This window comes from Chenopodium quinoa, unplaced genomic scaffold, assembly GCF_001683475.1.
Source record: "Chenopodium quinoa cultivar QQ74 unplaced genomic scaffold, ASM168347v1, whole genome shotgun sequence".
In the NCBI taxonomy this organism is placed as follows: domain Eukaryota; kingdom Viridiplantae; phylum Streptophyta; class Magnoliopsida; order Caryophyllales; family Amaranthaceae; genus Chenopodium; species Chenopodium quinoa.
Genome location: NW_018743858.1, coordinates 569,139 through 641,227, shown reverse-complemented (window position 1 = coordinate 641,227; position 72,089 = coordinate 569,139). Strand labels below are relative to the sequence as shown.

Genomic DNA, 72,089 nt, shown 5'->3' with positions numbered 1-72,089 from the left:
ACCACCCTCGAACCCCCTCTCCCTCACGAAACTAGAATCCCCTCCCCTTGAACCACCCTCGAACCCCCTCCCTCCTTCACAAAACCAGGCGCGCCTGAACCCCCTCTCCCGAACCACCCTCGAACCTCCTCCCTTCGTCACGAAATCTGGCGTGGCTGAACCTCCTCCCTCCGTCAGGATACCACGATTTCGACCTCCCGGCACTTTCCTTGCCTCGATTTCGGCCGCTCAAACCACCTCGCTCCGATCTGATGGTCTGGTAGGAGTATTGCGGTGGCTGGGGTTGGTGGTCTGGTGGAGGGGGTGGCTGGCTGCTCCCTTTTTTTTTTTTAAATTCATTTTTTTTTAATTTAAAATTTTAGACAAATTGTACGGTGACACGTGTACTCTAAACCCAAAAAAAAACATACATTTTTAAAGGTAACCGGTCACTTAGAACCATTGGGAGCTAATTAGGGGTAAAGGTGGGATTATTTTTAACGGACGCTTCAAAGGTGGGATTATTTCGGGCAATTTTTCTTATTTAGTATCAAAATCATGTTTTCAAGGTTTTAATTTATATTTTCATATTTTTATTATGAGTATTATTTTCAGATTTGGGTATGATTAAAGTTACGGTTTTTAATTCATCAAAGGTGTGAGTTTTAGTGTTTTATTATAAATTGAATTGGGGGTTTTTATATGTTTCATGTAGCTAATTATAATTGGGCATAAAATTATGTTTTGATGGTGTTTTATAGGATTTTTTATCAGCTTATAATGCTTAAATTGGCCCTTAATGTGATTTTGATGATTTTATGAAAAGGGTGTAATTACCCATTAAAGAGGAGTGTAATTAAGGGTTTTTAAATAATTTTCAGATTATTATAAGTTGTTTAAAGTAAGTTTAAGTTGCTGGAAATTGTGAAATACAAGGGTAATTAATATAGTGTTATTGTCCCTTTATGTAGGAGAGTTTGTTCGGGAAGTGTTCTAGGGTGTATGACTATTTTAGTAGCATTTTCAAGGTACATTCGCGCACTTGGTATTTATTAAAGCATGTAGGAACATGTTAGGATTTATTTTAGTTGATTCTAAATTAGTATCATGCTAGGAATTGATTGGAATTGGCGAATTAGATTGGATTGATTGATATTGAATGGTTTTGGTGAAATATTTATAAAGCATGATTGGTTGAAATAATTTATTGGAATTGGTGATTATGGAATATTGTTATTGAACCATACTTTATTATTCGCATGATTGAGAGCATTTTTAATTAAACTAATTGTTTAATTTGGTTGAGAATATAAAAACGGAATTTTATTATAGTTCATATGATTTTTATTGATGCTATAAGCATGGGAAATGAACTATTTAAGTGTCTATTTACACGAGGATTAATTTATATTTTGGTGCCTAAGTGCACTAAACACCGAGGGATAGGATTTGTGATGCATTATGAGCTTAAGGTATTATTTAACGTCGAGATAGTTTATAAAGGGTTCAACATTTAATTATTTGTGATCACTAACTATTCAAGAGTTAAATTGAAATGTTTGATTACTTGAATGACATGAATGGATTGGTTGTATTGTGGATTACGAGTCATCACCAAGTCTTAGATATGTAAGCAACGTAAAGCGAAAGAGATTACAAACCAAAACTCTTGGAATGTATATACCTTGAGTATGAACATATAGGGGGAGTTATGTGACTTTATATTTGATCATAACTTCTAATGGAGGTACAGGACACTGTACTTTCCTTTATTATTATGAGCAGGAATTCCGCCACTTACGAGTGATTCTTTTATACTGGCACAGTTAGCTTCCTTGTTAGTACCCGACCCCTTTATTAGAGCAAGTTAGGGGGAAACCCGTTTGATGCTTAAACAAATTAAATAAATGATTATTTGTCTTGTGTTTGTATTATTGGTTTCATGTTGATCTTAGGGCTCGAGGTAAGTTTGAATGTTGCTAGGTTGTATGCATGTTAGTGTATTTCATTTATGCTTATGTACTCAGCATTGCTGATTGTTTTGTGTTTGTATGTTTATTTGGCCTTGTCTTTATATTGGCCCTACGACGAACCATTTCTTATGGTAAGTAGTAGGGACAGTTAAAGAGAAGTTTTTCACGTGTTGCAGCATATTCATGTTGGGGGTTTGAGCGAAAAGGGAATCTTATTCTAGTTTTATTTTGAATATGGGTTTACTATTGGTTATTGGTTTATTATTGTTGTTTAATGAGACTAACACTTTACTTTTAAATATTCGTTTGGTTTTAAAAGGGTCTACAATGGTTCCAAGTTGTAAGTTTGATTTTGTTTGACTCCGGTTTGATTTTACTTTTGTTTGGTAGACTGTTGGACTTTGACTTTGTTTTGAAAGGTTTTAAAAATGTCTTCCGCTGTGTATCTTTGATAAATGCCTTAGTCGTTATCACGGTGGCGGTAATGCCTTGATTATTTCCTATTTTGTATTTTAAAAGGGTAAAACAGGTTTTCAAAAGGGGGGGAAATTTCCAAGATGTTGCATAGTAACCCCTGATCGGCCGAGTAACCCATGACCAAGTAATATAACCTCAGCCACACGGTGTGCGGTGGTAAGCCACATATGAAATTTGTGATAAAAACTTATACATGCTATATTGAAAAAGATTCTCTAAGAACTATATTACTCTTATAAAGCTTATTATCCTATTGTCTGTCTATTTACTTAAAAATCAAATTTGGTTAAAATAAAGTTATCAAAAATAAGGATAAACATTATCATGAAATTGTTCGATTTTCTTCAAAAAAAAAAAAAGAAATTGTTCGATGTACACTACTATTATTGTAAACCAGGTGTATACAAAAGTGTTTATAATATATTTGACTTATTTATTGATAAATTTTATCAACTTACCAAAAAAAAATTATTTTTAAATATTTGATACATCTATAAATTAAACCTTTGCTAAAGATGAATTTTGGGATGACACATGTCATTCTATTTTAATAAAAAATTTCCACCAAATTCTTTTTCCAAATTTTTCTTTATTATTGCTATTAAATCTAAACATTTTTTAAATTACCATTTTCATGACCTAAGACTTAATCTAATAATCACCCTATTTAATAAACAAATCAAAACATATATATTATTTCATTTTTATCAATAAGAATTTATCTTTGCTAATTTCCTATAAATAAAGATATACAACTATACAAGTATTATGTAGTGGTACATACTTCCTTTTATTATTATTATTATTATTATTAATTATTATTATTAGGAGTGAGTAAAAGAAAGAGCACAAAAATTTTCATCCTAGAGATGTCACAACCCAATTTAGATTTAGGAGTGAGTATTAGATACTTCCTTTTATTATTATTAATTATTATTATTAGGAGTGAGTAAAAGAAAGAGTACAAAATTTTTCATTCTAGAGATGTCACAACCCAATTTAGATTTTAGGCACTTATTGTGTTTAGTACAGTTACATTTTCTCCATTTTTGTAAGTTGACATGTTTTCACTTTGTGTATTTTATTCGTTTAACTATATATTTAAGACTTTGTTTTGTGATTAGTGATTAAGAAAAAAAAAAAAAAAAAAAACTAACAAACAAACAAAATCATGTGGGGGTTTAGATTCATCTCAACTTTTTAATTTCCAAATATCAAATTCTTATAATTTTTGCTAATACGTAATTAAAGATATATACAATTGAAAGTATGTGTTGACAACCATGTCTAAATGAAATGTGTTATTTAATATGAAATAGATGAAATATATAGTAAACAAATGGATTATTGATTTATTTTAGGGTTATTTTTATGTTTTGTTTACCCTATTGGGCATGGTATTACATGACTATAATACTTGTTTTCGCTAATGATAACTGTGAAAATTGTGAGTTAATTCGAGTGAGTCGAATTGATTTTCTTCTTGTATGAGTTGAAAAGATCAAAACTTTATTGAATTAAGTTTATTTCTAATTGCTAGTATCTAAACATCATTTAATCCACATCAGAATATCATTGTGGTCATTTAAAAAAATTAAAAAAAATTAAAATTAAACTATGTTAGGTTTATTTACTTGCACTTATACTTGCTCCTATTTTCCTATTGTTATCATTGTGGTAATCTTGCATTCAATTGTTTATGATTTTTTGAAAATGACTTTGGAACAAAATTTCACAAACTCTATAAATAAGATTGACTCCAAGATGCATTCAACTTTGCTAATCTATCTAAAAAAAAAAAAAGATAGTACTGTACATATTTAAATTGCATTATTGCCTATATATTTCAATCATAAATTGCACTGTTTGTGGTCAGATATCAAGAGTAAAAAAAAATAATAATAAAATACGTTAATGGAATCTATATATGAAAATAGAAAATTTTGTTCATATAAATAAGAATATATTGATACATTATAATAATTGATTTTATTAGTATAATACTAAATAATATTATATTAATATATTGTATGTACTATATTTTTCCATATTACCATATTTAGTTATATGAATATGTGATATATTTTCCTAAAAAAAAAATATAAATGTATGATACTAATAGATCTTATTAGTATAATAATAGATATTATTATATTATAATTTACTTTGTCTCTATATGAATATAAATTTATAAATCCTAATATCACAATAAGATTTAATTGATAAATTTAGGGTTAAAAATTGAGCGGGAAGATTAAGCGCTCAATTTTTCCTAAAAGTTGATAAATTTAGGGTTAAAAGTTGATAATCACAGAGCGACATGTGTCAAGTTGCAGATTAAGCGCCCTTTGTTTTAGTATAGTTATATAGATGACAAAACCCTTCCAAAGCACAAGCGAAGTAAGCAATGACGGAGATAGAAATTTTTTGTCAAGGGACGCAAAAATTTAAAGTTCTATTTATTTTGAAGGAAAAATTGGTAAAAATAATCACAACTTTCATGTATTCGCCTTAAATGATCTCAATTTTGAATTATTTTAAATAATCCGAACTTTAGGGTGTATTCGCTTTTATTGATCTCAACCGGTCACCTAACCTGTTATAACAGGTTACAAGAAATGTGTCACCACCTGATTAGTAAAAAATAAAAGAAAAGTTTTAAAAACTTATATATACATATATATATATATATATATATATATATATATATATATATAAAATAAAATTAAAAAAAAAAAAAAAAAAAAAAAAAAAAAAAAAAAAAAAAACACCAAGCCCAGCCCCTGTCACCTTCGGCACCACCAACCCTCCAAACAGACATCCCCACTCCCCTGAAAACCGTCGCCCTCCTTAGCCCACCTTCCCGAAACCGTCACCACTAACTCCAGCCACCTTGAGTCGTAATCGCCCAGTGCCAATCCCAATCCCACCTGACCAGTAAACCAACACCCTCCCAACTGAACCGAAACCCCTAACCCCACCTTCACTCATAGCCTTAACCGAACCACCTCATTTGAAACCTCAACCCCCACATAGCAGCAAAGTGATATTTGACGGTAATGGAGAGGGAAGGCCGCGATAGAGAGAGAACTTGGGAAGGGGCGCGAAGGTCAAAGAAGGATAAGTTTAGGTTCAATTGGGGGTTTTAGGTTAGGGTGAGGGTTGTGGGTCTGGGTCAGGTGGGTGTCTTATGTTTCGGTGATGGTGATGGTGATGGTGATGGTGAGGGTGGAGGTGGTGGTCGAGTTTGGTAAGCTTATGGTTGTGGGTTGATTCTGGTGGTTGGGAATAGGGTAGTGCTGGTGGTGGGAAATGGGGAGGGGGCGGTTTGGGGATGTGGGCTAATGAAGATGGGGTGGGTAAGTGGCGGTTGGGTTTTTCCTTTTTAATTTTTTTAATTTAATTTTATTTTTCTCTAATCACTTGCAGACATGTGTGCATTTACAAAAAAAAAAAATTTTTTTTACCTATGTAACAAGTTATCGGTCACTTGAGAACAATAAAAGCGAATACACCCTAAAGTTCGGATGATTTAAAAATAATCCAAAGTTGGGATTATTTAAAGCAGATGCGTAAAAGTTGGGTCTATTTTTACCAATAATATATGAGATCAAATCATATCGGAATATATGTATGTGATATATTTTCCGTATAGATATTTTTAGGAGAATAATATATTTAGGATTATTTATGTGAAGATATTATTTAGTGAAAATATCTTTAGGAAATATGGTTATTATACTATATCTTTTAGGAAGATTGTTTCTTATCTTATGAGCGTAAGTTTTCTATAAATATTTTACCTATTGGTGAATAATAATCAAGCCATTCTATTAACTCTTTATTCAAATTTGTCAAATTATCCCACTAAATCACTATAACCACTAGCTACAGCAATGCAAATATTATAAATGTGCATTCATTTCTATAAACTTACGAATCGTTTGGTTCATCTAAGGGAAAGGAAATGACTTGAACAAAGGAAAAGGAGAAGAATAGAATGTAACTCCCTTCGATTTTTAAAGTTGCTTGTTTTAAACAAAAAAAAAAAAAAAAATCACAACCACTACAAAACCACCAATTCACTTCTCTTTCCCTCTTTCTTAAGCCACCATGAAATTCGAACCACCAAGCCACTCCACCCCTGTTGCCCCTCCCCCCACCCTTGTCGCCCCTCCTCTTCCTCCCGAACCACCTTCTCCTTCCCAAATCCCCCCACCCTTGTCGTCCTTCCCCTTCCTCCCGAACCACCTTCTCCTTCCCAAATCCCCCCACCCCCAAACTCCCACCAAACAATATCAAATCAAAGGGAATAAAGGCGGTTGATTCAGTTCCCTTTTGATGAATAGCCCCACCAAATGACCCCTTATAGATTTGCTAGAGAAAACAATAGGGTCGATCTCATGATATAATATTTTCTTATAAAATTAATGAATATGTATCTCTTTTATATTATATAACTATAGCTAGCAAGGTAATTATTTGAAAAATCAAACTGAAAGAAGTGAAATATTGTGAGAAAAGAAAAATAAAATGATGTATATATTTTAGTTGTAACATTATTATCTCTCTCCAATTATGGAAATTAGGAAGGGCGGGTACCTTTAACCCCCTCCTTCATACCCATAATAACCCATATTTTCTATAACTAAAGATGTAACATAAATGTGTTTTGTGTAATTCCACAAAATGATTTCCTAGCATCTAACATGATCTCAAGCTTAGAATAACATGAATCATACAGTAGGGACCTAAAACCTTTTATGTATGTGTACTTCCTAAAAAATTCACATTTTCCTCAAAGATCTAGAACCTCAAGTGTGGCTTCTTAACTTCTAAGAACACGAACTGACCTGGATCCGCATATGGAAAGTAATTTTAACTTTTTCCTTTAATTAAGTGTCGACTACCTCTAATATTAGGTAGGTAATATTGTTCTTGAGATGTTGTGACTAAATTACATAAACATAACCTATATATATAGCATAGATTACATTATTAAGCCATGAAATGGAGAGTCATCCCACGTAATAGCCCTAAATGTGTTTTCTATTTTAATTTTTATTTATTTTTATATTTTTAGTTTTGGAAACAACCTAATGAAAACTAGAACAAATTAAAGGTCTCCCTTCCTAGCCTTGTAAGTTCATAAGCCAGCTGGACCTGCAATCTAGGAACTTTGTAGCAAAAACAACGTCCTCGTTTCATTGCTTGGTTATTTATCTGCTGGATCTGCTTCCTGATCTATGCTGGACTTCTCTAGGTTCACCAATGCTATAGCAAGGTAATTATTTTATATTAGATAATTAGAGCTAGCAGGGTAATTATTTGAAAAATCAAAGTGAAAGAAGTGGAATATTGTGAGAAAAGAAAAATAAAATGATGTATATATTTTAGTTGTAACATTATTGTCTCTCAACAATGATGGAAATTAGGAAGGGAGGGTACCTTAAGCTTTACCCCCCCTCCCTCATACCCATAACAACCAATGTTTTCTATAACTAAAGATGTAACATAGATGTGTTTAGCGTAATTCCACATAATGATTTCTTAGCATTTAAACATGATCTCAAGCATAGAATAACATGAATCATACAATAGAGACCTACAACCTTTAATGTATGTGTACTTCCTACAAATTTTACATTTTCCCCAGAGATCTAGTAACTCAAGTATGGCTCCTTATCTTCTACGAACATGAACTAGATCCGTACATCTGCTTATAGGGAAGGAGGATAAAGTAATTTAAACTTTCTTCTTTTATTCAACGTCGACTACATATAGTATTAGCTAGGTAATATTGCTCTCGAGATGTTGTACCTAAATTAAATAAACATAACCTATATCTATAGCATAGATTACATTATTATGCCATGAAATGGAGATCATCCCACTAGTCCTAATTTTTTTTTTATTTTTTTTTGTCAACTACCTAAAGCAAACTTGAAGAAATTATAGGTCTCCCTTCCTAGAAAGTTCATGCACCAGCTAGACCTAACTTTGTAGCAAAAACAGCATCCTCATTTCATTGCTCGGTGTTTAATCTGCGGGATCTACTTTCTGATATCTGCGCTAAACTTCTCTGGTTTCACCAACGCTATAAGCGCCTCATGACAATCTCTCTTGATGATCAGATTCTTAAAATTCTCTAGGATATCCTCCAAAGCTTTCCTGATCGCTATACACTCCGCCTAGAGAGGAGTAGAGTAAAAAAATCTATGCCATCCCTGAAGTCTTTGTGTATCAGAACCAAATGTCCACGGGCTGCCAGCCATTGCTTCTTTTTCCTCCTCTTCTTTTAGGCTGCATCTACTTGTGTACTACTACTATCCCTGGGTTCCTAAGCTCTCCTATTCTCCAAACTAAGCATCTTTGAGTAAGGGTGGTAGTTGGATAATTTGGCTTCTGGAATCGTTTAACTTCTTATTTCACTAAAGCTTTTTGTGCTCTTTCTCTCTATTCCTATTATAGATGCAAAATTGTTTGCGGGTTCACTTGGCAGCCTTTGAATCTCATATGATTCTGGTACAGCCAAATAGCCAAAAGAACAAATATATACTAACTTTCTAATCTTGAAGTATTCTTCTAGTCTGCTTTATAGATTACACAGACAAGACTTTTAAACCACTCTTTAAAAGATTGGTTTTGGATCATATTCGGGGTCAAGCCTAGTTGGGAAGTCATCCAAACATATGTTTGACTATTACACAATCTATGAACATATGCTCCATAGTCTCCTTTACCATTCCACACATGCAACAGGTTTGATCCACTTGTATTCCCCTTTTCTCCAGATTTGCTAATGTAGGAATAACATTATGAAGGATTTTCCGGAAAAAGTGTTTCCACTTCGAGAAAAGATCATTTCTTCCACACCTCCGCCTCCTAAGGTTGAGAGTTTCTAGTCTCTGCATTAAGTGCCAATAAAGGGATCTAATAGCAGGGGATCCATTTTTAGTATTGTCCCATTCAATGTAATCTTCCATATCCTTATTTGTTTCAATTGCAAGATTTTTTTTTTTCTGCTTTATCCTTGTTGAAAAGTCTCTAAATCAGGGAAGATTTACATTGGCCTTCTATATCCATCAGCTTTGCTACTTTAGTGGCTCTACAGTCTAAGGCTCTCACAGTCACCAATTCTTGCCCTACCCATTTATCCTGAGTCCTTTTTTTGCTTCTGAGCTTGCCTATACCAAACTCCTAGCTCCTTAGGTGCCCATGGTCATCATTATTTGGGATTTTTTGTATTTTGTAGAATAAATCCTGCTAGCAAGTAACTCTGGGTTTAAATGAATCCTCTAGCTCTATTTCGCCAAAAAAGCTTCGTTTAGGTTCCCCAAGTCCCTGAGGCCTACACCTCCTTCAAATTTGTGCCTCTTCAGTAACCTCTCCTTTCTCCAATAGATAGGTCACTTTTTATTATTTGTCTTCATCTAAAATTTTAACACAAAGGAGGAGATAACTTTAATAACTCTTTATGGGAGGAGGTATATAGGCATGATATGAGAGGCCATGGCAGCTAAGACACAGTTTAAGAGGTTTAGTTTTCTTGCATGAGTAAAATGACTTAACTTTAAGGAGCTTCTACCATCCTCATTCATAGGGAACCCTAGATAGGTTCGCAAGTCATCCTAGTGCTTTACACCCAAAGGTTTTCTCATGATTCTGATGAACTTGGTAGGGGTATTGGGGAAGCACAACACAAAGGATTTGTCGAAGTTGATCAGTTGGCCTGAAATCTTTAATAAGGCATCAATGTAGCTTATTAAGTTAGAGCATGAGTCAGGATTAAATCTAAAACAAAATAGAGCATCATCTGCCAAGAAAAAGTAGTCTATTTCTTGTGCTCTTCTGGAGACTTTAACTCCTTTAATCTTTCGTTTCTTCCGGTAGTAAGCGTTTAAGGTTTCTTGAAAGGACTTCCATGCAGAGAATGAACACGTATGGAGATAATGGGTCTCCTTGTCTTAACCATACTGCTGGTTTGAAGGATCTTGTAGGCTTACCATTCACTAGAATAGCATAGGAAACAATGGAAACACACTACATAATCCATTGTTTCCAAAATGTAGGGAACCTCATATGAGATAGAATTTTCACCAAAATATCCCTGGCTACTCTGTCATAAGCTTTACTTAGATCCAGTTTTAGAATACCTTCAAAGAATGCTCCCGATTTCCTCTTTTTTATTGAGTGGAGAAGCTCATGAGCTAAAAGCGAACTATTGGCCATGATCCTTCCTGAAACAAAAGAATTTTGTTCCTCCCCTTCAATTTGTGGGAGCATCTGTTTAAGTCTCTCAACCATGCACTTAGCTCTAATTTTATAGCTTGAGTTACACATGCATATGGGTTAAAAATTTTAGACTTTTGTTGGTCTCTCTTCCTTTTGAATAAGTTCTATGTACGTTTGGTTTGTTTCCCTCAGTAGGAGACCACTAGAGAAAAATTCTTTTACAACCTTACATACTTCATCTCTTATCATATTATCCCATTAGGATTGGAAGAAGGCAAGGGGAATACCATTTGGTCCTGGTGATTTGAGAGGGTGTGGGCTGAAAGAAGCTTTCTTTATCTCTTCATTCGTGAATGGAGCCTAAAGTATGTTTTTGTTGTTCATCTGCTAGGATTGGAAGCTCTGTCACCCATTAAACCATCATATATGAAAATTAGTTATAAAACAAAACTTTAAAATCATGTTGAGATTAAGTCTAGGTCCCATCCTCCTTTAGTATTCTAATTTCATTCCTTGCTTTCCTAGACTTGACACTTTTATATAATAAAGTTGTTGATTTGTCTCCAATCTATCCCATAAAGACTTCGTTCTCTGTTACCAGTAGGATCTTTGAACATCCACTCTTTCATGCAAGGAGGAGGGTTTCTGGTGATACTCTTTTACCTCCAAGGATCAATAGATGAATTTTGATGTTCCAGTAGTTGAAAGTTAAAGTCATCCCAAGCAATGCCTCATTCTTTTCTTTAATCCAAGCATCAGAGCTTAGCCTCCATTTTTACAGCCTCTAGTTTTCTTTGTAGCTTAAACATTTTGAATCCGTTAGAAATGCTATTTCGTCGGGCTTTTGAACATGGCTCTGTAAATCCTTGGAGTTTCAAACACCAAGCGTCCAACTTTTGTAAGGTTATTTATTATGTAAGCTTGGTTGTTTAACGAGAAGAAGAATTGGGTTATGGTCAAATAGGAAGATTGGTAAGTTTTGTACCATTACATCTAGAAAACGCAATCTCGAAGTATTCGAGGCATATGCTCTATCAAGTTTCTCCATAATCCACTTTTCCCATTCCCTATTATATGTCCAAGTATAGTTCACTCCTTGGAATGGAATTTCAGTGATTTTGTTATTTGCTTTCCAATCTTTAAAGGCTCCTACACCTTGGACATAGTCCCTTCTGCCAACCTTTTGTGAGAGGTCCTCCACCTGATTAAAGTCCCCTATAATAAGGTACTATTGGTCTGGGAGGTCTACAAGAAGTTCTTTCCAGACCTTTAAGTGCTCTCTAGACCTTTGGTCTTTCTATCACATATGGGGAACCATATAAGAAAAGGATATAAAACGAACACACAACATTCATACTTATATTAAAAGATAAAATTAGGATACATTACTACGTTAGTGCTCTAACAAAGGAACAAACACCCACTACCATCTACTGCATCAACACTTACTGCCTAACCATAGCCGAGCTTTAAGGGTGAGCATGGGTTGGGTACCCGCACCGTTATCACTATCAACTCGGGTAACCGATAACTAATAACACAAAAAATGATATCTACGAACCGAATCGATAAGTTCAGATCCCCGGACATTAGGTACTTGAATTATCGGATCAGTTTTCGGATACCCGATATGATATCCATGCTGGGTTTCGTAGCGTCCAACACTACGCTGAAGAAAAACCCGCCCAAGACCCACCCATTAATTAAAGCAACCAAACATGTAATCACATAATTAACAACATAAGAGATAAAGAGAGAAAATACATTCTTACCCTTGACGCGTGCTTCGCTCGATTCACGAGCTCTTACTTCAAAGCTCGAGCCATGCAAGTGCGACGGCCTCCTAGGGCTCGCACCCTCGACCCGACCCGAACGGTCTTAATCCCGAAAGTTAGTCGAGACTTGACCAAATAAAACTAGAGTATTACGAACTTAAAGGTTTTCTCACTAATGATGAGATGCCTTATTGAGTTCAACTCAAGTGATTTTTTCTAAATCCAAAACTTGGGTATTTATAGGGAATGGAGACATGATCTCCCTTCTCCCATCAATGTGGGAGATTTGCATTTTCCTCTATTTTATTTTTAAAAAAAAATAAATAAAAATGCAAGGCAATCAACAAGCTCCAAGTGTCACATGGAGGGAGAGAGTAGGTAAGGACCACCAAAAGGGGGGGACCAAATCACCTTGCTCCCCAAGCCAAACACCAACCCCTTGGTCCCCTTCCTTGACCGGCTGACCATGCCACATGGCTGGCTGGCATCCTGCCTTGGCTGCCAAGGCTGCCAGCTGGCGCCTAGCACCAAGGCTAGGCTGATGGCCAGCCTGCCCACGCACATGCGCAGCCAGCCAGCACACACAGCCAGCCAACGCATGCGATGCTGTTGCTGCTACTTAGTGCGTGCTGCTGTGCGAGAGGCGTGGTGCTTGGTGCTGCTCGCTAGCAAGCACGCTCAGCTACACATACGCACACACAACATGCTGTTGCGATGCGTGTGTTGTGCGAGTGCGCTGCTTGGTGCGAGGTTGCAAAGAGCTGGGCACTAGGCCCTAGCATGCTAGCAAGCACGCATAGCATGCATACGCAAGGCACCATGCTTGCAAAGCTTGCATGCTAAGCGCAACCTAGTTGCGGCTATGCGTGTGGCTGAGTGTGATGCCCACCACGCTAGCATGCATGCGGTTGGTGCCCTCGCCTAGCCTAGCACTCGCATGGCTAGGCCAATGTGAGGCTACGGCTTTGCTCGTACTTGACGCTTGTTTGATTCTACGTCTTGTCGAATTCTAAATTTGACTCGACTTATGACGCTTAGTTTCGACGCCCTAAGCTCGATATCCGACGACTTTGTTCGTAATACTCTAATGACTCATCTAATCCTTTGGATTGGTTCGTCGTTTCGGATCGCTTATTCGATAGGGGTGTGACCCGAAGGGTTCAGTCAAGATTAAGCTGTAATATTAATTATGCATTAATATTACTAATCGGAAGCGGCCTCCACCTAGGCATTCTAATCACTTGACCTCACTGAAGAATTAGCTTTTTAATAACTCCGAACCCTCTATCGGAATAATACACTTGTTGGAAGGACACCATTCCTTTCAATCTCCCACTTGTAATTCCGGACAAGTGTGCAGTTAGTGTATAGCCCATTTCCTATGTCGCTTAATGTCTCTTCATGAACTATAAGGTAAGATTCATCGTCATCCTTATTACGTCCAAAAGTGTTTCTCAATTTCCGAGTTTGACTGTCAATAAGCAGATGATTTCTAAAATCCATCTTAGCACGGCCATGCATTTTCACAGTCTTGCTCTTCGAGAGGCCTTGTAAACAACAAAGACATATTCCCTATTATTAATAGGGGGACATTCCCAGTCTTGTATTGTTAGCTTCCCTTACTAAGAGAACCTAGTCGCCCGAGTGTTGCCATTATAATCCCCATTTACAGCAGACGTTTGACAACATCAAAATGACTAGTACTCAAACAAGGGAACTTACAATACTCATGGTCAAGGAAAGAGGTTCCGATAGCTATAATGAGAAATGTACTTATGACGGTTATAAATCTCTTAAAGTACTCTCATAGGTTGATCTGATACAGTTCCAAACTAGTATCTGTGCAAATGATTTATGACAATCATGTCCTCGTAGCACAAGAAACGGTGCTATAAATCATATTACACACTAATCTCAAGTGGTCATTAATTGTCCATCGTTTAAATGACCTTGATTAGGGATAATTTTCGATTTACATATTCAACGTTCACTTAACAGGTGTTTCTTTATCCAAAACATTGTCTTGATACCCTATTTTGAATATTCTTCAAATCGAATGGACTCATTATTTAATTCTAAACCACAATTAAATAGAAATGGAGTAATAATAAATTTGCATAAAATTTAATTGCTCCAAAATTGAATGGTTTAACATAGAGTTTTACATTAAGACATCAAGTTTAATTAAAACACATATACAGGGAAATCAAAGCCAACCTCGAACATGCTATATTTCCATTGCCTCAACGTGCTTGTTGTGCTTCACTTGAGGCAAAGGTTTAGTCAATGGATCCGCTACATTGTCGTCCGTTCCAATCTTACAAATTCTGATTTCACCCTCGAACTTCCATTCCCTTATCATGTGAAATCGCCGCTTGACATGTTTAACCTTCTGGTGTTCTCTTGGTTCCTGGCCTGAGCAATAGCTCCATTGTTATCACAATAGAGGTCTATCAGACCCTTGATGGAGGGTACAACACCAAGTTCACTAATGAACTTATGAATCCAAACTGCCTCCTTAGCTGCTTCCGAAGCTGCCAAGTATTTGGCTTCAGTTGTAGAATCTGCAATGGTGCTTTTCTTAGCACTCTTCCAACTAAACGCTCCTCCATTTAGGCAGAATATGTACCCTGACTGCGACTTGGAGTCGTCTCTGTCAGTCTGGAAGCTCACGTCAGTATAACCTTCAACAACCAAATCATTACTACCACTATAGACCAGGAACTTATCCTTGTTCCTTTCCAGGTACTTTAGGATATTCTTGGCCGTAGTCTAATGCGCCTCTCCTAGGTCTGATTGGTATCGGCTCGTAGCACTGAAGGCATAAGATACATCCGGCCTAGTACATATCATGGCATACATGATCGATCTAATAAGCGAAGCATATGGAATCTGACTCATCCTCTCTCGCTCATTAGGTGTCTGTGGACATTGCTTCTTGCTGAGAGTTATGCCATGTGACATGGGTAGGTGCCCTCTCTTGGCCCCTTCCATGTTGAATCGTGCCGGTACCTTATCAATATAAGTACTTTGGCTAAATCTAACCATCCTTTTAGATCTATCCCTATAGATCTTGATGCCTAATATGTACTGTGCCTCTCCCAAATCCTTCATTGAAAAGCACTTACCAAGCCATCCCTTTGTGGACTCTAACAATTTAGTGCTGTTTCCAATGAGTAATATGTCATCGACATATAAGACTAGGAATGCGATGTCACTCCCACTGACCTTCTTGTAAATACAAGACTCATCTGGATTCTTGATAAAACCAAACTTACTAATGGCTTCATCGAATCACAGATTCCAACTTCTGCTTGCCTGCTTCAGTCCATAAATGGACTTCTTAAGCTTGCATACCTTCCCAGCATTGCTTGGATCAACAAAACCTTCCAGCTGTGTCATATACACAGTTTCTTCCAAAATCCCATTAAGGAAGGCGGTTTTGACATCCATTTGCCATATTTCATAATCGTAATATGCAGCGGTCGCTAGGATAATCCGGACGGATTTAAGCATTGCGACTGGCGAAAAGGTTTCATCATAATCAATGCCGTGAATTTTCCTATAACCTTTTGCCACCAGTCTAGCTTTGTATATAGATACATTTCCATCTTTGTCTATTTTCAACTTGAAAATCCATTTGCAACCAATAGGTTTGTAACCTTCGGGCAAATCAACCAAGTCCCATAATTGATTTTCAGACATGGAGTCCATCTCGGATTTCATGGCTTCTTGCCATTTTACAGAGTCGGGGCTCATCATAGTTTGTTAATATGTCGCTGTCTCATCTTCATCCATAACTAGGATGTCTTGTTTTTCAGTTAAGACAATACCAAGGTATCTGTTTGGTTGAGATCTTGGTCGTTGCAACCTATGTAGGGTAATAGGTTGAGCATTTGCATTGTCGGTTTGACTCTGACCAATGTCATTAGCTGCTTCTAAAGCACTTTGATTGTCAATTTTGTGAGGTTGACTTTGTTGCTCGTCCTGTCGAACTTCATCGAGTTCGATTTTCCTCTCATTTGTCATTCTTGAAAGGTGTTCCTTCTCCAAAAAGACACCATCACGAGCAACAAACACTTTGTTCTCGGATTTGTTGTAGAAGTAATACCCCTTGGTTTCTTTTGGGTAGCCCACAAAGAAACACTTGTAAGATTTTGAGTGAAGTTTGTCAGAAATTAATTTGACATATGTTTCACAACCCCAAATCTTAAGAAAAGACAACTGTGGAGGTTTCTTCGTCCATAATTCATATGGAATCTTTTCGACAGCTTTTGACGGAGCACGGTTCATTGTTAGTGTCGCAGTTAGAAGTGCGTGTCCCCCAAAAGAGATAGGAAGTTCACTAAGACCCATCATTGATCGAACCATGTCTAACAAGGTTCGATTCCTCCTTTCGGACGCTCTGTTCCATTGTCGAGTTCCAGGAGGCGTCAACTATGAAAGAATACCATTTTCTTTCAAGTGATCATCGAATTCGTGGCTCAAATACTCGCCACCTCGATCCAATTGAAGTGCTTTGATTTTCTTACCAAGCTGATTTTCATCTTCACTCCGAAACTCTTTGAATTTCTCAAAAGATTCAAATTTGTTTGACATAAGGTAGACATAGCCATATCTACTATAGTCGTCCGTGAAGGTAATGAAATATCGATAACCAATTCTTGCAGGTGTACTCATTGGTCCACATACATCCGTATGTATTAGACCTAATAAGTCACTAGCCCTTTTTCCTAACTTGGAGAATAGCTGCTTTATCATCTTGCCTAATAAACATCCTTCACAATTTTCAAACGACTCCAAGTTGAATGAGTCAAGGATACCTTCATGAAGAAGTTTCTTGATGCGTTTGATGTTAAGGTGGCCAAGACGACAATGCCACAAGTAGGTTTAATTCAACTCGATGGTCTTAGCTCTTTTGGCGGTATCATTAATTTGTCTAATCATATGTAAAGCATGCAATTTTATAGAACATATAAGCAAGACATTTCAAAAACAACCATTGTTTTAGTCTTGTGATCAAAGTAATCCGGTGCCCAACACCATAGATCAAAAGTATGTTCAAAAGCATGAGAAACTAAGATTAGTTAATTACAAGCCATAGACAAAATAATGTGCCTACAAGCACGATCGAAAGACCATCTTTGTCATCCACTCAGAGTTGCACATCCACTTGTGAAGCCCTCTCAATTAGTTCCTGAAAAGGAAACATAAAGTGAGTTACACATGGTATCCAATACCTATGAATAGCTTTATACACAAGTGTTAATGAAGATACCTGAGGCAGATGAAACATTCCTCTCCTCCTCATCCTTTCGGAAGAGCTTGCACTCCCTCTTGTAGCGGCCTTGCCCACCACAATAGAAGCATCACATCTTCTCTTTGTTCTTGGTCTCCCTCTTCCTTGCTCTTAAGGGCCTTTCGGTTGCTCCATAGGAGGTGGCTCGGTGAAGCAGTTGCACCACCTCTCTTAAAGAGCGTGTCTCCTTTCCCGCAGCTATATGTACTCTAAGTGCATCATAGCCCGAGTGGAGTGAAGCAAGCAAGATGTGACCCGCCATCTCATTCTCCAATGAGAATCCGAGAAGCTCCATGTGCTTAAAGAGCCTAGTCATTCCAAGCACATGAGGTCGGAGGAGCATACCGGGTCTCAATTTGGTATTGTAGAGGATACCGCCTCTCCTTAGCAAGACAACCTACTTTCGGTGGCTTTATCTTCATGTTCGAGAGTGACCTAGTCACATCAAACACAAGTCCATCATAGTTTCCATTGTCACTCTTGGTGACTCTCACATTGACAACGTCCTCAAGTGCTTTTAGGAACATGTCCGGAAAATAGAAGGAGAGCTTTTCCTTCCAATCTTCCGGGATGGAATTAGCCATTAGTCGTGAGACTTTCTTGTAGTTGGAAGACCATTTATCATGAGCCTCATCACTCATGATTCCCTTAGAGAAGAAGCTTGGAATGGGAGTATCAAGAGTGTACTCCAAGGAACAATTCCGAAGAATTTTCCTGAGTTCCTCTTCCCATTCCTTGAAGTTGACCAAGTTAAGGCTAAAAGCCAACTTGTCGAGGAGTTCCGGGCACATAGAGTTGTTGTTTGAGTTACTTGCAGACATGTTTCTACAATTGAAAGAATTTGAAATGAAATACCATTCATAAAACCAATAAGTTTGAGACTTTAAAGCGTTCATGCAAATTTTCAATCTTATTAAGCATTTTATCCACGCATTAACATGGTCCCTTTTAGGCGAGAATAAAATGATTCCAAGATCCCAAAAATCAAAAAGTGATTAAGCATGCTTTAGCTTGTCTTAACACTTAATATTTTAGGGTAAGCAATCCAATTGCTAATAGCTCCAAGCTACTCTTGGTTCGATAAAACGTCGCATCTAATGTTTCCTTGACATTTTACCTCCATTGCCACGACATCTAAGGACTCCTTACTGATATCGTTGAGCTTAACCAAGACGACTTGTATACCTAGTATACCATACGTTCCTAGGCAAGTGGTGATGCCTTACTGGGGCTCGCATGCCTTGCTGCCCAGCAGTATTTGCGAGCATCTTCCAGCAGCCACGCTCCACGCAGCAAGCACGCACATATCGTGCACCAAGCCCGCCACACAGCAGCGCATCTACGAGGCAAGGCAACCCCACCATGCACCTTGGCAGCCACATGCGGCCCGTCAAGCCTAAAGGTGCGTTTTGGGCAGTTTTGCCTCGATTTGCGTTCACTTGTTTCGGTATTTTAATTACCGATTTATGTGTGACATAAAATTAATTCTAAATTTATTTTAGAACCAATTTAGAGCAAAAATGAAAATAAATCAAGTCCAACTTATTTAAATTCAACTTTAGTAGTGCACAAGCCTAAATTATTCAAGAACCATTCTCAAATCAATTTAGGTTCATCTTGATGCTACAAAATTGAAGGGCTATACTCATAATTAGTTTAACCAAATATAAATTAATAATGAGATTTGACAAAATGAAAGGCGCTGGAAAATTAAACCCTTTCATCCAATGAAAAATTCCCAACACTAACTTGTGTGAAATTGAAAAATTACATCTTCCAATATGAAGATTAATTAAATTCTAATAACAAGTTTTGAACTTTTAGGACTTTAATCAACTAAAAAAAAATGATTAAATCCAAAAATTAGTTCAACAAGGACTTTAGCAATCAAAGTTCCAACCAAATAAACAATTAAAGATTGAATCTTTAACATATAAGGGACTTCAAAATTGCAAGTTCACCATAAACATTCACACTTGAAGCAATTTATTTGCAAAAATGTGAAAATTTCAAGTTTATGTGAAAAATGAACTCACCAAATTAAGCACCAATTATGATTTCATAAACATGCTTAATAAGGTTTATGATTGCAGTAGATTAGTGATGCAACCATACATTTAATCTACCTTTAACATGCCATAATTAATCAAGGTTTAAAGATTTAAAATTTTTCGTCAAAAACGAAAAACATGTTTCTGGGTGGATTTTGGCTTCTGGACAGACCTCAAAGAGAGACAAAAACGATTTAGAACATCGATTCCACCCAAAAATAACTATTTTTGAGTCGAAATCTAGGTTGGTTGGCGAAAATTAGTAAAATACGAGATTAAAACTAATTAAAACGAGCTTCTAATCTAATTAGATAGTAAAACCAGAATTTAAATCTATTTTAAATCACCTCAATTAATTATCAGTTACAATAATTAAAATGAGCGCGGCTCCGATACCGCTGTTGGGTTTCGTAGCGTCCAACGCTAAGCGAAAGAGAAACCCGCTCAAGACCTGCCCATTAATTAAGCAACTAAACATGTAATCACATAATTAAAAACATAAGAGAGAGAAAGAGAAAAGACATTCTTACCCTTGACGCACGCTTTGCTCGATTCACGAGCTCTTACTTCAAATCTCGAGCCACGCAAGTGCGATGGCCTCCTGCGGCTCGCACCCTCGACCCGACCCGAACGGTCTTAATCCCAAAGGTTAGTCGAGACTTGACAAAATAAAACTAGAGTATTACAAAATTAAAGGTTTTCTCACTAATGATGAGATGCCTTATTGAGTTCAACTCAAGTGATTTTTTCCTAACCCAAAACTTGGGTATTTATAGGGAATGGAGACATGATCTCCCTTCTCCCATCAATGTGAGAGATTTGCATTTCCTCGATTTTATTTTAATAAAAAACAAAATAAAAATTCAAGGCAATCAACAAGCTCCAAGTGTCACATGGAGGGAGAGAGTAGGCGAGGACCACCAAAAAGGGAGGGACCAAATCACCTTGCTCCCCAAGCCAAACACCAACCCCTTGGTCCCCTCCCTTAACCGGCTGACCATTCCACATGGCTGGCTGGCAACCTGCCTTGGCTGCCAAGGCTGCCAGCAGGTGCCTAGCACCAAGGCTAGGTTGCTGGCCAGCCTGCCCACGCACATGCGCAGCCAGCCAGCACACACAGCCAGCCAGCGCATGCGATGCTGCTGCTGCTGTTACTTGGTGCGTGCTTTTGTGCGAGTGGCGTGGTGCTTGGTGTTGCTCGCTAGCAAGCACGCTCAGCTACACATATGCACACACAACACGCTGCTGCGATGCGTGTGCTGTGCGAGTACGCTGCTTGGTGTGAGGCTGCAAAAAGCTGGGCGCTAGGCCCTAGCATGCTATGAAGCACGCATAGCATGCATACGCAAGGCACCATGCTTGCATGCTAAGCGCAGCCTAGATGCGGCTATGCGTGTGGCTGGGTGCAATGCCCACCACGCTAACATGCATGCGGTTGGTTCCCTCGCCTAGCCTAGCACTCGCATGGCTAGGCCAATGCGAGGCTACGGCTTGGCTCGTACTTGTCTCTTGTTTGATTCTACGTCTCATCGAATTCTAAATTCGACTCAACTTGCAACGCTCTGTTTCTACGCTCTAAGCTCGATATCCGACGTCTTTGTTCGTAATACTCTAATGACTCATCTAATCCTTCGGATTGATTCGTCGTTTTAGATTGGTTATTCGATAGGGGTTCGACCCGAAGGGTTCAGTCAAGATTAAGCTGTAATATTAATTATGCATTAATATTACTGATCGGAAGCAGCCTCCACCTAGGCATTCCGATCACTTGACCTCGCTGAAGAATTAGCTTTCTAATAATTCCGAACCCTCTATCGGAATAATATTATAGCTTAATCTTGACTGAACCCTTCGGTTCACACCCAATCGTGTAACCGAATTAAAGCGACGAACTAATCCGAAGGATTAAATGAGTCGATAGAGATTTTACGAACAAAGACGTCGGATTCCGAACATAGAGCGTCGAAACCGAGCGTCATGCGTCGAGTCAATTTTAAGAATCGACGAAGATGAGAAAAATAATCAAATGACGTATCGTGCTAAAACTAAAAAGATAGCGCGAGCCCTAGCCACGCCTCGGATCGAAGGCAAGTGGTTGGGGGCCGCAAGCACCAAAGCACCAAGCCACCACAGCCAACCAAGGCCCAGCTAGGCTGGCCGTGGCGTGCGGGGCTGGCTGGGGCAGCCTAGTAGGCCTGCACGCCACAGAAGCCCCAAGTCCAGCAAGGCCAGCAAGCAAGCCGAGCTTGCGAGGCTGCTGCTGGGCCTGTGCTGCAACTGCTTGCTTGCGGGTGCTGCTGTTGGGCCAGCGTGCGCGTGTGGGCCTGCGGTAGGCCAGTAGAAGCCGTGGGCTTGTAGCCAAGGGCTAGTAGGCCAAGCCTTGTGGCGCAAGGCTGCCAACATGGCTTGCCTTGCTGTCCAAGGTCGGGCAGCTGCTCGAGCTGACTGAGGTAGTTGGGGCAACCCCTTGCCTTGCTCTCCAAGGCCAAGGTGGTCCTCCCACCTATTCCCTCCTTGTGTGATGACACTTGTCATTTGATTATTGTTTCATGGATTTTAATTTAATTTAGAATTAAATTAAATTCTATTTTGCCTTTTTACCAACTATCCCATATTGAAAGATAATGGGAATTCTTAGGCACTATTCCCTATAAATACCAATCATTTGGCATTGGAAAAGGCACTTGAGTTGGTGAACTTTAAAGGATCTCCATAAGAGAGAAAACGTTTGTTCGTAAACTCTAAGTTGTTTTGGTCTAGCCCTGACTAAGCTTCGGGGTAGGCACCGGTATCGGTTCGGTAGCGAGGGTGTGAGTCGTTGGAGGTTATTTCACTTGTGGAACTTGAAGCTTTCAAGTCCGAGCTCAACGATTGAGCGAAGCACGCTATAGGGGTGAGCATTCTTTCTCTCTCTTCTCTTTCTTCTCTTATGTTTATGTTTATTTTGCATGCTTTTATTTATGTTGTAATTATTATGCATGCGATCCGGTTATCAGGTTTTCTTTCCGCGCGGTGTCGAACACCGCAAAATCCAACAGCGGTATAAGATCCTCTTGCATTTAATTTTTACAAATAAAAATTAATTAAGGTGATTTAAAATGGATTTAATTTCTGGTTTTGCTTCCTAATTAGATTAGGAGCTCGTTTTTAATTGGATTAAAATCGTATTTATGTTATATTTGGCTTACGAACTCCAATTTTGAGTCAAAATTAGTGAATTTTGGGTGGAATTGATGTTCTAAATCATTCTTTACCCACAAAGTGATTTAAATATGGCCTTCCAGAAGCCAAAATCCTCCAAGAAAGTGGTTTTTTGTTTTTGACGAAAATTTTTAAATATTTAAACCTTGATTAATTATGGCATGCAATTGTTGGATTATGTGTTTGATTACACCATTAATCTTCTGCAATTTTAACCCTCATTAAGCATGTTTATGAAGTCATAATTGGTGCTTTATTTTGTTAGCTCTTATTTTTCACATTAATTTGCAATTTCACATCTTTGCAAATTAATTGCTTGGAGTGTGAATGTTTATGGTGAAAATGTATTTTTGAAGCCCCTAAAATGAAAAAGATTCAATCTTTAATTGTTTATTTGGTTGGATCTTAACTTTCTAAAATCCACAATGAACTAATTTTGGTTTTAATCATTTTTGAGTTGATTAAAATCTTAAATGTTCAAACTTGTACTTCAAGTATTATTGTTCTTCATATTGGAAGATAACAATATTCAATTGTGCACAAGTGAGTGTTGGATAAAAAAATTTCATTAGATGAATAATTATTTATTAGATAACAATATTCAATTGTGCACAAGTGAGAGTGTGCGGCGTGCTAGTGCATTGGTGTGTGCGAGCAGCACCAGCTTGGTGCGGCATGGCTTGCTTGCGTGTGGTGCGGTGTGCGGTTGCTAAGCAGCGCACTATAAGAATTAAGCCGATTTCCAACGGACTGTTTCCGACGGACACATATTTCCGTCGGAAGCATCGGAAATTCCGACGGAATTTTTTTCGTCGAAAACTTCCGACGGAATTTAAAAATTCGTCGGAAACTTAACATTCCGGCGGAATTAAAATACGTCGGAAAATTCCGACGGAATATTCTGTCGGAAATACCATAAATTCCTACGGAATTTATTTCCGTCAGAACATTCCGACAGAGTATTCCGTCGGAATCTAATTTTAAAAAAAGAATGGGAAACCCTAATCTCTTTCCTCTTCACCACCTCTTTCTTTTATTTCCCTTTCCTCCTTCTCTTTCTCTCTCCTCTCCTATTCTCTACTCCTTACTCTCTTCTCTTTCCTCTTCTCCGGTTCTCCCCCCTCGTCATCCTTCTCCCTTCCCCGTCTCTTCTCTTCTCTGTCTTCTCCTTCTCACCCAAGCCGACATCAACAACAACAACTCCTCCTCGTCCTCGCGTTTTTCTTCTCACCCAAGAACCACCACCGTACCACCGACACCACCAACAACAACTGGATCTTCCTCCTCGTCCTCCTTCTCACCCAAAACCACTAATACCGCCACTAACAACAACAAATTTGCCAAAAACAAAGGTTTTCAAGTCAAATTCGACCATGAAAACTCTAGATCTAGAGTTTTCATGGACGAATCTGACCTTGTAAACCCAATTTTGAGGTTGTGTGGTCGAATTAAGGTATGTTTCTTTATTTTCTGATTTTTTTTTGTTATTTAATCATTTTTTTTAAATATATACAGTTGTGGTTGGTGGTGTGGCTGCTGGAGATCGGTGTTGGTGGTTGTGGGTTGTGTTTGGTGGGTTTAGGTGATAGATGGTGGGTCGTGTCGTGGGTGGTTTAAGGTGGGTGGGTTCGAATTAGGTGGGTTTAGATGATGGGTCGTGGGTTCGAATAAGGTGGATTAATTGGGTGGTTTATTCGGGTGGGATCGAATGTTGGTTAAGGTGGTGAGTCTGTAGGTGGGTTCGGGTTAGGGTTTGGTGGGATAAGGTGTTGGATGGATTCGGGTTGGATTGGGTGTTAGGTGGATTCGGTGTTGGGTAGGGTGGATAAGGTGTTGGGTGGATTTCGGTGTTGGGTGGATTTCGGTGTTGGGTTGGGTGGATTGGTGTTGGGTGGATTTCGGTGTTGGGTTGGGTGGATTGGTGTTGGGTGGATTCGGTGTTGGGTTGGGTGGGGTATTCAGGGGGTAGGGGGCAAGGGGTGGGCTGGTGGTGGTGTGGGTGGGTAGGGGGGGTAGTCAGGGGTAGGGGACAGGGGGTGGGCTGGTGGTGTGTGGGGATGTAGGCTAGTGGCGCTGGGTGTGGGTGGGGGTAGTCTGGGCAGGTGGGGTGGGGGTGGTCCGGTTTTTTTTTTTTAATGTACCCCTTCCGACCGAAAATTTCGTCGGAAACCTACCCACCTCCGACCGAAATTTCTGTCAGAAATTTGCGACGGAATTTCAAATAAAGTAAAAAACAGCGCCGACAGAATTAGATCCGTCGGAAGAACGCCTTCCGCCGGAAAAGGTCGAATTTCCGACAAAGGCTGATACGACAGAGTAACTCCGACGGAATTCCGTCGGAAAGCCTGATTCCGACGGAATTTCCTATGTTTCCGACGGAATTTTTCCGTCAGAATCCAGATGTTTTCTTGTTGTGGCGCCAGCCCGCACAATAGCATGGCCTGCGCTAGAGTGCATTGCAAGCACACTGCTAGGGCCAGCATAACATGCGAGCGATGCTGTCATCCACTAGTAGGTGGCTCGGCACAATTGTGGTTGTGGGAGGCAGCAGCCACTCATGGGAGCCAGGGCTTGGTGCTTAGCATGCCGAGCCTCGTGGCTTGGATACAGGCACTCGACCATTAGGGGCTATTAATTTTGCGGTTTTTCGTTTTTAATTAAATCGAGGCTAGGCCTCGGTTTTTCCCGGCACTTGCAAAATAATTTGGCAAAATTTTGGGTTAACCGGCTCAATTAATTTTAATTAAGTTGGATGTGAAATTTAGTGGGAACTTCATTAATCGTTTTGAGCTACTATTATTGTGTTAATTCACATAATCGGATAACAACTTTGACTAGTTTTAATTAGGCGCGTTAATTGGATTAACCACCTAAGTTAGTAACTAGTTTTGCGCTCGTTTTGAATTGTTACTTGATTTATTTTGTAAAATGCATAGGCCATTCATGTTAGTGAATGGATGAATGGAATAGATATTCTAATGCAGGTTTTTTAAAATGGCAACTAGTGGGGCCCGACTAGGGTAGTCAATACGGACTGCGTTCCGTTTTGTATTTTTGTAAATCTAGATACGGTCTGCGTGCCGTTAAGTATTTTTGTACTTAATTTAATTTAGATTAGTCCTAGCTTTTCTAGTAATTGCATTATTGGTGGTGATGTCTCGAAGACGGTGTTTCTAAGAAGACAAAGCCAAGAAGATACAACGAAGGCCCTTGAAGATTTGAAGACTCAAGTTTCAAGGGGTCATGCTAGTTGCCAAATGCATCTTTATTTATGCTTTGTATATTTATGCTTTTGCTTATATATATAATTGCGATATTAGAGGCATGTTTAGGATTTCGAATGTTGAATGATTAGTTTAGTTCACTTAAATCAACCAACATAAAAACCCTAAGTCCCAAAAAATATTGAGTTAAATCTGTCATTTCAAAATAACACTTACGGAACTAATGAGAATAGTAATGGGCTATGCCAAAGCAAGGCATTACTAATTTTCTAGGGAAGTAAGGTATGTTGGTACTCTTGCCAAATAAAGGAATATCATATACATGTTAGTTTTGATTAAACTCAACAATATCAGTAACGATAAACTTCAAGAAAGCATTAGATGTGACGTTTCATCGAACCAAAAGTAGCTTAGAGCTATTAGTAATTGGATTGCTTACCTTAAAATATTAAGTGTTAAGACAAGCCAAAGCATGCTTAATCACTTTTTTATTTTTGGAGTCTTGGAATCGTTTTATTCTCGCCTAAAAAAGACAATTTTAAATGTGTGGATAAAACGCTTAATAAGATTGAAAATTTGCATGTATGCTTTAAATTTCAAATTTATTGGTTTTATGTTTTCATTGCAAATTCTTTCAATTGTAGAAACATGTCTACAACTAATACCGACAACAACTACATGTTCCCGGTACTCCTGAAGAAGTTTCCCTTTTGCCTAAATTTGGTCAACTTCAAGGAGTGGGAGGAGAAACTCTGGAAAACTCTTCGGAATTGTTCCATGGAGTACAATCTTGATACTCCCATTCCAAGTTTCTACTCAAAGGGAATCATGAGTGATGAAACTCATGATGCATGGTCTTTCTATTGCAAGAAAGTCTCACGACTAATGACTAATTCCATCCTGGAAGAATGGAAGGAAAAGTTCTCCTTCTATTTTCCGGACATGTTCCTCCAAGAACTTGAGGACATTGTCAATGTGATAGTCACCAAGAGTCTCAATGGCAATTATGATGGACTTGTGTTTGACGTGACTAGGTCACTCTCAAACATGAAGATAAAGCCAACGGAAGAGGGTTGCCTTGCCAAAGAGAGGTACCGACTTTGGTCGAGGGTCTACAATACCAAATTGAGACCCGGTATGCCCCTCCAACCTCGTGTGCTTAGAATGACTAGGCTCTTCAAGCATATGAAGCTTCTCGGAATTCCACTGGAGGATGAGATGGCAGGACATATCTTACTTGCCTCACTCCACTCGGGCTATGATGTAATTAGGGTGCATATAGCTGCTAGGAAGGAGTCACACTCATTGAGAGAGGTGGTGCAGCTACTTCGCAAGGCCAACTCTTATGGAGAAACCAAATGCCCTTGAGAGCAAAGAAGAAGGAGTTTAAGAACAAAGCGAAGATGTGATGCTTCTATTGTGGTGGGCAATGCCACTACAAGAGGGAATGCAAGATCTTCCAAAAGGATGAGGAAAAGAGGAATGTTCCATCTACCTCAGGCATCTTCATTAACACTCATGTATAAGCTATTCATAGGTATTGGATACCATGTATGACTTACTTTATGCTCCTATTTTCAGGGACCAAGTGAGAGGGCTTCACAAGTGGATGTGCAACTATGAGCAGACAATGAAGATGGTCCTTCCGTCATGCTTGTAGGCACAATATTTGTCTTTGGCTTGTAATAGAACTAATTCTCGTTTTATTATGTTTTGCTTACCATTGAACATATTTTGATCTATGGCGTTAGACGCCGGGTTGTTTTGATCACAAGACTATAACAATAGTTGTTTTAAATGTCTTGCTTATATGTTTATGGGATTACACAATCTATATGTGACTAGACAAACAGGTTTATAATGTTAATGATACCACCAAAATATCTAAGACCGTTGAGTTAAATCAAACCTACTTGTGGCATTGTCGTCTTGGCCATATTAATATCAAACGCATCAAGAAACTTCTTCATGAATGGATTCTTGATTAGTTCGACTTAGAGTCGTTTGAAAACTGCGAGGGCTGCTTACTAGGCAAGATGATAAAGCAACCATTCTCCAAGATGGGAGAAAGGGCTAGTGACTTATTGGGTCTTATACACACGGATGTATGTGGACCAATGAGTACAACCGCAAGAAATGGTTATCGCTATTTTATCACATTCACGGACGACTTTAGTAGACATGGCTATGTCAACCTTATGTTGCACAAATCTAAATCTTTTGAGAAATTCAAAGAATTCAGAGTGAAGTGGAAAATCAGCTTGGCAAGAAAATCAAAGCACTTCGATCAGATCGAGGTGGCGAGTATTTGAGCTACGAATTTGACGATCATCTAAAAGAACATGGAATTCTCTCATAACTGACACCTCCCGGAACTCCGCAATGGAATGAGTGTCCGAGAGGAGAAATCGAACTCTATTAGACATGGTTCAATCAATGATGGGTCTTAGCGATCTTCCTATCTCTCTCTGGATATACACACTTATAACCGCGGCACTTACATTGAACTGCACTTCGTCAAAAGCTGTAAATAAGACTCCATATGAATTATGGATGAAGAAACCTCCACGGTTGTCTTTTCTTAAGATTTGGGGTTGCAAAGCATATGTCAAAAGACTCATATCTGACAAGCTTGCACCAAAATCTGATAAGTGTTTCTTTGTGGGATATCCAAAAGAAAAAAAGGGGTATTACTTCTACAACCAATCTAAGAACAAAATATTTGTTGCTCGAGATGGTGTCTTTTTGGGAAAAGAGTATCTTTCCAAAATGACAAGTGGGAGGAAAATCGAACTTGATGAAGTTCGAGAAGGTGAGCAATAAAGTCAAAATGACAAAAATGACAATCAAAGTGCTTTGGAAGCAACTGTTGAAAATGGTCAAAATCAAAATGACAAAGCTAATGCTTAACCTATTACCCTACATAGGTCGCAAAGGCCAAGATCTCAACCAGACGGGTACCTCGGTGTTATATTAACAAAGAATCAAGACATCCTAGTTATGGATGAAGATGAGCCAGCAACATACAAACAAGCTATAAAGAGCCCCGACTCTGCAAAATGGCAAGAAGCCATGAAATCCGAGATAGATTCCATGTTTGAAAATCATGTCTAGGACTTGGTTGATTTGCCCGAAGGTTACACACCTATCGATTGCAAATGGATTTTCAAGTTGAAAACCAACAATGATGGAAATGTATTATGTTACAAAGCTAGATTAGTGGTAAAAGGTTACAGGCAAATTTACGGCGTTGATTATGATGAAACCTTTTCGCCGGTCTCCATGCTTAAGTCCGTCCGGATTATCCTAGAAATTGCCGCATATTATGATTATGAGATATGGAAAATGGACATCAAAACCGCCTTCCTTAATGGGATTTTGGAAGAAATTGTGTACATTACACAGTCGGGAGGTTTTATAGATCCAAACAATGCTAGGAAGGTATGCAAGCTTAAGAAGTCCATTTATGGACTAAAGCAGGCAAGCAGAAGTTGGAATCTGCGATTCAATGAAGATTAGTAAGTTTGGTTTTATCAAGAATCCAGATGAGTCTTGTGTTTACAAGAAAGTCAATGGGAGTGACATCGCATTCCTTATCTTATATGTCGATGACATAATGCTCATTGGAAACAGTATTCCAATGCTGGAGTTTGTAAAGACTTGGCTTGGAAAGTGTTTTTCAATGAAGGACTTGGGAGAGGCACAGTACATATTGGGCATCAATATCTATAAGGATAGATCTAAAAGGATGATTGGATTGAGCTAAAGTACTTATATCAATAAGGTACTGGCACGATTCAATATGAAGGAAGCCAAAAGAGGCCACCTACCCATGTCACATGGCATAACTCTCAGCAAGAAACAGTGTTCGAAGACACCTAATGAGCGAGAGAGGATAAATTTCATATGCTTCGCTTATTGGATCGATCATGTATGCCATGATATGTACTAGGCTGAATGTATTGTACGCCTTGAGTGCTACAAGCCGATACCAATCAGACCCAGGAGAGGCGCATTGGACTACGACCAAGATTATCCTAAAGTACCTAAAAAGGAACAAGGATAAATTTCTGGCCTATGGTGGGAGTAAGGATTTGGTTGTTGAAGGCTACACCGACGCAAGCTTCTAGACTGACAAAGACGACTTCAAATCATAATCAGGATATGTGTTCTATCTTAATGGAGGAGCGTTCAGTTGGAAGAGTGCTAAGCAAAGCACAACTGCAGATTCTACAACTGAAGTCGAATACTTGGCAGCTTTAGAAGCAACTAAGGAGGCAGTTTGGATTCGTAATTTCATTGGTGAACTTGGTTTTGTCCACGCAATAAAGGGACTAATAGACCTCTACTGTGATAATAGTGGGGATATTGCTCAGGCCAGATAGCCAAGGGAGTATCAGACAGTCAAACATGTCATGAGACGATTTCACATGATAAGGGAATGGAAGTCCGAGAGTGAAATCAGAATTTGCAAGATTGGAACGAACGAAAATGTAGCCGATCCACTCACTAAACCTTTGCCTCAAGTGAAACACAACAAGCACGTTGAGGCAATAGGAATCATGCATATTTGAAATTGGCTTTAATTTCCCTATTTGTGTGTTTTAATTAAGTTGTGGAGATCTTAATGTAAAACACTATGTTAAACCATTCATTTATGGAGTAATTTAATTTTTCCTGTAAATTATTATTCCATTTCTATTTAATTGTGGTTTAGAATTAAATAATGAATCCATTCAATTTGAGAATATTCAAAATAGGGTATCAAGACCATGTCTTGGATAAAGAAACACCTATTAAGTGAACATTGAATATCATATTGAAATTATCCCTAATTAAGGTCATTTGAAAGTTGGACGACTAATGACCGCATGAGATTAGCGTGTAGTATGATTTATTGCACCGTTTCTTGTGCTAAAAGAACAAGAATTGTTATAAATCATTTGCACAGGTATCAGTTTGGAACTATGCCGGATCGACCTATGAGAATACTCTAAGAGATTTAACAATCGTCATAAGTATATTACTCATTATGGCTATCGGAACCTCTTTCCTCGACCATGAGTATTGTTAGTTCACTTGTTTGAGTACTAGTCCGCTTTGATGTTGTCAAACACCTGTCGTATAAGGGGATTATAAAGGCAACAGTTGGGCGGCTAGGGCCTCTTAGTAAGGGAAGCTGACAATGCAAGACTGGGAATGTCCCCCTATTAAAAGTGGGGAACATGCGTTTGTTGTTTACAAGGCCTCTCGAAGAGCGAGACTGTGAAAATGCATGGTCGTGCTCAGATGGATTTTAGAAATCATCTGGTTATTGACAGTCAAACTTGAAAATTGAGAAACACTTTTGGACGTAGTAAGGATGACAAAACATATTACCTTATAGTTCACGAAGAGACATTAAGTGACATAGGAAACAGGCTATACACATACAATACACTTGCACGGAACAAGTGGGGGATTAAAGGATTGGTGTCCTTCGAAAAAGTGTATTATTCTGATAGAGGGTTCGAAATTAATTAGAAAGCTAATTATTCAGTGAGGTCGATCGGAATGCCTAGCTGGAGGCCACTTCTGATCAGTAATATTAATGAATAATTAATATTATAGCTTAATCTTGACTGAACCCTTCGGGTCACACCCAATCGTGTAACCGAACCGAAGCGACGAATGAATTCGAAGGATTAAATGAGTCGATAGAGATTTTACGAACAAAGACGTCGGATTCTGAGCTTAGAGCGTCAAAACCGAGCGTCGTGCGTCGAGTCGACTTTAGGAATCGACGAAGAATAGAAAAATAATCAAATGACGTATCGTGCTAAAATTACAAAAATAGCACAAGCCATTGCCATGCCTCGGATCGAAGGCAAGTGGCTAGGGGCCGCAAGCACCAAAGCACCAAGCCACCGCAGCCACCGCGAGGCCCAGCTAGGTTGTCTGTGGCGTGCAGGGATGGCTGGGGCAACCTAGTAGGCATGCGCATCATAGCATTCCCAAGCCAGACTTGCCCTTGTGCTGCTGCTGCTTCCTTACGGGTGCTGCTGCTGGGCCTTCGTGTGCACGTGGGCCTACAGTAGCAGCCGTGGGCTTGTGGCCAAGGGCTAGCAAGGCTGCCAACATGGCTGGCCTTGCTGCCCGAGCTGACCGAGGTAGGTGGGGCAACCCCTTGCCTTGCTCTCCAAGGCCAAGGTGGTCCTCCCACCTACTCCCTCTGATCACACTTGTCATTTGATTATTGTTTCATGGATTTTAATTTAATTTAGAATTAAATTAAATTCTATTTTGCCTTTTTACCAACTATCCCACATTGAAAGATGATGGGAATTCTTGGGCACTATTCCCTATAAATACCAATCATTTGGCATTGGAAAAGACACTTGAGTTGGTGAACTTTAAAGGATCCCCATAAGAGAGAAAACCTTTGTTCGTAAACTCTAAGTTGTTTTGGTCTAGCCCCGACTAAGATTCGGGGTAGGCACCGGTACCGGTTCGGTAGGAAGGGTGTGAGTCGTTGAAGGTTCTCGCACTTGCGGAACTTGAAGTTTTCAAGTCCGTGCTCAACGGTTGAGCGAAGCACGCTACAAGGGTGAGCATTCTTTCTCTCTCTTCTCTTATGTTTATGTTTATTTTGCATGCTTTTATTTAAGTTGTAATTATTATACATGCGATCCGGTTATCGGGTTTTGTTTCCGCGCGGTGTCAGACACCGTAAAACTCAACAGCAGTATAAGAGCCTCTTGCATTTAATTATTACAACTAAAAATTAATTAAGGTGATTTAAAATGGATTTAAATTTCTGGTTTTGCTTCCTAATTAGATTAGGAGCTCGTTTTTAATTGGATTAAAATCGTATTTATGCTATTTTTGGCTTACGAACTAATCTCATTTACCTTAATCTCATTCCTAAACTAATTAGGATTTATTACAAACTTCTAGAATGTTCTAGAAGGTTCTAATTTATCCTATTTTCTAAAGATAAAGATTTGAGAATTTGATATCGAATAAAACATCACTTTTTCGATGTTCCTAACCTCGGTCAAAATACTAGGTTTTTCCACCAACAAATGAGAAAGAAGATTACAAACACTACCATTTATAGACTTAAGAATGAACATAACATTTGGGTAGACACCAAAGATGAAATTCACTCCCTTCTTATAAATTCGTTTAAATCTAGATTCAAATCAGATTATAGTACTCCAAGACTGACCTGTCTTTCCTGGAACCCGTTACTACAATCGACGATTGTAATTCTCTTATATCCCTCATAACCGAGGATGAAATTACAAGAGCCTTTTTTTATATGAATTCGGACAAAGCCCTAGGGTCCGATGGGTTTGGGGCTAAATTTTTTCATGCTTACTGGTTAATCATAAAAAAAGATATATTTTTAGCAATTCAAGGGTTTTTTCACCACGGGAAGCTTCCACCTTCTTTGAACCACACGCTTATTACGCTAATCCTTAAAATTGAATTGCCGGAAACGCTAAGTCATTTTCAGCCAATAAGTCTCGTAAACACGATTTACAAGACAATTTCAAAAATTCTAGTGAACCGTTTATGCCCAATTCTAAAATGAAAGGTGAATCCTTTGAAAAATGATTTTACTCCGGATCGTTCCATCCATGATAACATTATAATTGTTCAAGAAGTGTTAAACACTTTTCATAAGTCCAATAATAAAACAGGATCCTTGTCTATTATTTACAGACAACAGTCTTATTTTTTGTAAAGCAACCTCTGGGTCTTGCAATAGATTAAAAGGCATTCTCGATGAGTTTTGTAGGTTTTCTAGCAAGCTAATTAATTTTCACAAATTGTCAATAATTTTTTCGAAGAAAATTCCAAATACAAGACGTATTAACCTAGCTAGTCATTTTAACATGACACCCAAATCATGTCTGGGTCGTTATCTTGGCGTAAATTTTACCTCTTATGTTCCTAAAAAAGAAGATTATAATCTTATCCTTCAAAAAACTAAACAAAGAATTCAACATTGGGAATCAAGCTTTTTGTCTAAAGCTGGATGCCATACTCTAATCCAAAGCAACTTAGAAGCTATACCTCTTATTTGTGCTCCTCCTCGCTCTTGCCAAGTGAGGTAGCTTCAAAAATCTACTCTCTACACTGTAACTTCTTTTGGCGGCAACAAAAAGATAAAAATAGTTTAGCGCTGATTTCTTGAGATAAAATTTGTAGACCAAAGAATGCGGGAGGTCTAGGTCTCTGTCGTGCTTTCCCACTTAATAGAGCTTTTATAGCTAAATTAGGGTGGAAAATCATGTGAGATCCTAATAAGCTTTGGTTAAAGATCATTAGAGCTAAATATTTGCACAGTACATCAGTTTTTGCGTATAAACATAGTGCAAAGGATTCTCACATCTGGAGGAACATTGTTACGCAACGAGAGATTTTGCGAAAGGGCATCTGCTAGAAAATAGGTGATGGAAAAAACATTTTCTTTTGGATCGACAACTGGGTAGCTAATAAAAGTCTATTAGAAATTCTCCACATAGATGGATCCCAAGTTAATCTCAATAGTAAAGTTTCAGAATTTATTTTGCCAAATAAGCAGTGGAATAGATCGACACAAATTAAGAGACATACTTCCTGAAAACATAACGGCCCAAATCATGGGCATTCCTTTACCGCTTAATAATATGAGCAACTCTCCTGTGTGGGGCCTCACTATGCGTGGTTACTTCTCAATTAAGTCAGCTACTTAGTTAGCTCATAATCTCAACCCTGAAGATTATATTTGGCCCCATCGATGGATTTGGAAAATAGACATTCCTCCAAAAATTCAGATTTTCTTATGGCTTTATAAAAGAAACGTTATCCCATTAATAGCTTGTCCTATTTGTGATCAACATAATGAAACAGTTGATCATCTCTTCCACAACTGCTCTAGAATTAGAGAATCGAGGATTCTTCCCCTAATAAAAAAATGGTTAGATTGTACAATTTCCTTTGTAAATTTAATTGACTCGTTTCAAGTTCTAAGAAAACATCCCAACACTTTAAGGAAATTTATATTCCTCATTTGGAGTATTTGGAAAGAGCGAAATGTTATAATCTTCTGCAATGACACTTTTGACTGTTTAAGGGTTTACCACCGAGCGCAATTCGCGTTCAATGAGTGGAACCAAAGATGTCTCATAGATACCTTTTCCTCTATGTGTTCTCCCATCCCAAGAACCCTCAACCATACTCCCTATTCACTCTCCCCGGCTTTCTTTCTAGTATCATGGAAGACACCTCCCATCAACTTTTTCAAGCTCAATTTTGACGTATCAGTTCGTAACAACTCGGCAGTAGCAGGAATCATCATTAGAGATAGCAACGGTACTCTTCTTAAGGCTTTTACTTTCAACCTTGGGAGAACCAGAACTTTCATAGCAGAAGTTGTTGCTCTTCATAAAGGAGTTCAACTAGCTCTTTAATGTGGCATCCAAAACATTCAAATTGAAGGTGATAATTTTCTAGTTATTAACGCAATAAAAGGCATATGGGCGGTCCCTTGGCAGATTGAGTATCTTATCAAAGACAATCTTTCTGTCCTCACTCAGTTTCACAATTGGAGTATCCATCACATCTATCGGGAGGCAAACCGTGCAACAGATTGGATCGCTAATGTGAGGCACTTAGTTGATAGTATGAATATTGATGTTTGTAATAACTCTAGTTTATTTTTAATTCTTTCTTCTGATACATTAGGAGTGCCCCTCGTGAGGAGGGCTTCCTAATGCTTTTTTTTTCTAACCTTTAAAAACTTTATATATATATATATATATATATATATATATATATATATATATATATATATATATATATATATATATATATATATATATATATATATATATATATATATAGGGGAAGGATCTGGTAAGAACCCACCTTTATATAAGAACTCAATTTTATATAAGAACCAATCTCAACCGTATTAAATAGGGATGAGCGGTCAGGATTAAAACAAAAGAAAAACCAATTTAACCTCAAATTCAAAGCAACTCATGATTTTCTCTCTCTTCAAAAACCAGTTTATCTCTCCTCAAACTCACAAAAATAGCCATAGAAGCTACTATTTGAAGGATTTTCAACTTTATTCCTTCATTTTTTTTTGCATAAATTCAACATCAAGGATCATAAAACAAGTCAAATTGTTCAATAAAAGTACAAATTTTGGCGATAAAGCCCTAGATTTTGCAATTTTCAAATTCAAGTACATATTCCTTCGATTTCGTTAGATATTTATTGCTTATGTGCATTATATGTTCGAAAACATTGTTTTCGTCTATACATTGTTTGGATTTGTTATTTTGTTCTTCAATTTCAGTAGATTTTTTTGCAAATATAAACCCTATATTTCACTTAATTTTTTCGAATTTAGGTTCTAAAATTTAGTGAGTTCAATTGCAATTTATTTTGATTTTGTTCTTACAATTTTTTTCGATTTTTAGGATTTTTTCTATTTTAGGTATTTTATTTTTGTTTTTTCGGTTTTTTTTCGATACTCTTTCAATTTTTAGGATTTTATCGACTTTAGGTAATTTATTTTTGTTCTTTCGTTTATTTCTACTGTCATCGATTTTATTTTTCGAATTTAGATTCAAGGTTTTAGCGATTTTGTACTGCGAATTTTTTTTTTATTATTTGGCCTATGTTCTAAATTAGTTCTATGTTATAAATTATTTATACAGTGTAGTTAATTGATTAGATGCAATTTGCAGCATTAATATACTTAGTTTAATTGATTAGCATTATTATACTTCATGTTCAATTATGTTCATGATCAGGTTCTAAATTTAAGTGTTGTATGTTCTAAATTTAGGTGTTGTATGTTCTAAAGATGTTCTAAATTTAGGTGCGGTATGCAGAGGAAGTTCAGGGGAGATCCTTTGGTGTGCTGCGTTTCAGAGCTTAGAAAAGTGGGAATCGAGGGTGGGGGAAGCCAAGGCTGTTTTCTAGGGGCTGCATATGGCGAAGGAGACTGACATGAGGCGTTTGGTGGTGGAGAGCGATTGTCTAAGTGTTATCGAGGCACTCCGCAACAAGTCAGAGACTCAGAGGGGTTGAGTTCCTTGCATTTGGTTTTAGATGATACTCCCTGCTTGTGAATTCTTAATCTGATTTCTGACATCTGAGACCTATGTCACCAATTGCTTGGTGGACATGGGTGGATTTGTTCTATATAGTGTAGTGAGCATGGATCTGCTCTGTTCATAGATTGAACTATATTTCACCAGGAATTTTTTTTTATAAGGAAGTGGAGAAGAACATTTGAACAAGGGGTTGTTGGACAATTTTATTTAGAACCCAGCTTTTTGCAGTGTTGAAGAAGTTTGGTCAGTTCTTTTATTAGAACAGTTTGGTCTTTTTTTTTACATTCTTTATCTTTCTCATATACACTGAAAAGGAAAAAAAAAAAAGATAGATGAGGTCAATGGATATAGATGCATGAATTAAGATTGTGTAAAATGATTATGGAATGTCCTGCAAACAAATGCTGACCTTTTCATTCTCAATGAGTTGGGAGATTAGTGTAGTGAGAGATTTCTTAGAGTTGCCACCTTGTAATGTTTTAAATGAGTAGTAGTTGTAGTCATTATTTTCCCAGTAGGTAAAAAAATATTTAGAATATAGGAAAAAAAAAAACTTTAGAACATAGGTAGAAAAAATTTAGAACATAGGTTGAAAAAATTTAGAACATAGGGAAAAAAAAACTTTAAAATATAAATAGACTAAATTTAGAACATAGGAAAGAAAAATCTAGAACATAGGTAAAAATAATATTAAAAAAAAAAACACCTTTAGAACATAGGAAAAAAAAACTTTAGAACATAAGTAGACTGAATTTAGAACATAGGAACATAGATAAAAGAATATTTAGAACATAGGAAAAAAAAAAAAAAACTTTAGAACATAGGTAGAAAAAATTTAGAACACAGGAAAAAATTAGAACATAGGTTGAAAAAATTTAGAACACAGGAAAAAAAAACTTTAGAACATAAGTAGACTAAATTTAGAACATAGGAAAATAAAAACTTTAGAACTTAGGTAGTAATAATTTAGAACGTAGGAAAAAAAAACTTTAGAACATAAGTAGACTGAATTTAGAACATATGCAAAAGAATTTAGAACATAGGTAAAAGAATATTTAGAACATACGAAGAAAAAAAAAACTTTAGAACATAGGTAGAAAAAATTTAGAACATAGGAAAAAATTAGAACATAGGTTGAAAAAATTTAAAACATAGGAAAAAAAACTTTAGAATATAAGTAGACTAAATTTAGAACATAGGGAAAAAAAAAATTAGTGCATAAGTTTATAACATAGAAAAAAATTTAGAACATAGGTAGAAATTTTTTTGAATATAAGCCGAAAAAAATTTGGAACATAGGAAAAAAAAATTAGAACATAACCAAAAAAAAAATTAGAACATGTGCAAAAAAAAATTTAGAACATGGGAAAAAAAAAATTTAAACATAGGAATTTTCAACTCAGGCGGAAAAATTTAGAACATAAGAAAAAAAAAATTATAACATAGGAAAAAAAATTACAACATACATAGGGGAAAAAATTAGAATAAAGGAAAAGGTTTAGAACATAGACAAAAAATTAAAACATAGGAAAAATCTTAAACATATATATAGAATATAAGGGAATTTTTTTTAAAAAATAGGAATATAAACATAGGAAAAATTATCTTTCAAAAAAAATGTATCACATTAAAAATAATATAAACAATTGTTAGACAATAAGAGAGTGGCCATGTTCGAGTTTACATCATGTGACTTCAATTTCTGTTTGGGAAAAACATCGACAAGGTTTAGATTAAAAATTTAGACAATTATGAGATTCATGACAGTAAAAACATGTCTAAATATTTAGCTTTGTATGTGTCATTAACTCATTATCACTTTTTCATCAAGTCACATCAGCTTAGTCAATAGGGAAGGTCACATTCAGGAAGTTCCCAATTATCATTATCAAAATCATCATCTTCCTTCTTTGTAGTATTAATATTATTCTATTTTGTAACTCTTGGTGGGAAAATAAATAGAGACATGAACACAGAAACCATCACATACAAAATCCCATCACATCAACTAATATATCGTATACCACACTTACACCAGCACGAACATATAAAAAAACCATAGGTAAATTTTAGAATATAGATGGTAAAATTTAGAACATAAAATAAAAACTTTAGAACATGTAAGTAAACTTTAGAACATAAGAAGTAAACTGAAATTAAAGCATTAAAAACAACTAAAATTACTCGAATGAGTAACAGAGGAAGAAGGAGAATCATGTTCTAAATTTTTTCTTATTTTCTAAATTTTTTTCCAACGTTCCAAATTTTTGCCTATGTTCTAATTTTTTTTTTCCTATGTTCTATATTAATTATTGTGTTATAAAATTTTTCTACCTATATTCTAAATTTTTTTTCCTATGTTCTACAACAGAACCTACGTGGGATTCGAACCCACATCTTATGTGCATTTGCACAATGCTCTCCCGTTGAGCTTGTAGGCTAATGTATATAAAAGCTTTAAACTACAAAAATTACTAAAAACTAAATAAAAAAAATCTCAAAATTAAATCATGCATAAGCAGGTTACGACAAAGAAATAGAAATGACTAGCTGAACATATGCAATGATATTTTAAGTTTGAACAACATACCAATAATAATCGAAAAAATTGATTATATTCTTTAGAACATAGTAAGATAACTTTAGAACATAGATTGAAAAACTTTAGAACATATAAAGAAACTTTAGAACATAAGTATTAAATCCACCATTCCTTTGGTCTAAATAATTTAGAACATACTAAACTAATTTACAATTCACATAATTCATTTAGAAATTCTGAAATTACATAATCAGCTGCAAAACACAACAGTCATATCACATTTTGCACGGATCTACAATAAATCATGGAAAATTGAAAAAAATTATAAGCTACACAAGTCTCAGCCTCGGGTACTACACGACAAGTACTTTCACAACCCCAACATATCTATCTGCACTACTGACATAAACAATAAAGATCCCTGTTCACAAATTTTGAGTCACACTAATAAGGAACTTCAAGGTAAAAAGCACCATTGCATAAAAATAAAAATAAAAATAAAAATAAAAACTGAACAGCAGCTATTGTCTTTGTTCGCTAGATGAAATGCATACAACAATTAAGCTACCAGGAGTCGCTATGCATAACAGATTAACACCACCAAAACACCAACCACGTCAAAATACACAAGCACATGTTAGTCTGGGACTAAGGATCTTGCCTCTTAGGCGCTTAGCATCTCAGGAGGAACTATTGATTAAAATTAACATTGCAAACCATTTCAAACACTATGACCATCAAACATTGAAATATCCAAAATGCTCCGAGCACGTCAATTAAAATCATGTCCAAAAAAAACTAAGATATACAACTGAAACTTAACATTCAAGCTACATAGTTTGGAGTGTTTTCCAACAATTAGAGACAAGAATCGAAACACCATAAGAACCCTTTCACAAAATAACACCACTAACCAGGCTCCTGGTGGAATCCATCAACATCACTGCTGACCCAAACATACCATTAAACTAGCCGACAGCAAACATCAACCTTAAACTAAAACAATAGAGGTCCAAGGAAATTACTAAAAAAAAAAAAAAACTGATAGAATGAACAGTCATATAATCGAACACATATGTATCAAAAAATCGAAAAAAGATCAAACAAAAATCGAACTGATTAATTGCAAATTTTCGAAATGATGAATTCGAACTGATGAAATCGCAAAAAATCAAACTGGTGAAATCACAAAAATCGAACTAATTAATTCGAACAAAATCAAAAGATGAAATCGCAATTAAAAAAAAAATTCGATATGAGGCTGATAATCACAATAATAATCCAAATTAGCAATCATAATCATAATAATAAAACAACGTACCAATAATAATCGAAAAAATTGATTATAATCGCAATTTTGTAGAAAAGAGCTGTAAAAATACAAAGATTTTCGGCTAAAATATCGAACACAAATTTAGCAAAATAATTGCAATTAAAAGAAACTGAAAAGTAATCGCAGAAAATCGAAAATATGACGAAAGAAACGAATAATTTTGCAAAATAATTGCAAACTCAGCACAAATATTCAACATATATAATCGAAAATTGAAAAATAAACCAATGCTAAAAAACCATACATCCAAAATAATCGAAATATACAAAGAAATTTGATCAAATTGATAAACTTACAATGATTTACGGCAGAATCATAGGAAAAATAGGAGAGAGAAAGCTTGGAAAATTAGGAGAGAGAAAATTATGGGGTTCATTGAAATGTGAAAGAGGAAGATGAGAAAGAGCAATTTCAGCGGTTGATTAAATCTCATCCTATGACCCAGATGGGTTCTTATATATAATGGGTTCTTATATGAGCTTTCCTCTATATATTCAAAATACCATTTAGTGGAACTATAATGCAATTATGAAATAGAGTTAGATATACTTCCGATTAACTTTTCTTAATGAAGTGACTTCGACACCAAACACTTAAGGTCTGTAACCAAGGGATTTGTTAAACATCGCCCGCGTTTTTCTACATAAAGCCCACATTTTTTAAAAATGTTGACATTATTGCCCTTGTTTTAATTTTTACCGAAAATAAAATTTTTCACTCATAAAAAATGTGGAGCAGGACTGGATCGCCGAGTGAAACCGAAGAGCCCTCAACGTCGGGTAGATGCACCGGAGAGACGCCGTTGACGCCGGAAAAGGAGGTACGAAGCCATCTAAAACCACGAATTGGCGGCTGGCGTCCTGCCGGGACGCCGTGACCGTAGTGGTGGCGCCTAGCCAGGACGCCGCCACCGTGGCTCTAGCGCCTGGCCAGGACGCCGCCACCGTGGCCGTGACGTCTGGCCAAGACGCCGCCGCCACGGTGGCGGCGTCCTGGCCAGGCGCCACCGCCACGGTGGCGGCGTCCTGGCTAGACGCCACCGCCACGGTGGCGGCGTCCTGGCTAGGCGCCACCACTATTTTTTTTTTTTTTTTTTTTTAATTTAATTTAAAATTTGTTTATTTTTTTTTTTTTTGTGTTACAATTTTTTTCTTTTTTTTTTGGTTTTTTTTTTGTTTTGTTTTTAATTGTTTTAATTTGTTTTTGTTTTTAATTTATTTATTTGTTTTGTTTTTAATTGTTTTAATTTGTTTTTGTTTTTGTGTTACGGCGGGAAAGGAGTGCGTTTGAGTACATTCGTGGTCGTGGTCGTGGTCGTGGCCGTGGTCGTACATCGTCATCAAGTGGTAGTCAAACATCTTCGTCGGTGAATATGCCCGGCACCGGTACGGTACTTTAGTTTAATTTACTTTTTAGAGTGTTTGTTTAGTTTTCTGCTAACTTGTTAATTGTGTTTTTTGATGTGTGCAACAGGCAGAATGGACATTGAACATTTTCCATATAAAGACAGGATCCCTAACATCATGATGCCGTTCCTGGACGGGTGGAATGATGTGGTTGCAGATGGTAACTGTGGATTTCGGGTTGTGGCTGATGTGTTTCAGATGGGTGAAGACAACTACGGTTTAGTGCGTCAGTTGATGTACAGTGAAATCGCCTCAAACCGAGCTGTTTATCGCCACGTGTACGGACAGGACTTGGATAGGTCTCTGCAGCGTATCCGGTGGGGAGGAGGACGTTGCGGTCAAAATCATTGGTTCGACGCGCCCCTTGATCTCTTCGCCGTTGCAAACATCTACAAGTGTGCAGTGATGCATTTCGGCCTTGGTTTGCATGGTCGAGCTTACTATCCGTGTACCACGGTTCTGCCTTGGTGTTCGCGTGAGACCGTCACCAGACTGGTAAGAGAGGTTGCTATTGGATTTCTGGGGCCGTCATACAGACATTTCATCCGACTGGACCTGTCACCCGATTTTCCGGTCCCACCGATTATACCAACGTGGTACACCATTCGTACAGCAAGCTTAGAGGGCTGGGATGCGTTATATCATGACCGGGTGCAGCAGTGGAACAATCTAGTTGCCTTTTCTATGTGACCTAATATTGCTATTGCTATGTTTTTCCCATTTATTTAATTTTCGGATTCTAATTTTCGTATTTAGTTTTCCCATTTAAATGTGAACCTGTATTTAGTTTTCGTATGCCCACTAATTACAACTTAAAATAAAAGTTATAAAAACTAAAAATATAATGTCAAATTCTAAGAACTTAAAATAATAATTATAAGAACAGATAATGTTAACTTTTACAAACAACTAGGAAAATGTTTTATAAATGCACTGCCGACATATCAATAATCTCTCTGTGACGCCCACTGCCACTGCTCAAGGGCCCGTTCCAGTTCATCAATAACAGCTCTGCCTGTTGCAGTCGTCATGTTGTCCCTCTCCTCAAAAAGTCTGTGTCCCAACTGCGTCATCTTTCCCATCCACTACACATAACAAAACACATAAAATTCAATAACGACGTATTATGAGACGTATTATATGAAAAAAAAACACAACTACAAATGTTTTATGAGACGTACCGCATCCACGGCAGTGGGCGGTGGCACATCATCATCATCGGCGTCGTCGCCGTGGTGGACGTCTCTGATCAACCTCGGGTGTGAGTGCCGGTTGTACCACTCCATGTAGTGCTGGTCACACATGGCAGCCACCCCAGTTGGCGGCCGCTGCAACTGCTCAATCCATATGCGGGCAACCATCGGAAACTGCTCCCACGTGCCAATCATGCTTGCCGGCCATTGGACGACGTACTCCTTCAACGACGCAGATCGGACGGCCTTACTGGGCCATGCTGGTGGAGGAGGAACAACTTGGACATATCCAAGCTGGAGAAGACAGCGCTGCGGCATGTACGCCTCTACGATCTCACGATACTGAATCAGTCCCGTGTAGAGGGTCCTGGGTACCCTATTACTAGGGTTCTGGCCGAAAGGCATCCAGTTCACCTGCACATTTTTTAAAATTAGTAAGATTCATACAATAAACACATCAAACTATAAAAGTAGAAATAATTTAAACACTTTACCTCTAATGGGGACATCCTGTCAAGCAATAACCGTATCGATCGCAGGCGGTCAATGGACTTCTTCTCGACACGCGGACTCCACGCACAGGCACGTGGCTGGCCATCCCCAATAGGAACCGGGTCGCGGTGTGGTCGAAACGCCGGGAAATACTCGTATATCCACGTCTGTAACAACGTCATACATCCAGTGATACCTGCCGCATCAGCCCGGCTCGAGAATCCTAACTGGCGATACATGTACGCTAATGTAGCCGACCCCCAAGAAAACTGGCCTACTCTGTCGGGCTCACACGCGTCAACTATGTCGCGTGGCCTGAGCTTGTTTCCGCTCTTATCCGGAAACAAGGTACACCCGAGAAGAAGAAAAACATATGCAGCCAGCTGTGTGTCCTGCGTCCTACGTGAAGTGGGGTGCAAACATCGCTGCAAAACTGCTGCGATCTTAACACCGCCGTGATCCCACACACCAAGTGCCGCTGTGTACAGCGCAGCCCTATCCACCGCCAACAGCTCCGCCAATAATTCTGCCTGATCCGCATCTGTGACAACAGATGCTCGGTTTCCCTCTACGGGAATCCCAAGGATGGCCTCGACGTCATGCAACATGATCGTCATCTCACCGAACGGAAGGTGGAAAGAGTTCGTGTCCGGCTGCCATCGCTCAACGAAAGCCGTGATCAGCGTCGAGTCAATCCTCTCATGCATGGTGGCAGGAAGGTGGCTCACTCTAGTGGCCCTCAATCGGCCGACCATCTCGCTCTCCTCCGGCCAAGCCTCAGCCCAACTACACAAGAAGTTACAAGTCCTCTCCCGGGTTTGGCATTTCAAAATGCCGCTATCCAAAGCCCGCTCTTGGTCCTCCCAAATACGGGTAGCGATGTGTCCTAGAAAGCTAGGAATCACACTCCCGTCTATAGGTCCCCCAGCCACCTCGCCCCTCACCACCCAAGAATCATTAACGGCCCTCGACCGTTTTCTGCTAACCGCAGACACAGTGGACGCAGATGATGTGCCAGATCTACTAACAAATCTACCATCTCTACCCTTACGCACGTCTACCCTACGCGTCTCATACACATCATCAAGCCTCTGACTGAATGGACCGTAATCATCATATGGTCCACTCTGATCGTCCACATCCTCATCTGCATCCTCCTCCTCCTCCTCCTCATCACCATCATCATCTTCATCATCCTCAGAATAGTGCACCCGTTCTCTACGAGCCGAGGCCGAAATACCACGGGATCTAACGTGTCTGGGCCCCGAGCTCTCCATTGAGTTCATCGTACTTCTCATAATGTCCATACTCTTCCCAGCCCCAGAACGAAAATACGATGCCTAACACAAAATAACAAAACATGTAATATGCAATATAAACATGTAATATAAACATAAAAAAAGTAATTAAAATAAATAAATAAAACAATATACATATGATGGAAAATAAATTAAAAACATTACAAAATATTAACAACCTAAAAATAAAAAAATTAATAACCTAATAAATAAATAAATAAAAAATTGGAAAAAAACAAAGCAAAAAAAAAAATTACCCAAAAAAAACAAATTGGAAAAAACAAAGTGAAAAATATAAAATTATAAAAACTTAAAAAAAGAAGAACATCAAAATTTTAAAAAAAATTTATAACAAAAAAAAGGGAACATAAAATTTTTTTTAAGTAAAAAAACTAATTCAAAAAAAAAAAAAAACAAGAACAATAAACAAGAACATAAAATTAAAAATTAAAAAAAAAAAAGAGGAACATAAAATTTTTTTTAAAAAAACCAACAAAATTTAAAACAAAATAAAAAAAAAATCAGAAACATAAAATTTAAAATTAAAAAAAAGAAAAACAAATTTAAAAAAAAATCAAAAAAAAAATAATTATTTTCGAAAATTAAATTTCAAATTTAAAACCAAAAAAAAATTAAAAAAAAAAATAAAAAGGCGGCGGCGCCTAGGCCAGACGCCGTGACGGTGGCGGCGGCGTCTAGCCCAGACGCCACTACCACGGCGGCGGCGCCTAGGCCAGACGCCGGTGCCGTGGTTCTGGCGCCTGGGCCAGACGCCACCGCCACCGTCACGGCGTCTGGCCTAGGCGCCGCCGCCGTGGTAGTGGCGTCTGGGCTAGACGCCGCCGCCGTGGTGGTGGCGTCTGGCCTAGGCGCCACCACCGCCTCCGACCTTTTTTTTTTAATTTTTAAACACAAAATTAATAAAAAATACCTTCTCGCCGGAAAACCGCTGTCCACCCGCCGCCTGTGCCGCCACTTCCTTGCCGGGCCGCCTCGACATCGCTCGGAAAGTTTTTTAGAGAGAGAAAGTGGAAGTAGAGAATTGAGAGAAGAAATTGTGTTTTTTACTTTGAGGGCAAAAGTGACAATTCACTCTAATTTTGTGGGCTTTATGTGGAGATTCGCGGGCGATGTTTAGCAATTGAGGTAACCAAAGGTAGTTGAAATCGTGAATTCATATAGTCAGCCATATCTTCAAGAATAGGAACACATAAATAGTGATCTACCAAATTTGGATGTTTCTTCACATTGAACTAACTAGAATTTTGGCCCGTGCGATGCACAGGCTATTAATATTAGTAGTTAAATTAGAAGAAAAATATGTTTATGTTATGTCTTTTATTTTACTTTATTAAATGTTTTTTCTTAAAACAAATGAAAATTTTATTTAAAAGGAAGAGGAATGACTGACAATTGAATGCACCCATAATAGTACTTGTAATAAGTTAGGGGATATGAATTAAACATTAAATGTAGTAAATTAGTAATAAAGTTATGTTTTTTAAAAAAAAAAAAATTAAAAGGCAAAATTGGCTTTAACACCCTGAATTATAGTTTGGATGCAACCAACAGCCTGAACTTTGACTAATAGGTAGAACACAACCAACTATTAATACGGGTACAGCGCATGCCATCAATTGCCCAATAATTACCAGAATTGTCTTAGTTTGAGTGCCCAAAATACCTATTTATTGCATGCATTGCACCCAAATCAATATTTGATGGTGTGTCAGTTACTACTCAAAGTTGAAGGTGTTGGGTGCACCAAAGGTATAGTTTATTTGAGGCCAATTTTGCCTTAAAAATGGAGGGAAGGGGGACCCATGTCATTTGTTACCGAACAATAATGTGAGATAATTAATGGGATTCTTATAGCTTCTTACATGAATTGTGAAATAATTATCACACGGATTCACGCATATTTAATTATCAATCTACCAAAAGATGTACGTGTGTGTGAGTGAGAGAGAGAGAGAGAGAGAGAGAGAGAGAGAGAGAGAGAGAGAGAGAGAGAGAGTATGTGTGTATGTCCCCTTAAGCCCCCTCCTCCCACCTTGCCGCCCCCTTCACCCACCCAACCTTCCCTTTCTGCATCCACCTCCGCCTCTTTCAAAGATGTCGTGATTTCTCCTTTCCCAATCTCTTCTCCCCTCTCCCCCCCCCCCCCTTTATGCCCCCTCATTCCTGCTCCGTTTTGTTCCACTTCCTTCCCCTTTTTTCAACCCTGATTATGAGGTTTTTATTTCTCTTCCTAGTGCCACCTTATCCTCCTTAGCCTCTCCAAGGTCCTCCTCTGTGTCATTGGAAAACCTTTTGCTCTTGATCCAGCACTTGATTACTCTTGGAGCCTGCCTAGCTCTGTTTCCATCTCGACCCTTAGGAAGGGCTTCTTTGTTGTTAAAGTGCCTCCTGTTTCTTACAACAAAATTTGTTAAGGAGATCCTGGTTCATTAACTCTTACTACCACTTTGTGCAAGTTTGGTCTCCTGTTGATATCTAACCCTTGGAAGCCTCAATATCCTCCGTTCCCGTTGGGTCTCCTTATCTGAACTCCTAATGGAGCTTTTTGTGCTCAGGTTTCTAAAGCAAATTGGGAATTCGCTTGTTAAGAAAAAAAAATCACCTCCTCCAAACATTTATGTTAAAATAATATATATATATATATATATATATATATATATATATATATATATATATATATATAAGAATAGAAAAATTGTTAAAGATTAAGAGATCATTAGAAATATACAAAATGATATAGTATATAAAATTATTGTTAGATATTAAGAGATCACAAGAAATATACAAACTAAAAGATAAAAAAACTGTGCATCGCACTTGGTTAAATCTAGTTGTTACAGATAACGAGCTAGGACATATTTTTAAGACCAACTTATAAAAATTTTAATTTGTCATAAACCTTCTTATATATATAATTTTTTTGGCAAGAAGAAACCGATTTTTTTTTGTCAAAATAAACCATAGCTCAAAATTCAGTCATTGACATAATTTCCAAGCATTGACCTATCATGTGTCACGCATGTGACTTATTAAACACCCCCTAAAAATCCTTTTTTTCCCCCTTTTCCAATTTCCTTCCAATTAATCATCTATCTCCTCTCTGCTACATCATCATGCTTCCCCAATTGTGTTTGAATTCTTCACCAAACTTCAAAAATGTTGCAAAACTTCATTTGAAGGCTAATTAAGGATGGTAACGGTGATAAATTTCTTTTTTCTGTTTTTCTAATTCTTTGGGTCGTGGTTGACCTAGTTATTATTTTAATTAGGTTTTATTTTCAATTAAGTTTTTCACTAATTGTGGTGACAACTAACAATTGGTTTTCCAAAGCTTAAGCATTCTTCTTGCCACTTAAGCAAAGTCATTATTTCAACCAATGAAAAATGAGATTCACATTTTATTTTAGAATTAAAAAAAAAAAAAAATCAATCGCCTCATTAGTTAAACTAATGAATGAGATTTGAGGTTTTTTTTTCCAAAAAAAAAAAAAAAAAAAATACAACGAATAGTGATATAGGATTTAAATTATATGAATATAAAAATTATCTTCTCACATCAAACTTTTATCGTAATATCCAAGTATCCGATAGATGTGATAACAAATACAAAGACATTATTTTGACCAATGAAATAAAAAAAAATACATTTTATTATAGGGTTAAAAAATCAATCGGCACACAAGAAAAATTAACGAATGAAATTTGAGAGTGTAATTTCAAGTTTTAGATAAAAAAAAAACTACGAATAATGATTTAGAATTTAACTTATTTAAAAAACAAAAAAAATATTTTTAACATTCAATATTTTATTCTAAATCCAATGAGATACTACATTTATAACTTTTTTAATAACATTAATTCAATTTCAACATAACTAACTTCAACGAATAAGGCGCATTATAAATTATATAAACACTAGTTTTATGCTTGGACGATGCCCGGATTGTCCTAAACTTTTTAGCTTGAATATTAAATACGATCATATAACCCCTTTTGATAATGTAAAATATTTAGACATATGATATCATATTGCTTATTTATATAATAGTGTACTTTTTGTAGTTTAATTTGTAAATAGATATAAATGTTATTATTAACTTGATTATTTTTTTATTGCACTTAAATTATTTCTAGTTAATTGAAAGTATTTTTACCAAACTAAAATAATTTTTACTGATTTTCTATTTTTTATTAAAATATATTATAAATGGATCTCATTTTAAAGAACTTTTTAAAACGAATTTTATGATGGAAATAGTAATGAGTTATAAGATATTTATTAAAAGTTATAATTAATTTTGTATCTATGAAATATTAGAAGTATATCGATAATAAAACACAATACAATATTTTTATCTTAATAAAATCTATCTAAAATTCGCTTACTTAGTATCCTATGTGTCACACTAATACCTATTTGTCGCCAACATGGTTTGACAGTTGGCGCTGCGAGACCGACTTTATTTATTAGTGACTAGTTTTATGCCCGAGTGACGCTCAAATGGTTGATAAAGGTTTAGGATAAAAAATTTTGGATTGAATGTTCAATACGATCCTATAATCCCTTTTGACAATGCAGGATATTTAGACATACTAAACTGAAATATATTTATTGAACTGAAATTATTTTTACTGAACCAAAAGTATTTTTACCAAAACAAAAATTTATTTTTCATGATTAAAACTTATTATTACTGATTCTCTATTATTTTTGTAAATAAATTAAATATATTATAAATGGATTTTATTTTAAATAAATTTTTAAAATGAATTTTATGATGGAAATAGTACCGAATTATAAGATATTTATTAAAAATTATGATTAATTTTGTACATATGAAATATTAGAAGTGTATCGATAATAAAACTTTACACAACATTTTCAATGTCTCGTGGCTTAACTGCGAGACCGACTTTATTTATTAGTGATGAGATGTGATATGAATGATATGATATGATATGATAATAAAAATTATCTTTTTCTACAAATCAATTAAAATATTATACGGTTTAATTAAGAAAATTATTTTTCTGCGAGGTTTATATATAGTGGATTTTAACAAAATTTCAATAAAATTAACATGGAATTCTTTTTTAAAAAATAAAACTATAATAAATTTGTAATTATTAAAGATACAAATTAGAATAATAGAATCCTCGTGTTAATCAAAGTGATCAAAGTTTCCAAATTACAACAAATAAAGTTATATACTATAAGTCTACAACATGAAGATCTCTCCGACCCACCACTTGAATCACACATTATTTCCAACCAATTTCTGTTCTCCTCTCTTTCTCTCTCCCACCACCATCTCCTTCATCTTGCTGCCACTCAGGTTAGGTTGTTATGTCAATGCCAGCAGCGGCCATTGGATCAGTATGTTTTCCAATATCAAGGATCAGGCCCTCTTCCTTTCACCCAAGGATGACGGCCATCCGATCCGGTGCCGGTGTCGACACGATTAATCAAGTCTTGACTAAATTGCAAAAGAAGTGTGCTACACCACTCCCTGTTTTGCGCCACGTTGCGGATTCTATGGCTAATGATATGAGAGCTGGACTTGCTGTTGATGGTGGCAGTGATCTTAAGATGATTCTTAGCTATGTTGATGCTCTCCCTACTGGGTATTTTCTAAAATCTTTTTTTTTTTTTTCTTCTTTTCTTTTTATTTACAATTGATCATTTATGTGTGCTTTACTTATGAGAATTAATGTTTGAATTGAGAAGACAATTTAAGTTGGCTTAGATTGTTAGTCTGACTCATGAACTGTGTTTAAAACAGTGTCTAAGTCTATACATCCTGGTGCACTCATTTTAAAACGACAGTTTAATCAACATTAAACGAGCGTACCTCACTATCTAAAGTGAACCTAAGAACAAAAAACATAGATTTTAAAATACACAATTCTTCAATGTGGGACTTCTCATGTGTGTCATTGTCAATCCAAAGCTAGCAATTTTGATTTGTCTGCTAGAGTCTATATTTGTGTGTTGTAGTAAATTTGAATTTTGGGATTAATATTTGTTTTTGGCCTCATGCTTTGGAAATTATGAAAATGTGAAAAGGATTAATTTTTATACAAATATATCAGCATGCTATACATTCAGCTGAAGTTTCATAATAGTTGAATGTGATTTTTGGAGTTGCACAATAATTAGATTGTGATGTTTTGTGACGATTGTGATGGTGAAAGGAATGAGAAAGGATTGTTCTATGCATTAGATCTTGGTGGAACGAATTTCCGGGTGTTGAGAGTTCAATTAGGTGGAATGGATCAACGCGTCATCGCTACTGAGGCCGAGCAAGTCTCTATACCACAGGAATTGATGTCTGGTACCTCGGAGGTTCGTTGAATCTAGTAGTAGTATTTTGTTGATTATTACCCTTGCTCATCCTGAGGATGTTTATTAGAACATGTCTGCAGGAACTCTTTGATTTCATTGCTTCTGGTTTGGCAAAATTTGCTGAGAAAGAGAGTGGAGAATTCCAACTCTCACAAGGAAGAAATAGAGAACTTGGATTCACTTTTTCTTTTCCAGTAAAACAAACATCTATAGACTCGGGTATTCTGATCAAGTGGACAAAAGGGTTTGCAGTTTCAGGAACGGTTTGTGCTTAACTCTTGATTCCTCAAGTTTTTCGAATGTTTCATGTAATTTGAACCTTGAAATTGATATCGTTTTAAAGATCTGTCGCTATCTCAATTAATAGGATTCTGTTTGAAATCTGTTTAGGCAGGAAAAGATGTAGTAGCCTGTTTAAATGAATCTATGAGGAGGCAAGGGCTAGCAATGCAAGTCTCAGCTCTGGTATGTGCTGAATGTTTTTTAAAAACTTCATACTTTAAGGAACGAGTGCTGGTTCTAGCTACTGATGGAACAACTTAGGTCAATGATACAGTTGGAACTTTAGCGGGCGCAAAATACTGGGATAATGATGTCATGGTTGCTGTGATCTTGGGAACGGGAACAAATGCTTGTTATGTGGAGAGGACTGATGAAATTCCTAAATCACCTGGCCAAAAATCTCGATCAGGAACAACAGTATGTTGAAATCTCTTCAATTACAGATTTGTAACCTCTTTTTTATCATTAGGATAATGTACTGAAGTTTTTTCTTTCTGAAATATCTATATTAGATAATTAACACTGAATGGGGAGCATTTTCAACTGGACTTCCCTTGACTGAATTTGATAGGGGAATGGATGCTGAGAGCATCAACCCTGGTGAACAGGTATCTATTTTTTTTTTTTCTTTTTTTTTTTTTTTTTTACGGTAGGTAAAGAGAAGCTGGCCTAACAGGCCGGAACTTTGCACAACCCATCCCAGGTTAGCAGGGGAGGAGGAGGGGTGGAGATCTTCACCCCCAAAGTGCCCCAAGTAAGGATTGAGGTTGTAGGACACAATCCTGCCCACAAGACCATGTACTAACATCAGAACATAGGTCTTTTATTCTATTGTTTCTTGTTAACCTTTGTATGCTGTTGATACAGATATTTGAGAAAACAATATCAGGCATGTACCTTGGTGAGATTGTGAGGAGAGTGGTATTGAAAATGGCTGAAGCAGGTTCTCTGTTTGGCAACAGCATCCCAGAAAAACTGCAAACCCCTTTCTCACTCAGGTAACGTGACTGAATTTTTTTTTTTTGATAGTTTGTGCATTGTGTTAAACCAATATCATCATGCAATCAAGCAGTAGTCATTTGGCACTCATATTAGTTAGTATTCATTTTCAATTATTATGTGATGTATTCTCCATAATCTTGGTAATTGAATTCAAGAATTTGAATTTTCCAGACTTCCAGTACATTCCTTGAAAATTTAGACTCGTAGATGAACCATTTTTATTTCCAGAATTAGAATCCCAACAAGCAATTACATGGTACTGAAATTCTTATCTAATACCACACATTCATGTTTTGTTGAAATGCTGTGTGCCTCATCTTGATTGCACTAGAATCATGGCAGGAAGAACTGCCTAATTACCATCTTAATACACTATAATTTGGCCCCTGCAGAACCCCGCATATATGCGCTATGCAGCAGGACACATCAAATGACTTGGATGCAGTTGGCTCAATTCTCTTCAATGAGGCAGGGGTAAGTCTAGCAAAATCAATATGGTTTTAGAATTTAGCCTTCACAAATTAAGATATCTAGTATTCTGCAATTTTTTTGAGAATATCATAGCTTAATTTTCTTCTTTGAGATTCACCAGATTGAATCAAATGTAAGAGCAAGGCAAATAGTTCTCAAGGTTTGTGACACAATAGCAAAGAGAGGGGGGCGATTAGCTGGTGCAGGAATTGTGGGGATTCTCCAGAAAATGGAGCACGACATGAAAGGTGTCATTTTTGGGAAGCGGACTGTTGTGGCAATGGATGGAGGCTTGTATGAAAACTACCCTCAATATAGAAGTTATCTTCAGGATGCAGTTACCGAGCTTTTAGGACCAGCCTTGTCAGAGAAAATAGTAATTGAACACTCAAAGGATGGTTCTGGAATTGGAGCAGCTCTGTTGGCTGCTGCAAACTCTAAGTATAAGCATGATTTGTGATTCAAAAACTTTGTATCTTGATCACCAAGATTCCTAGATGTTTATCCTCACCCCTTACCTTTCTGTTTCTTTCTCAATACTACCGTAATCACTAGCAGAGATCCAGATTGAGACTGCGGCATTTTTTGCACTAGCTTCTTCATGTAATACTAGTCATTTATAGTGCAAATATTTGTATTTATAAAAGATTTCTGGATTTAGAATGTGGCATTTGATTCTGAAATGCTTAGTTATCTTGAGAAAAAGTGCAAGCTCAAGCACTGGGTGCATTATTCTTTCACTCGTCAATCAAATATCGTATTTGTATATAATATGTCAACTGACAGACATTGCAAATTGTATGCATGTGCACCTGATCAAAGGTATAGAATACCATTCTTAGAGAAGCTAACTTAGCAGTGACTCCTAATTGCATCTGAACTCTGCACTTCTAAATTCTGATCTCTCCATGAATCTAACTCACAACATAGCGCCCACACAAGGATTACAGCCTTGAATCAGAGTAGTGAAATCATCTCCTGATCTTCCATATGTTTACTGTGTGCAACTTTTTCTTGTTCAGAGGAGAGCAAAGGATAGTCTGAGTGAATATTCCTCGCAACCCCTCCACCCCCCCCCCCCCAACACACAAAACCCCACCCCCCTACCCTTACAAAAAAAATTCTAACACTTCACTTTTCAATCTGCCAGAAGATCATCAGGTAATGGTGCGAATGTCAAGCGTTGTGTGTAGGGCAGATAAAAAAATCCTTCGAGAAGGCAAACTAAGTTTACCAATGTGTTCTGCTGTTTCTTTCTAGTATTGCCAGTATAGAAATATATGCAACGTTATCAATGGAAAATATGCAATGCAAAACACAGTGCGTTAATTTAGCACAGAAAAGTCTACTATTGCTTAGAAGAACTTCTATAGAATCATGATCTTTGATGAAAAAATATTTTTACAGTTGAATAATTTCAGCTCATGAAAATCTAAAGTTTTGAACAAATAGCTACTTCACCTTTTACTTTTACACCAATAACCAAAATTGCAAGTACTGAACACTGCTGATTCAGTATAACATACAGATAGGTAACAGAATGAAGCATATGTAGTACTTGTCCTCGAAGAGTTCCTACAATATCTGAAAAGAAGCATCACGGCAGGACTAGCATTCGAACTGCCCTTCTAGTTTTTACCACCTTGAAATCTGCTATCCTGCAGCAGCCAGTATGACTTACATATGATCAACTAACATCCAAAATGAAGCTACCTGTTACTTACTGTGTTTGTGGTATAGGTCCCACATACAATCTGAAAAATTGCAAAAAAAAAACCCAAACAGTGGCTTCCTGCTTTCATGACGGCTCTTATGCATTTTAACAAACCAAGCTACCCACTAGTTTATATTTCCTTAGCTTTGTCTAGCTTTCTAAATGTTATCACCCATAAACAGCTCACAACCCTTATGAACTCTTAACGTACTTTTATCTAATGCCACCCAACATCATCCAGTTGTTCTTCTGTTAGCTATCCTCTCAACTCAAGAGTCGCTCATTGCAAAGTAGTTGCAATGGCAGCACGCCATCAGGATGAAATCGGCCTCCTTTATCTTCACGTATAGAAGGGAGTTGACTGTTTTGAATCTTTACATTGGACATTGGCAAGGATGGACTGAGCCCTAAGTATTGCTGCTTGTGGCTGTTGAGGGATTTGAAGATACTTGGAACCAATAGTTTCTAAAGATGGTCTAGAAGCTGGAAGGTGTGCTTGCATGGGAATCATAGAGTGTGGATCCCGTGTACTATTTTGCCAATTTGCAATATGGGATGAAAGGAGAGGACTAGGCCTGAGCTGTGCTGATAGTTGGGCTGTCCAAATCTGCTGTTGCTGTTTAGGATGCGACAGTTGTGTTGATCTTGCTGTGCACAAAGGAATAGGCCCACAATGATTGCTGTAATATGAAGGTAGTTGTATGTGAACCTGTAATATACACATGGTTTCATCAAGAGTTTCAGTTAGTAAATCAACCTATGGAAGATTACATACTAAACAATACAAGTACAACATAAGACAGACTCAAGTAATCCAAAACACCAAAACCAGTCTCAAACTAATGCCAGCCAACAAATATGGAAAGGAATAGCGCCATATATGAATTGAAAAGTAACAATTCTAAATTTAGAAAAGCAACAATCAATTAGGATACAGATCCATAACAGCCTTTTGGTAAGTAGTAATAAATGGTGGTTATGAGAATGAAAATGTACATAGATTTTTATGAGAAATCAATGTCCATTCCCATGGTAATGATAGTTCACCCAAAATTATCTCTTTTTCTTCACAAATCTTCATTCTCATCCATCACCATTTAGAAGATAGTATTGGGTGGTGACGGACAAATTTAACTCATGAAGATATTGTTTAGCTCATCAAATTACACTAAAATACACTCATATTACCACTATTTATAATTTCCTACCAAACGAGCTGCAGATGACACAATGAGCTGTAAATGACAGGCACATATATGGAACAGAAAGAATGAACAATTTTATTATTTACATTTTACTCCTGAGAAAACCATCGTTGTGGCAGGACTAAATTCATGAGAACATACAAATGATTGTTTTGTCCCTTTTACCTGGAAATAAGTTAATAGTTTATACAGGGATATATATTGGAGGAAAACTCATAGCCAGTGCACTTTGTATTAAGGTTCTGTGTAGTTTCCCCAGGAATTGATCAAGTCATTCTATTAAAATTTTAAGGAAATTTTCACTTTTGATACCACTAAAACACCCCTGTTTCACTTTTGCTACCCCTTAAATTTTTTTTTTTATTTTACTACCACCTAAAAACACCTTTGTTAAAATTTGCTACCACTTAACGGAATCCGTTAAGTTTATTAAAAAAAAAAAAAAAAACCAGCCACCCTTAATTGCCCCCCCTCCCGTCAGCCACCCTCCCCCGTCCCCCCTCCCCCCTGCCGGCGGCCGGCGGCCAAAAGTTGGGCCAACGCCGGCGAGCCACCCCAATCCCTTTCCCCAACCAACGCCGGCGACCCCCACCTACGCAGTCACCCCCCTCGCTTTTCCCCCTCTTGCTGCCCCAACCCCCACCCCAAACCGGAAACCACCACCCTCCCCATTCGCCCCATCGGAATCGGCCCCCCTCCCCATTCCCCCACCGAAATCGACCCCCCCTCCCCTTCCCCTACCCTTTTCGGCCACCCTAACCATAAACCTTTTCGATCTCCGGCGACCCCCTCGAAACCCTAACAATCCCACCCTCGAAACTCTCACCGTCGCCGGAGTTGGAGTTATGGGGTAGTGCATCGATTTTGGAGAGCGGCAGGGGAAGGGGAGATGCGGGACAAGTGGCTAGGGGGTGGAGGGGGAGTGGCTGGGGAAGGGGATTGGTGGCTGGGGAAGGAGGAGAGAGAGGCAGGGGAAGGAGGAGAGAGAGGGGCAGGGGTGAAGTGGGGCCCACAAATGGCAAAACTAACAGCTTCCGTCAACTGGTAGCGAATTTTAAAATATGTGATTTTTAGTGGTAGTAAAATAAAATAAAAAAATTTGAGCGGTAGCAAAAGTGAAACAGGGTTGTTTTAGTGGTAGCAAAAGTGAAAATTTCCAAATTTTAAATTAAAGTAACAGTTACAATGTAAAACGATACATGGAAAATGAAAGAGGTAGAGGCTTACTGAGGAAAGACATGAAATTAGAAGATACCTGAGGTGGCATAGAAGGTGGTGCAGCTGATACTGCTGCTGCATGATCCCCGTAACGAATGGGGGGAAAACTATTTTGAGGCATAGAGCAAGGCATGTAGGTATTATGCTGTGCAACTGAGTGTAGTTGAAGTACATGATCATTAGCATCCATAGTAATACCCAACCTATTTACACTTCCACCATTGTTTACTTCTGTGCCAGCTCCAGTTGACAGAGACAGGAAATTATAGCTCTGCCAACATCAAAAAATGTATCAGATCAATGTAAGATTAACTACAGCAATAACAATGACAAGAACACCATGTACCTCCTCCTTTGAGTTACAATTTCCAGAGAGTGAACGCCCCTGATCTTCAACCTGACACTTTTTGGGGAGTACAGAGACATCATTTGCAGTTTCACAATTCTTGTCAGCAGCAGAGCCAAACATGAGGCCAGCAGTAACAGTTGTACTTAGATCATCCCGGTTGCCAGAAGCATGTCCAGTAGAATGACATTGTGATGGTCTCAGCTGGCTGGTATCTAAAGGATGAGTATCTCTTCTTTCTGAGGATTGCAGTACCTGGATCAGGTGGCTAATGTATACATGTGCAACACATCTTCTCCACATCTTTCTTCCACCATTTATCGAGTAGGGTACCTGGATTCAACGGGTAAATAATCAGAAATCTAGAAAATGGCATTGAAGTTTAGTTGTCAAATAGTTGATAATTTGATATATAAATTTTGGAAAAAAGGTCCTCTCCAAATCACCTCTCCAGCTGATGGAGTATCTTTGCAGAAAACAATTTTGTATGATGAAGCTTTATCAGGCCAAGATGGAAATATTGTAGCAGCGGACCTGCAATTTATAAAGAGAAATTTCATTAAACCATTGAAAAGGTCAAATTGTAAATTATTATCATGTCCAAAATCTGAAAGAGAAAGAAGATTACTGTGAAAGAAGTCCATCAACTCCACGTCCATGTGAAGGTCTTAAAGTCAAGGCTGGATAGAGAATTAAAATATTACAGAGCGATACAGAAATTAAGATAAAAAAATATAGAGATGAAAAGGGTAATGGTGGTACCATTAGTTCCACAATTTGATGAGGTAGCATTCTCTCTATCTTGACTAGCAGCTAAGTCTACCGCCTGGAATGCACAATGATCAATTTCATTACATAACAAAATAGAAAGAAAAAACCAGCCAATCACAATCAATAGGTCAACAAATGAAACTTACTCCTATGTTAATGTGGGATTCCCTCTTAGGAAATTTAAATTTCTCTCCATCGGTCTCATTTAACCTGCATACAGAATAAAAAGGTCTTAAAACCGAAACACTTGAATGAAAACACACAAGTATGAATATCTGCGCAAGAACAAACTTCAAGGAGCTTTACAGTCCAATACTCACCTGCTCTCTAGGTTTTGTTCAGTTGAACCATAAAAGGGGGTAGAATGTGTTAATCGTCTGTCATCACAAGCCCTAAGCAGCGGAGGGATATGAAAATGTGCTGGTGGGACAGAAACCTTCAAATTCGGATTCATCTGTTTTCCTTCAGACAATTTAGACCAAGCAAGAGGAGCAGATTCATCCACAGTTCTCTTTTTCAAAGAGTCCCTTGGTGGGCCATTTGTGGTTGATGCAGGATTAGCTGTTTTGGGTTCCTCTGTCAGGACCATTGGATCTAATAAAATGAAAGGTTTTTTTACATCAAATTACAAATAATAACCATGCATAAAACATCCAGAAAATGCAAGATTAGTTACTAGAGGTAAAAAAAAAACCTTCAGATGAAGGCATAGCATCATTGTTTTGTATCTTCGACAAGCCTGTCATTTTTCCATCAAGACACTCCTCGTCTTTATCATTGGCATGCATGCCATCGTGAGGAATCAATCCGGCTAAAGCAAACAATGTCTCCGCCACCTCTTCCTCATCTTTGGAGATTTCAACCGAAACAGTCCCTCCAGATGAATGATCTGACCAACCATTCTGCTACATAGCAATTAGCAATTGTGCAACATTTAATTATGTCATTTCAACCACTCTGCTTCAGTATATAATTAAGTGTTCATTTACATGATTAGAACTTAACAAGATTAAGGAACAAACCATGCATAGCTTAGGTTTCTTCAGACTATTGTTCGGTCTATTCGCATTTGGCATGGCCACTGAAGCTGATTCACAGCTACGTTTTCGAATTGCTGCCAACCAAAACAAAATTTGATACACATGAGACAAACCAACTAACCATCTTTAAACATAAATTTATAAATAAAATACGAAGTAATACAATAATCTGTCACGTAGTACTCATATCTTCAGAATATATATTAAAACCCCAGTTTTCTCTGGAAGAATATTATATTATACATTGCTTCTTTTTACTTAATTAGAAAAAGGGTATACACTGAACATAAAAAATGCAGCTTCCAGCATGTTAAAAAGTGGAAGAACATACAGAATCTGTTTATCAGAAAAAATTAAAAAGAAAGAAAAAGGATTCATTAAAGCTTTAAAGTACAATTTCAGAATTTTCAGAAATCTTTTTATATTGACCCACCACTTCCCATCTACTGTAGTACACACACAACATTATCTTCCCACAATAAAACCCAAAATTCTTAACTATTGTATAATCATGAAATCCGTGATTTAATCACCAAAAAAAACCCAGAAAATTCCTTTTATTGATTACACAAAAAAAAAAAAAAAAAAAAAAAAAGACAAAATACCTGAACGAAGCTTCCTTGGAACAGAGGTATTGGAATCACTGAAAATCTGGAAAAAAAAACCCAATTTCCTATTTCATAAATGATATTAACTCATATAAATCATCAAAATCTACCAAACCCAAAAAAATCAAAACACCACTAATCGTCTTATTTATGACATTATATTAAACAAATCTACAAAACTCAGAAAATTTAATCAACAATTATCGCTTAAAGAAGAAATTGAATCATATCAATCATCAAAAATCTACAAAATCCACAAAATAATATTAAAATTACCTTTCTGGGAAGCTTGAATTTGATAGAACTGACAGTGGTGGAGTGAAGAAGCTGTTCATCTCCACCATCAAAACCCATTTCTCTCTCAACAACACTCAGTCGTTTCACTTTCTCTCTCCTCAATTTCTCCTTCTCCACGTTACCTTCATAACACCCAGAAAAATTAACCCCAAAAAAAAATATTATCCAAAAAAAATGGAGAAACAGAGGCACCAAAAAACAGAGATATAAGAAGATAAAATGAAGAATTTATCCACAATAAAAATCCAAAAAAAACAGCAAAATTGTCTATTTCTGCACAAAAATAAAGGAATTGTTTGGTAAAATGAAAATGACAGATAAATTTTTTAATAATATTAATTTGTGGGGTACCAGATACAACAGGCAGATGATGATGATGATGATGAGGCTTCTTCTTGTTGGGGCCAGATTGCCGACTCATTACACGCCTCTCGTCTTCTTCTCCATTTTTCTCCATTTCTTCTTTCTCTCTCTACTTCTTTCTCTCTCTTAAAAATAACTGAAAATGGGTACTGAAGAAAAGGCGAAAATGGTGGAATTTAATATAATTTTTTTGTACTTGTTTTTTTTTCCAGTAAGAATCAAATCCAATCAATTAATCCAAAAAAAATCGAAATCTCCAAAAATGTTTTAGCTTGCTGGTGAAATGTATCTATCAATGAATGAATACTACATTTCTCTCCATATTTCGTAATTTTTATTTTCTCTCTTTTAAACCCAACTATTTTTTTCTCTCTCCTACAATAGAAATTCAATCAAATAAACCCAGAAATTGTGGGGTAAGAAGAAGAAGCTGAAATAGAAAAAGAGAAAGAAAGTGTTTGTGAAGAGAGAGAAAGTTGAAGCGTTTTTTATTCTCTTGAAAAATGCTGACAGAGGACGTGAAAAGACGTCATTTATAACTAAAATTAGGAAAATCGAAAAGGGAGGATACTTGAAATATGGGTTCGGTAAGGGCGAGGGATAGCTTAAATGGTTAGAGTTATCCTGATTTTAGGATCGATTCTCATCTTCCATCTTTGTCACTCTCTAAACACCAAAAAAAAGTATGGATCGAATAATCGGGTTAGATGATTAAGACCTGTTTTTTTGAGTCTCTGGGCAAAGCAGAGCAGATTATTATTATTATTATTATTATTATTAATTATTTATTATTATTATTATTATCGCATTATTATTATTATTATCGCATTATTATTATTATTATTATCTCAAAAAACCGACAATGTCATATAACCTACAAAAAAATTAGTGGGAAGCCGATATACAATTTAGGCTCCCACTCCTCTAATTATAGCAAATTCTATCCTAGTGAAGATATGAGCAGCAGCACGTGCCCCAATGTCTTGAGTCGTAGAGTACTTTTGGATCCGCTTCAACAATGCAACCGCCTCCTTCTCTAATTCCCCAAGTGAAGAGAAAGAGAAAGGAAGGAAGCCATATCTAATTGCCCGACAACTGGATTCATACTTGACCCGCTTCCGATGAGTCGCATCAGCCACAAATCGTCCAAGAACAAAGTCAAAGAGTCCATTCTATGTCAAAAGAGAAGACCTTATCAAGTCAACACATACATCCCGTCCTCAGTCCCAAGAATAAAGTAACACATCTGCAGGTCTGAGGGCCCCGTCGTTCCCTCCAGACAACCCAATGTCTATCTCCTTTCTAGCTGAAATCCCAAATCTATAGCAAATATCAACAAGGGTATCCCGAACAATATTATGCCGGTGTTTAATGCCCACAATACCAGCACACGACACCGCGTGATCACTAAAAATATCCCCAGTGAAAACCCTTGAATAAGCAGAATACGGCGTCGAGGCAGAGAATAATGGAACACCCAGCCGGTAACATAACACACATCGGTAAGTCTTTGCATTCATCATTTGACCCAAACCTGAATAGGAACCGCCCGAAGCCAAGCGGAGGTGTGATCTCCCTACTACGATTCCACGATAAAGAAAATATAGATTATGCAGAAGCGGTACTCTTTGTGAATTATATATCTGCCAATTTCTTCATGAGTTTAGGCGCAACGACCTCACTAGGATTACTCAAAATGTCAGACTCAACCGTTCCATTAAACAGACTCAACGCATCCTCAAAGGCTCGACCAAGGCCAACAACGCCAGTATGCCGAAGAAGCTTTGTTTGCAACTCAACAAACTGTAACTGAGAGGCAAGAAAAGCATAATGACGAACATCACCTGCTGAATAAACACCTAGCCCTCCAAACGCAAATGGTAAGGTGGCAAGCCGCCACTGCCAATCGCTAAACCTAGGCCCTGAAGCAGTAACAATACGCTCCAAGGAAGATCGAAGAGCCCCATCGAATGTGCGCTGAGCCGCCTCAAAAGTACTAGGAGGACAAGTACGCAATGCAAAGTAGAGTTTAGAAACTCCGGTACATGCCTTAAGAAACAATAGCTCGCACTGAGGATCATCTAGTATAACAACTCTATCTATAAGCGCAATGGTCTTGGTCACCCTCTGCATCACAAGCTCACCACTAAAACCAGAATCGGAACTAGCGGGACCACCAAGCAACTTAACACCACGTAAAGGTCGAGCAATATTATTATTATTATTATTATTATTATTATTATTATTATTATTATTATTATTATTATTATTATTATTATTATTGCATTATTATTATTATTTAATTTGATATTTTAAAGATTTTTTTTCTCTTTTAATAACATAAAGAAAATGTTGTAAATAATATAAAATATTAATTATTATTATTATTATTAAATATTAGTTATTATTATTATTTTTATTAAATATTAATTATTATTATTATTAATTATTATTTTTAAGTAGAGCAGGATAGGGCAGAGCAGATTTCAGCATAGCTAAGCAGGACAATGCAGAGCAACTCAAAAGAACCGAGCCTAAGTGGGTCTACAAACACGGATTTTTCTGGTAAAAGATGACGACGGTACAATGGTACATACTAGAAGAGCTGAGGAGGAGGGGTGGGAAATGCGTGTCTCGTGTAACTGAAACTTTGTAGCCACATCAACAGCGATAGTTATTATTACTCTATTTATTTCTACTTGTATTGTTGATTTGTTGTAATAGTTCAACTCCTTTGTCCATTTTCGTTACAACCCCCTTCGAGTTGAGTCTAGTTCATTTGACGATTGAGGGGGTGATATTAAAATGATGCGACTCCTAGAGGTATTCGAGCTCACCATTACAATTTTGAGGTCATGTTGTTTTAATTACATTACTAGATTATAACTTTAATCAATTTCAAGGAATTATGTTTTACCATTATGTTTCTATGCTGACATTTTTAAATAATGATGGATTTTACAAGAGTGATGAGATTATTCATTGAAGGTAAGTATAATTGTGATGTTACTTATCAATGGATTTTATTGCCATTCACCCTCAACTTCTTGCCATGTGTCATAAATCATAATTACATATAGGGCTGTTCACCGTTCCAAAACTAGATTGAACCTGACCGAAATCGAAATGGACCGGGACCTGAATCTCTATTTTTCGAGCTGAAACAACAGGGGCCGGTCCGGTTTTGGACCTGATTAGACATGCTTTTTAAAAATAAAAAAAAAATCATTTTGAATTTTTTTTTAAAAAAAATACGTATTAACCATATTCAACTGGTTTATACTGATGTTTAATATTAATTTCAGATTCAGCCTAGAAATTAAAAAAAAAAACATCAGGAAGCAGTTAGCAGGCAGCAGGAACCACCGCACCAAAACATCCACAAGAACCGTGAGCCCAGATGTGGTGATTGTTGGGTCGCCGGAATCACGCAATCTCGTGGCTGCGATCGCTGCCAAGCGTTTTGGTGGTCGCGGTCGCTGGAGCCGCGCAATCTGGTGGTTGTGATGTGGCTGCGGTGCGTACCAAAACGGTTGATAGTCGCAATTTTTCGTGGTGGTCAGTGGTCACCGGTGACTTGGTGAGGAATTGAGGGAGATCGAGGAAGAGAAGGTCAGAAGACCATCAGAAAGAGAGGCGAAGATTGAGAATGAGAAATAGGGATTTAGGGTTGAAAATTAAGTTAGTACTTATATTTTACAGAAAAAAAATATCTTCACCGATTTCCAGGTCCGGACCCAAAAACCCCGATGTTAGACCGAAACTGGGATCCCTAAATTTCAAGGACCGGGACTAACCTGAATCTAGTTCTGGTCCGGTCCAAACAGGTCCGATGCATGTCGGGTTTTAAGTCCAAATCTATTTGTGTACACCCCTTATTACATGTATTGTTCATTTATTATCTTTTGTTGGAGTCTTATAATCTTCATATGCAATCACTATATAATGGTAAGTAAAGAGTCGAACCATGATCACAATGGTGATTGCATTTAAAAGGTACTAGCATGCATATGTGTTAACGCACGGGATATATCATATACTTATAAAGGAAAACGATGTTAGAAGTTATCAAAAGATAATTAAAACTAATCTTTTATTCTATTGTTTTTCCGGGGGGTGGAGATTGTGAATTTGTGACTACACAAATTGGGGATTTAAGTTTTGGAGCTTCGTGGTTAACAGTTGACAAAGCTACATTTTTATTATTTTATTGATACTTAAGAGCGTGTATTGAGATTTTGCAATTTAATTAAGGTAATTAACAATCTATGTTCAAAGTCTTGTGCATTGTTGCATTAGCTAATAACATCGTCAAATAGGGGAAAACATCACTACACACATCACAAATCGAGGGAACAATGATTTGCTTGATTGAACATAAATTGTACTCTCCATAATGCACTTAGATAAACCCTAAGGCTCATATATATATTTTTTTTTATACGGTAAGATTAACTAGGCCCCAATCGAAGGCTCCTATCATAGGAACCTTCACTGGCAATGCCTAGGGGGTAAGGGGAGGGGATTTGGTCACGGTGAAGCTTGAACCTCGCACCCCGAGGATGCGAGGCGACCCCTAGGTCAGGCCACTGCACCACCAGGTTGTCTTCCTACCCCCTAAGGCTCATATAAGCAATCACAAAGTATGGAATTCCAAGGCTCTAAGTAGGGGTGGCAATTCGGGTTAGCAGGTCGGGTTCAGATCAGATTTCGGGTCAATTTCGGGTTGTGCTTAGAAACTATAAAAAATAGTGTAAAACTTAATATTATTACAAAATATGAATTTTGGGTCAAATCGGGTCGAATTCGGGTTGTTCGGATTTGGTTCGGGTCGGGTTCGGGTTTTTCTCAGTAATTTCGGGTCGGATTAGGGATTGCCAGCCCTAGCTCTAAAGGGGGTGTTTGGTTCATTAAATTGGAATGGATTAGTCTTAAGTTGTTAGATTTATTGTTGGAATGGATTATATGCTTTATTTATTAATAGAATGAATTGTGAATCTTAGGGGGAGAGGTGGGTATAAGATTCCATAGGTATGGGGTAGAGTTAGAACCCCTTGGATATGAAATTCCATACTTATAAAAATTCCATATGTATATATATATACTAGGTTATATTGAGAACCAATCTTATAATAGGAACTAGGAACTAATCTGGACCGTCAGATCTAAGAGAAGAGGCGCGCGATCTAACGGCCCAAATTACTTCAGACAAATTGAATGAGGCACGAAAATTTCAAGCGCCATTTTCTCTCTTTCTCTCCTCCGCCATTTTCAACTGCTCAAAATCTTCGAAAAACCACCATAACCACAATTTCAACTGCTTAATTACTCTATATAAGCACAATTCAAGTTCTATAATCTACATTTCTTCAGTTTCGAAACAAATATCACGAAAATTAGCAAAAATTGGCGAAAATTAGGTATTATTTCGAAACTTTGAAGTTCATACTCTTTTGTCTAATTTTGTTGCAATTTCTTACTTATTTGTGTTTTTTTGCTTGAATTTGTTGAATTTGAAGAAGCAGAAGTTGAATCGGAGTAGTTCGAAGTTCAATTTTGGTGTTTCGAAGTTAGATACCAAGTATTTTCGGAATTTTGTTTGTTTTTGTTCCAATTTCGTTTGATTTACTTTTAATTTCTGGTTAAATTTGTTGTAGTTTATTTTAAAATTGATTAGAAGATAATTCGAAGTTGAATCAAAGGTTTTTATTTATTTATTTTTTATTTTTTACGAATATAGCCATAAATTTAGATCTGTTTTTTTCTTCTTTTTTTTTTTTATGAATTTGGGTATAAATTTATATCAGATTTTTTTAAAGAATTAAAATTTGAGTAAATTTGGTTCTATTGCTACTAATTTTGAGTAATTTTAGTTAATTTTTGAGTAATTGTTGCTAATAGTTAAAAGAAATCAAATAAAAGTTGATATAAAATAATTAAAAGTCAACAAAATAAAATCATGAATTTAGAGTAGTTTCCTTTGAGTAATTTTGAGTGGTTTATGTTTACAAGTAGATAGAAATTGGCTAAAAGTAACTTTAAATTAATTAAAAGTTAATGAATTATTGTATTATCTGTAGCTATTATGGCTTGTGTAAAATTTAAGAAATTGATGTTGTTCAAATGAGGATTGATTTTTTTATTTCGAAGTGTTGCATGTATAGAAATCATTTGTTGTTGTTATTATAATAAAAAGAGTTGATTTGAAAGCATATATATCAGGCAGTGTAAAACCATCAAGTATAAATCGAGAAAGCATGATTCATTTTTGTTTTGAATTGCATGCAGATTAAAATGACATAAACTACAAAGAAAAATGTTGCAAAAAAACCTCAAAAGGAATCTCCTGCAACAAAGAAAGCTCTTGCAGGGAAAAAAGTTCTTCTGCTGCCAAGAAAGCTCATGCAGCACAGAAGATAACTAAAAAAAAACCTGCAAATTCAAAGCAATCTCCAATTAAAGGTATATTATCTTGAAGTAAAAGATTCATTTTATAAAGTAAATAGAAACAATTATAAAATAAACCATTTGCCTTTATAAGTTTATGATATCAATATAAATATTATGATGCATACTACTACATGATTGATCATAAAAGTAAATGATAAGTTTAATAAAGTAAATAAAAAAGCTTATAAATTAAATATATATGTTTTTAAAGTTATTTAACATGTTTTATATGTATATAATCCTTGTATCAACATAAACTCATTGTTAAACTTAACTGTATTAGGTGCTACACTTCAAAGGATTTCAAAAAAGCAAATACTGATAAAGAGAAGGCTTAAGGAACTAGAACCTTCATAAGGTTTATAAAAGTTTATTGTATTAGGATCTAAAGTTAGATTGATATGTTGTGAATTAGGTTGTTTGTTCTTGTATATTTTTATTTTAAAAGTAAATGTTTTAATATCTTCTAGTTTAACAAATTATAGGAACCAAAAAAAGAGCAAAAGCTGAAGTTAACGATAGCAATTATGAACCAGAAGAAGATAAGAATGAAGAATCTGATGGATCATCATAAGAAGACAGAAAAAATACAAAAGCTCATTTAAAGAAGAAAATGAAGCTTGCCAGTTCAGATATGGAGGTACAAGAAGTTATAGAGGTTAAAGAAGGAAGTGACAATGATGATGGTAATCTGGACATGAAGAAAACACACTACAGACTAAATGCAGTATTTGATATGATCAAGGATTCCAGTGAGAGACAAAGATTAGATGTCATAAATGTTGGATTTAGAGGCTTGCTTGAACTAAAACTGACAAAAGTTTTTATGCTTCCATGGCTTTGTCATCATTTTAATGAAAACAGTTGTATGCTCAAGATTGACATGATGAAGGAGTTCTCTGTAAGTTCCTATGATGTTTAAGATATTTTCATGCTTCCAAATGTAACAGAGAACAAGTTGACCTATCAGTTAAGGAAGCAACCTATAGCAAACATGGTGATTCAAAAGGAATGGTAGAAGAAGCTAGGAATTTAAGATAGTGAGGACATCTTTGTGAATAATTTAGAGAACAAAATAAAGAGTCTAAAGAAAGGAGGGGATGATTTTACAAGGTTCTTTGTGATGTATGTTTGTAGCACATTCTTGGCCCCTGTTGCAAACAGAGTGATAGATTACAAGATAATCAACTATGGAGACAATGTAAAAGAAATACGTAACCTGGATTGGTGTGGTTATGTACTAAATAACTTGTGCAAAGAAGTGGGGAGCTTCAAGAAAAACAAGCATAAGGAATCAAGAACAGGAATCAGTGGATGTGTCTTGATTCTTCAGATTGTATACTTTCATCACCTTTCATCTAGAGGGCAACCTGAACCAACAACATTGCCCTTAATCAAACATTGGACAGATGAGAAAGTAAGAAAAAGAATTGCAAGTGAAGCAAAAGCATCATTTGGTCAAGGAGAAATCCAGAAAGATGTGTAAGATGTGTATCCAGTTTGTAGAAAGGGGGTCAACAATCATACTTAGGTGATGTTATTGAGACTGCATATAGGAATTTTGCTGATAGAGAGAGAAGATTAGTCTCTTTCAACCTTCCAGATGGTGTTATGATAGACAATGAGATACATGAGGCTGCACATGATGTGAGTATTTTTTCTAGCTCCAACTTGTATTAACAAAGTTTTCTTGTATATTGACTTGTTAGGTTTTTTTTACATTTACTTTGGTATGTATTTTGCTTTTCGTTGGCTGCTTCTGCTTTGCCTCCTGCTGCTGCTATGCTATTTTGCTAGAACATTGTTGCTTGCTATGTGTTTGTTAGACTTTAAGTAAAATAGCTTATAAGACTGTTTAAGTGATAACCTTGAAAATAATAGTATAACTAGTAGCTTGCTTGTAGGAATTAGAATTAGTTACTGATAAACCCAAATTTACCATGGAGATTGGTCACAATTTCATATGTTATATATATTTGTTCTGCTTCTAGTAATAATAATATTTAGTAATTGCTAAACAAAAAGTAAATTAAATACACTGCATAGTAAATAAATTAACTTTAAAAGTAATAAACACTCTTTTCAATGTTACATGCCGAGCGTATAAACTGCATAACAGACAGGATTAAAAAACCGAAAGTGAATTTGTCTGCATCGGATTCTCATCTATATTCTGAAACACAAAAGTTGATATAAGACCCTAGAGTGCAAAGGGTTATTGATGAAATAGTGAAGATTAACGATAATTTGAGAGATGTATCTAATGTGTTTCTATTAACATGGGAGGAGCAACATAAAAATCCTGAAACTAATCCAAATTATGATAGAGATAATCAAGATGGTGTAGATGCTACTTCAAATTTTATACATGATGCTATTAATCTGGATGATGAAAATAAAGAATCTGAAAAAGAGGAGGAAAAGGAAGAGGACAAAAACGAAGAGGAGAAGGATGAAAATAAAGAAGAAAAGGAAGAAAACAAAGAGGAGAAAGAGGAAGATGAGGGAGAAAAAGAAGGATGAAAAGCAACAAGAGAAGGAAGCTGAAGTTAGTGTAGCAGTTGATGTAGATACTACAAACCAGCCAATTGATGGTGATGATATTGATGAAGAACCAAATGAAGACCTCACCAATGTAGTAAGATCGATCACTAAGAGTATCCTAAAGGATATTGTTGTTCAAGAGAAGCAGCCAAATGTTACAAAGAAAGCAACAGAAAAAACAATTGAAAGTAAGTTGTTAACAAAAGAAAGTAAATATTGTATAAAAGTAAATACAAATCAATTAAAAGTAGATAGTGTATGATTTATTTGAAACTACATCTGCTGATTTATTTCAGGTGATGGTGATAAAGAACTTGTTGCAGAAGAAACCATTGTGCTTAAGAACATTCACCAAGAGATAGCTTCAAAGATAAACATCAATGTAGATTGTGGAGAAAAAGATGTTGAAGTTGATTTCGTTTTAAAGTCGATGAGAAGCAACAAATCAAGAATGAATGAAATGCCAGAGCTGTATCAAGTAGTGGTTGATTACTGCTTTGTGAAGTATAGTGCATTCAAATAGTAAGTTATGAAATTTTTTAATTTTAAAAATATTCTATCTACTTTAGTTAATATTTAATTTACCTCAAATAATATTTTATTTTCTTTATAAACACTTAAATGTGCAGAGTGAAGAGCTTGTGAAATATGAAGCTCCTCTCATGATAACAAGGGATGACACAGTATCCCTAGCCCCAACGGCCCCCCCTCAAATGATAAAATCCAATATAGTTTAATGTTGGTCATTTCTTATGAATGATTCACGATTGAAAGAAGATCCATCATGCTTTTTCTTTGGCATAGACCACAATGTAAGCGTTAAATTAAATGTTTAGCTAAATACATAATTAAATGTATATGATCTAATTAAGTAACATGTTTTATGTCCTCATTAATACACAGAGACCTCTAGAGCTGTCTCTCATGTCACAAGATCCTTCCCAGCCAACTCCAAAAACATATGAAAAAGAAATACCATCTCCTTCAACACACACGGCAGAATTGAATCAGGCATGGTATGATTGGATGTGCCTCTGTGATGCAAAGGAGAAAATTATGACAGCTCAGTTAGTATGTTTTATTATTCATGTCAATTAAACTACATTGTAGGGCATTATGATTTTGAATTTGTAGACTAATAAGTGTAATTTTAATGATAGATCTTTGTTCCAATCTGTCTTAATAACCACTATAGTTTGGTAATGGTTAACTTGTTGAAAGAGACCATTCAATACTTGGATAACAGGAAGTATGATGACAGGCATAAGCCTTTCTACAAAATTCTTGCATCTCTTGTGGTAAGATTTTTTAATTTCTCAAAAGTAAATTATTATTAATATAAAGTAAATGACATTACTATAAAAGTATATAAGTTTGTATTAAAAGTATACATTATTATGCCTGTAAAAAGAATAAGATAAAATATAAAGTAAATGATGTTCTTACTAAAGTAATACATATGTTATTTAAAGTAAATTGTACTGTAAATTTGTTTTACTTATATATTGCTTTACAAATGTTATAGGTGGAGGAAATGTTAAACTTCCTGAAGAGAATTAATCATGAAAAAGCTAATGAAATACTAGATTATGAGTTTGGTGAAGTTAAGTTCAAGTGGAAATCACCAAAATATACTCTTGATTGTGGTGTTTTTATGATGATGCATATGTTGTGTTTTACTGGAGACCCTTTTGGTTCTGACCTTGATTTAGAAAATAGAAGAAAGGTGTATCGTGCAGAAATCTGTGATACACTTGCTTTAGCAGAGATAAACACTAAAAGAAAAAGTCTTGTGGAAAAATTTTCAAGGTTCAGAGTAGTTAGAAAA

At 36.7% G+C, this 72,089-nt stretch overlaps 4 protein-coding genes across 6 annotated transcripts; 2 read left to right on the top strand and 2 right to left on the bottom strand.

The window, feature by feature from the left end:
• The first annotated feature begins 42,466 nt into the window (after window positions 1-42,466).
• On the top strand, window positions 42,467-43,355 carry LOC110686365. Its single transcript, XM_021862964.1, has 2 exons — window positions 42,467-42,579; window positions 42,668-43,355. Exons 1-2 carry the CDS (start codon window positions 42,567-42,569, stop codon window positions 43,288-43,290), a joined length of 636 nt encoding a protein of 211 aa, XP_021718656.1. The 5' UTR covers window positions 42,467-42,566; the 3' UTR covers window positions 43,291-43,355.
• An 87-nt stretch (window positions 43,356-43,442) lies between these two features.
• LOC110686363 (protein MAINTENANCE OF MERISTEMS-like) lies at window positions 43,443-44,823 on the bottom strand. Its single transcript, XM_021862963.1, has 3 exons — window positions 44,288-44,823; window positions 43,782-44,207; window positions 43,443-43,685 (listed from the first exon to the last, which is right to left on the bottom strand). The coding sequence occupies exons 1-3, from the start codon at window positions 44,522-44,524 to the stop codon at window positions 43,545-43,547; spliced, it is 804 nt and encodes a 267-aa protein (XP_021718655.1). The 5' UTR covers window positions 44,525-44,823; the 3' UTR covers window positions 43,443-43,544.
• A 5,922-nt stretch (window positions 44,824-50,745) lies between these two features.
• Window positions 50,746-54,469, top strand: LOC110686362 (hexokinase-2, chloroplastic-like). 2 transcript variants are annotated; one of them, XM_021862961.1, is made up of 9 exons: window positions 50,746-51,229; window positions 51,800-51,950; window positions 52,031-52,213; window positions 52,341-52,415; window positions 52,494-52,649; window positions 52,745-52,840; window positions 53,100-53,230; window positions 53,627-53,708; window positions 53,827-54,469. In XM_021862961.1, exons 1-9 carry the CDS (start codon window positions 50,952-50,954, stop codon window positions 54,163-54,165), a joined length of 1,491 nt encoding a protein of 496 aa, XP_021718653.1. In that variant the 5' UTR covers window positions 50,746-50,951; the 3' UTR covers window positions 54,166-54,469. The 2 variants fall into 2 exon arrangements, with proteins under 2 accessions (XP_021718653.1, XP_021718654.1); XM_021862962.1 differs by having other exon boundaries at window positions 51,070-51,229; window positions 51,829-51,950; window positions 53,827-54,468.
• Window positions 54,470-55,038: 569 nt separating this feature from the next.
• On the bottom strand, window positions 55,039-61,631 carry LOC110686361. 2 transcript variants are annotated; one of them, XM_021862959.1, is made up of 13 exons: window positions 61,256-61,631; window positions 60,884-61,026; window positions 60,605-60,650; window positions 59,982-60,073; window positions 59,654-59,864; window positions 59,280-59,553; window positions 59,106-59,169; window positions 58,951-59,014; window positions 58,817-58,868; window positions 58,635-58,722; window positions 58,189-58,521; window positions 57,880-58,113; window positions 55,039-56,128 (listed from the first exon to the last, which is right to left on the bottom strand). In XM_021862959.1, exons 1-13 carry the CDS (start codon window positions 61,359-61,361, stop codon window positions 55,760-55,762), a joined length of 2,076 nt encoding a protein of 691 aa, XP_021718651.1. In that variant the 5' UTR covers window positions 61,362-61,631; the 3' UTR covers window positions 55,039-55,759. The 2 variants fall into 2 exon arrangements, with proteins under 2 accessions (XP_021718651.1, XP_021718652.1); XM_021862960.1 differs by having other exon boundaries at window positions 59,654-59,861.
• Window positions 61,632-72,089: the final 10,458 nt, after the last annotated feature.

Coding starts and splice junctions, on each gene's coding strand:
- LOC110686363 (XM_021862963.1), bottom strand. CDS start 44,524: ATGTATCGCCAGTTAGGATTCTCGAGCCGGGCTGATGCGGCAGGTATC. Junction 44,208..44,287: donor ACAGGATGTCCCCATTAGAG/GTAAAGTGTTTA, acceptor AAAAATGTGCAG/GTGAACTGGATGCCTTTCGG. Junction 43,686..43,781: donor CGCCCACTGCCGTGGATGCG/GTACGTCTCATA, acceptor TGTTATGTGTAG/TGGATGGGAAAGATGACGCA.
- LOC110686362 (XM_021862961.1), top strand. CDS start 50,952: ATGTCAATGCCAGCAGCGGCCATTGGATCAGTATGTTTTCCAATATCA. Junction 52,416..52,493: donor CAATGCAAGTCTCAGCTCTG/GTATGTGCTGAA, acceptor GGAACAACTTAG/GTCAATGATACAGTTGGAAC. Junction 52,650..52,744: donor AATCTCGATCAGGAACAACA/GTATGTTGAAAT, acceptor TATCTATATTAG/ATAATTAACACTGAATGGGG.
- LOC110686361 (XM_021862959.1), bottom strand. CDS start 61,361: ATGGAGAAAAATGGAGAAGAAGACGAGAGGCGTGTAATGAGTCGGCAA. Junction 61,027..61,255: donor TCATCTGCCTGTTGTATCTG/GTACCCCACAAA, acceptor GGTGTTATGAAG/GTAACGTGGAGAAGGAGAAA. Junction 60,074..60,604: donor TCCAAGGAAGCTTCGTTCAG/GTATTTTGTCTT, acceptor TTTGGTTGGCAG/CAATTCGAAAACGTAGCTGT.